We start from the raw sequence: 72,089 nt of genomic DNA, 5'->3' as shown, positions 1-72,089 counted from the left end.
CACTCTAAAAGTGCAACACACCCTGAACTAATCATTACCACTCACTAATCCTAAATCAACGGGGTTAGGTCATGTTTAGAGCGATTGCATCTCATATTATGCATTATTGCATCCATGGCAATCTTTTAAACATCGTCCTTACCGGACGATGATGCTATTTCAGAATTTGGAGTTATTGCATATCGAAGACCTTGTCTGCATAATCTTGCAGTCAAGAAAGGCAAGTTCATCACTTTCTCATGTCATTTGAGTATTTTTACCAAATTACTTGCAAAGTACTATGTTTATCACTCTTGCATAAAAAGCAAAACTACTATTTTCATAACTATGAATATGACTATGTGGTGGGCAATGGAACCATGGATTGTGTTGATATGGTGGAGGTTCCATTGCAAGGGTTTATATCCATCTAGGATTAACAACAAATGTCGTCCAGTGATTCTTGTGCCGTAATACCCGTGTTAACCATAAGATCTGGAGTGGGACGGAATAGTCAATTGTATTTCCACCTCTTGTACATCAACGGGTGCGCTTTACCGTAGTACAAATGTATTCCGACGGAACAAGCGGTGAGGCTGGGGAGTCCTAAGTCCCCACGGCATTTTCCGTAGTACACTTCTATCCCGAGGAGTAAGCGATGAGGCTGGGGAGTCCTAAGTCCCCACGGTTATTGCGGTCTATGATGGGTTGCATCTCCCGGCGAAGAAGTTCATGGTAGAGACCTGAACTGTTGTCGTGGTCGGGGGCCGTCCTTAATTGGTATAAGAGCACCGGCGAGGACCCAGGGTCGGAGTTTGCAGCAAAGGGTGGGTGTACGAGGCAGCGGAGGAATATGATTGGCTATGACCTTATACCGGGCCTCACACCAAAGGAAGTGTGGACGAGCCTGCAACTCGGTTGGCACCAAGGTTAAGATCTCTTATGGGTAAAGCAACACACCTCTGCAGAGTGTAATGAATCATGACCTGTCAATCCCTGTTCCGGGTTTGGAACTGCGAACGCTGCCGAAAGGAACTCCATGAAGTTCTAGTAAACCGGTGAAGGCTGACGGACATAGTTCTTATGAATAAAAGCAACCTTTTGAAGAAATGGTTATGAAAACCTGCATTGGTATTAGACTTTCTGGTCTAATGCCGTAGCTAGTGCATTAAACACCTCTTTCCTATAATGAACTTGTTGAGTACGCTCGTACTCATCCCACTCTTAAATCCCCTGCTTAGATTTGGAGGCATCGAAGGAGGATCTACAGTACAACTTGAAGGCCGAGGAGTCAACAACTACTTCAAGAGACAGGACCCTGTCAGAGGAGTCAGATATCACATTCAACAAGGATAAAACCTAGATTAGCCATAGAAGGGAACTAGCTTCCTAAAACTAGCTCCTATTTAGCTAGAATCTATTAATAGCCTCTATAGCTAGTTAAATACTCCACAAATAGAGTTCGTGAAAAGACTAGACTACGAGTCGTTCTTCTGGAATTTATTTGCAGTTTTACCTCATTGTAAAGTAGGAGGCTGTGATGATCTTATGTAACAGATTCAATGTTGTAATTCTATAGACATGCCTTGGACCCGCATATGTTTCTATTGTACCACTCTGAGCGATATAATACTAGTGGAACGGTGTTTCATTGGTGTTATATCAGACTTGCATACTACACCATGCAGTGGTATGCCGGGTCACCACAGTTGGTATCAGAGCAAATGCTTTGACCCTAGGATTAAAACCCTTTAAAGGAGACCTATAGGTTTGGTAGTGTCTATAGGAAGTTGTATTAGCTAAGTCAACTATGCTAAACAAAATATTCTTATGACTTGAGATGGGTATTCACTTGAGAATAATCCTGACACACTTGAGTCAACCCTTCCTACTTATCCTTTTTAAGTAAAGCTACTTAGCTAATCCCAGGTATGTAGTATATCATTAAGTCCTTAAAACAATAGATGAGTAGATCCTAGTTGGTATACAATACACGGTAGTCCAAAGAGAGGATAGAACCATAAGGAAGATATCCTATTGGAAGATGTGTACCAACATCTGTTAGAGTTAAGTAAGAGTTATTTAGACTTGTAATAAGAGTAATACCAAGTGATGAAGATAGGTATATAAGAAGATATCCTACTAGCAGGTATAATCAGACAAGTAATGGGTAAGTAAAATCTATCCAAACTTGTGAAACATTTGATAGTAAGTGATAAATATAAGTTAGATGAAGTAGTATAGACCATGATGAGTCAATCATGGGAGGTAAAGAAGAGTGATAGGAATAGAAGTAAAACTATGTCTACCTACATGGTAGAGTTGTTAACCATATATGATTCACCTGAGAATCCTTATGTGATGGACAAGAACATAATAAATATTTAGGAGGAGTACAATAAGAAGTTAAGTGTTCAACTATAGTGCAAGAGTTGTGTTCCAAAACCATGGGAACAGTGTCAAGTACATCAGAACCCTAGTTACATGGTAAGAACACATGGAAGTGTAGGAGCTATGTTCCAATAGTTATGTGTTTAGAGCAACGATGTTGGAACCTAAAGATATCATGTGAGGTATTCCTCAACAAAAAGGGAAGCTAAATTAGTACTTCCAAAGAAAATTAGGTTAACCTTAACTATCCTAGACCACTTTGTTTCAAGTTTATCTCCTTGCAAATGTGCAATTAAGGTAAATGTTGAGACAAATAGTAGAGTCCCATATATTCGTGCTAAGTATCACGATATAAACCTATATTATGTGGTGTTATATACTACACATCTCAGCCTGATGTTTAGAGATGTCTGACTCAACTATTATATTCAGGCCTATGATGATGTGTATTATAAGCACAAAGCAGAATCTTCTTGGATCTTATTGGATTTTCATTGTTTGACTAGATCCATACATGAAGTTTGACTTTGATATGCAAATGCATGTTGCAATATCAAGTTTTTACTTGATGTTAAGGATCTAGAGGGTAATGGTATTCGTGTGAGGAAGTGACAAATTCTGAAGATCTTGAAGACATGAGGAAGGTCCATCAGAAGAAAGGAGTAAAGTTGTGGGAAGCAACCACAATAGTCTGAAGGAAGTACTAATTAAAACTCATGCTTAACCTCAACAGAGGAGTACTTTAGTACATAAGAAGCATGAAGGTGAGAAATATGGTGATTATGGAGAAGTAGAAGTAGAACCATAGTCATTATAGAAGAGGGAATGCATGGGAATCACTTAGGATACTATATTCATAGTGTCAGCTGGTGGTTTTCTTAACCCTGAAAAGAAGGAAGATTATAGATGAAACCATAGCAGATATAAGAAGACCACAGTTGGTATCAGAAGACCACAGTTGGTATAGGATCAATACTGCGAGATAAAGTAGAAGATGTCCCGACCAATTGGTCAAAACCTATAATAGAGTACACTTTTAGATAACAAATAGCCACAAATGGTATCAAGTAGTCCATAATTGGATCATTCGTACCAAGAAGTGGTGAACAAATAAAATCTTGTCAGCCAAATAGCTATGATCTATAAACATTCAGTCAAAGGATTCATGTTGGATGTCCCCAATTGAGTGGATACATCACAAAGATTCTTCGCAAAACCTTAGAAGAAGTACAAACCATAAGTTAGATCTAGACCAATATTCTAACCATAAGTCCTAAGGTTGGAAGAAAAGGAGTTGAAAGCCATAAGAAAAACTCTAAGCGGTAGAGTAAAGATTGAGTTGGATGTACAATGACTCAACACTCTGAGTAAAATAGAAGAAGAAGGTCTGAACTGAAAGGAAGTTCGATCTTATTTTCATAAGATTGTTGGACACTACTTTCAGAAGGATGTCAGACCAGAAGCCGAGGTTTATACCTCGAGGAAGTAAGAAGTGGACTATAACTTGAGAAAGTGAGTAATATTTACTCAGAAGTATGATAGCTCAAGTAAACTGAGGTTAATGAAGTTGGATGAAGGAAATATCAGAGACGGAATGAAGCTTAAGGAAGTCAAAGACCAAAGATGATTGACAATATCAAAACCAAAGACTAATTAATAGATTCCTTTCATGGAACCTAAAGGAGCCAAAATAGTTAGAATTATCAATCATAATCCATGATTGGATGGACTAAATGAGTCTAATCCATCCTTAGGGAAATAAACCATCAATACCATTTCCATGGTAAGTACCTTACTATGTACCATTATTGCAGTTTTGGTGGTAAGGGAAAACAAAGACCTAGCTTTACCCACTAGAATGTCATCCAATTAGTCATCAATTAAGACTAGCAGCACCAGAAGAAGTCCCAATCATTGAATCTTCAATGAGAAAGGAAACAAGATTATGATAGTGGAGGAAATCATGGAAGTGAAGGACGTAATAGTTGTTTAATGATAGCCACTAATGGATTCCAAGAAGAAACTGGACAAGGGATATATTCAATGGTATCCGGTAAGATCAATACGGAGTTTGAGAAAAGTCGTAGTCTGCACAAGTCAGATCCACACTCCGAAAAGTGAGAAAGTTCAAACTTCGAGGACGAAGTTTAGTTTAAGGGGTAGAGACTGTAATATCCCAATATTTGGGGTTAGAAAAATAGAGGAAAAAGGTGTGTGCATTGCATTCATGCATAGAAAATCCGGGGAATTTTCGCGCTTTTGTTTAAAACCTCCAAAGTGATCGAGTTTTCTCTTACATCGGTGGAATTGAGTTAGTCATCGATGTGGGTGCGACAAATTTCGACATAACCTTTCTGAATTCATGTGTTCTGGGGGAAACAATTTGACCTCAAATTCAAATATGAAGGATAGAAATTCAAATAAGAATTTGAATTGGAATTTAAACAAGTAATATGTAAAAGTAAACACATTTAATAATTCCAAATGAATAAATAATTTAAACTTTATTATAAATAACATTGTCCAATTATTTACAATTCAAATAAATAGAAATAGAGAAAGATTACAAAAAGAAAATAAAAAGAAGCCCTAAATCTCAATCTTCCAATCTTCTTGTTCTTCTTTCCCTGCAAAAGACACAACAAAGGCAAGAAAATAGTTGGTTAATGTTAAAATGTTGCCATCATCAATGATGAGGCATTTTAATGTGTTGGAGCTTAACTATTGGGCATTAGAAACTTGTTCTAATACCCAATTGGTGGCTAGAGGGATCAATCTGAATCTAAAGGCAACACTGGATCAAGAGAACCATCTTTGGATCATAAAAGGGACAACTGGATCATCTCGGATCATAATCAGCAAGTAGGCAATATGGGTAAATGGCAGCATTGGATCAATAACAGAGAAAGGACAAGACAAATCATATTTGATCCATTTATCTATGTTAACAAGGCAATAGATCATTCCCTCTAAACCTAGACAAGCTCCTAATCGAAAAAGTCACTATGGAATTTAAACTAGTTTACTATTGGTATTGATTACCAACAGAAACTTAAAGCACTAATCCATCTTATTATTCTAGTAATCAAGCATCATCTTAATTACTTATCAAAACAACCAGTAATCATGTCCATTGGCAAACAACTAAAGTCCACTGGTATTACACACTTGACAGTATAAAAAATAAAGGCCCAACTAGGATAAGAGCAAACTGACGTTGCTTGCACTAGGAAGAGGAGAAAACCAAATTGTCAATCTGCACAAGAGATGGGGCCACACCCCAGCAGCTCACACATATGCATTGTTGTGTGTTGTCAATGCCACAATTAGTAGTTTAGAAGTACAAATCAAAGCAAAAGCAGCTTAGTATGCACACACGAGCAAACCATTCCTGCAGCTTCTCTGTACGCCAACACATATCATTTAGCCATCTCTAGTTCACCAAGAATAATCACTGAACTCAGCAGCTGGAAATTGGAGGAGCTCGGAGAGGAAAGCATGTCACCAAGTTGGATATATCAAAAATCAGAAGGACAAGATACCAAGGGCATCAGCACTTAGATCCAACCACCCTGCAACTGGATCCAGTCCAGGAGGATTAGAAGGAATTATTTCTCTCAGACGTTCATAGAAGTGCTATGCATGATCATCATCGAGAAATTAGGGAGGCACATGTAAGTATCTGTTCTTATTACCATTTTGTGCCTCAGCCTTTGCATCATTGGCAAGGCTAGAAGATCAAGCCATATCCGTTCTTATCAGCTTAAGATTATCCAACAAGGGACAACAAGATCCACCAATAAAATTCAACCCTGAAAAAAATCATTTCTAGTTGCTACTTTGCAACTAGATCATAGACAAGAAACTCAAAGCTCATTTTGTTTTTCCCACAACATACTGTACAAGCTTATGCATATTCATAATAGATCATCACTTAATCATTTACTCCAATAGCAAGATCATTTTCAGCATGCTTATAAGCTCACAGCAACCATCAAGTAAATCATCAATCAACAATACCTTTATCTTGTTGCACAAATTAATCATGAGTTAAATGGAGCATCAAATTATCACAGTCAGACAATATGCCTGGATGAATGAATCATCCAAACAGGGGCATAAAATCTGCAAAGCCACCATAGAGCAACTAGACCCATACATGTAAGCTTCAGAGAATTACTTAGGGACCAGGAATTATTCCCAGGCCAACCAAGTAAGAACCCTAGCAGCAAACAAACGGATTATAGGCATATCATCTTAGCATACAATCTCACAAGTTAACGAACTACAAAGATTTAGTTTCATCAGTATAACCACACTGCAAGTCATAAATGGAGCAAGTTATCCAAAGAGAGGCACCACACATAGCACAAGGCAAGAACATGGTCAGCTCAAACCACACCTCATAGAAAGCCATAACACTTGCATCAACTACCAGGACATAGTTCATTCAGCACTAGAGTATTAAGCAATACCGTCACAGGCTTACAGCACATGCTCACATCAATATAGGCCATAGACAGAGAGGAGAGGGGGGTTAACTCACATTGCAGTAGTAGCAGTACTAGGAGGTGTTGACGCCGGGGTTGCGTCCATGGCACCGTTCCGCCAGCGTCGAGGTCGAGGATGCAGTGGGAACAGCGACATCACCACCACGACCACCACAGCGCCAGAACGCCATCGCAGTGACAAGCAGCATCAGCATCATACCTCACCAAAACCACCATAGTAGCAGTACCGAAGAGCAGTAGATCAGGGACACCGGGGTTGCAGATTACTGCCGTCCTACCGGTGGTCGAGATCGAGGTAAACGGCGTGGTAGAGGAGTAGGAGTTAATCGATCAGGACAATAGCCAGACACAGCAGGAGCTCATGCCGGCAACGGAGAAGGCCGGTAGTGCAGAGTGGTAGTATTGACCAACATCATGAGCAAGGGCGGCGAACAGTAGGAGGGTCACCGAGATCGATCAGGGGCTCGAGGAGGAGGAGAGGTCCACGCGGGAGAGTGCGGCGGCGCCGGAAACCATCGGCGACCAAGACCAGAAAGAGGATAGGGTTTCGGGGTCGGGGCGACTGCGAGAGGCAACGAAAATCAAATCAACCTGGGGGAGGTTGTTGAGCACGTCGAGGCGAGCAGGAACCCCCGGCTCGCCGGTGCCAGAGTTGGCCGGGAGCCGCCGTGGAGAGCGGCGATGCTGCAGGGTCAGGGAGGCCACGAGAGAGAGATTGAGGGGGGGTCGTGTGCGTGCGAGTATGAGAGGTGAGTGAGAGGGGTTGGGTCGGGTCGTGGTCTTGGACCAAGCCCGACCAGGCCGACTCGGTTGGACCAGGCCATTGGGCCAGCCCAACAGACCACTTGGTCTATTTTTTTTAAGCAAAAACCTTCTAGACATTTAAATAAATAAAAAAACAATAAATCGAAGTGAGTATCAGAAAATGACATCTATAAATAAAAAAATAATAGACAACCAATACTTAAAATTTAAAAGAACGATAATATGAATTTTCCTTTAAAATTTTAGAAGACCAATTTTAAATCTTTAACTATTAAGACCTAAATACTAAGAATATAGTTTTCTTGTTTCTATTTTTCACATCAAGAAAGTAGTAAATATTATTTTATATTAAAATTTCATATAATACAACAATTGTTTCTTTTTGTTTTGTTTAATCATATGAAAACCTAATTGAACATTACTTCAACTAATAATTAAAAAATCTAAACCCTAATAGTATTTATCATATTTTATTAAGTCTTTTTAAAATAATATAATATTAAATTCATTCTTGTTTCTATTTAAAAATTATTAATGACTTCAAACCTAATTGTTATTTTAAGAATTGTATCACAAATTAGAAACCCAGTTCTAATATGAGTAAAAAAACCTTGATCTCATTATTTTATGTGAAAACCCTAAAATTAATTTCAACTCTAAAACCCTAGGGGTTTATGAAATGTGATCATGATACTTTGTTTTCATTCATAGATCCCTAATTAGACACTAAGTGCATATCTATATCCACATAAAATATAGAAGCCTATCACTAATAAATTAGTATTTCATCCTAATAGAACCTAGTTTATCAAGTAGGATCAACCAAGTCTATACCCTAGCTCCTACTGCCAAAACCATCATCCTTACTTAGAATCACATCATGGTGATGAACCCTAATAGCAATAATGCCAATATTGTGCATCATATTTCATACACACTAAACCTTACTAGTGTTAGATACTTATGAACCATCTTAGTTAGGAACTAACTATTCCTTACTTAGTGAATCTAATAGCAAAACCTAGATAATCTCAACCTTAATTTAGATACTTCTTATAACTTAAGAAGTGTGTTCTTCAAAAGTTATTCTTTTGAAGAAAATAGAGAGTATTCAACCACCGTACTTAATAGGATCTATAAACCCTAGCCAGCTATCATCAGCAAGGTATACCAACCTTGATAGCAACCTTGTATAAGTAATTGCTTAGGATGCCTAGGCTTAACTCAACCTTACAAGCCCTAGGTGTCGATGAATCCAACATTGTTGTGATCCATCTAATACTTACTCCAGAAACTACTTGGAACCATAATAAATTATAGAAACCCACAAACCCAATTGTCATACTTGTTGTTTATTAACAAACATGTTCTTCAAAAGTTATTCTTTTGAAGAATATAACAAGCAATCATTAACCATGCCATATAGTATTAAAACTGACAATTGTTTTTTAGATATTAACATTATACCAATTATCATTCCTTGTGTGTGCTCAATTGATTACTATGCTTTATTATATAACTTGTACATGATACCAAGTAATCAAACCTTAATAAGAACCTTGTTTGTGAATCACTCTAAAAGTGCAACACACCCTGAACTAATCATTACCACTCACTAATCCTAAATCAACGGGGTTAGGTCACGTTTAGAGCGATTGCATCTCATATTATGCATTATTGCATCCTTGGCAATCTTTTAAACATCGTCCTTACCGGACGATGATGCTATTTCAGAATATTGAGTTTTTGCGTATCGAAGACCTTGTCTGCATAATCTTGCAGTCAAGAAAGGCAAGTTCATCACTTGCTCATGTCATTTGAGTATTTTTACCAAATTACTTGCAAAGTACTATGTTTATCACTCTTGCATAAAAAACAAAACCACTATTTTCATAAATATGAATATGACTATGTGGTGGGCAATGGAACCATGGATTGTGTTGATATGGTGGAGGTTCCATTGCAAGGGTTTATATCCATCTAGGATTAACAACAAATGTCGTCCAGTGATTCTTGTGCCGTAATACCCTTGTTAACCATAAGATCTGGAGTGGGACGGAATAGTCAATTGTATTTCCACCTCTTGTACATCAACGAATGTGCTTTACCGTAGTACACTTGTATTCCGAAGGAACAAGCGGTGAGGCTGGGGAGTCCTAAGTCCCCATGGCATTTTCCGTAGTACACTTGTATCCCGAGGAGTAAGCGGTGAGGCTGGGGAGTCCTAAGTCCCCACGGTTATTGCGGTCTATGATGGGTTGCATCTCCCGGCGAAGGAGTTCATGGTAGAGACCTAAACTGTTGTCGTGGTCGGGGGCCGTCCTTAATTGGTATAAGAGCACCGGAGAGGACCCAGGGTCGGAGTTTGCAGCAAAGGGTGGGTGTACGAGGTAGCGGAGGAATATGATTGGCTATGACCTTATACCGGGCCTCACACCAAAGGAAGTGTGGACGAGCCTGCAACTCGGTTGGCACCAAGGTTAAGATCTCTTATGGGTAAAGCAACACACCTCTGCAGAGTGTAATGAATCGTGACCTGTCACTCCCTGTTCCGGGTTTGGAACTGTGAACGCTGCCGAAAAGGAACTCCATGAAGTTCTAGTAAACCGGTGAAGGCTGACGGACATAGTTCTTATGAATAAAAGCAACCTTTTGAAGAAATGGTTATGAAAACCTGCATTAGTATTAGACTTTCTGATCTAATGCCGTAGCTAGTGCATTAAACACCTCTTTCCTATAATGAACTTGTTGAGTACGCTCGTACTCATCCCACTCTTAAATCCCCTGCTTAGATTTGGAGGCATCGAAGGAGGATCTACAGTACAACTTGAAGGCCGACGAGTCAACAACTACTTCAAGAGACAGGACCCTGTCAGAGGAGTCAGATATCACATTCAACAAGTATAAAACTTAGATTAGCCATAGAAGGGAACTAGCTTCCTAAAACTAGCTCCTATTTAGCTAGAATCTATTAATAGCCTCTATAGCTAGTTAAATACTCTACAAATAGAGTTCGTGATAAGACTAGACTACGAGTTGTTCTTCTGGAATTTATTTGCAGTTTTACCTCATTGTAAAGTAGGAGGCTGTGATGATCTTATGTAACAGAGTCAATGTTGTAATTCTATAGACATGCCTTGGACCCGCATATGTTTCTGTTGTACCACTCTGAGCGATATAATACTAGTGGAACGGTGTTTCATTGGTGTTATATCAGACTTGCATACTACACCATGCAGTGGTATGCCGGGTCACCACAGTTCGGTTCGCTCATTCGACCCCTACAAATACAGGCCGACGGAGCGAACCAAACGCAGCCCGAAAAAATATTTTCGGTTTTGGCCCGTTTACGGTCACTAATCGGCGCCGTTTTTCGGCCCGAACCCGTAAACTGGCGGTTATTACTTTTACGGGCTCTGCTAGAGTTGCTCTAAAAGTAACACCCAAACAAAATGACTGTTATGACTTATGCCCTCAGCTGTTTACAAACCACGTCTGCCTCATTTGAGCAACATTTAAATGAGATTTCACAGAATTATTTTGACAAGATTTAAGGAAACCATCAACCTTAACATAAATAGTTAAGTAATACTGCCGTAAACTAACAAACAAGAATACTGGAAATCGTCAACTTGCGTTGGGTACATCAGACATGGTTGGAATTGGGAAGACATATCATATCATTATACCCTATATAAAGGGTGGCTGATTTAGAGCACTTTCTTTACCCTGGCTACTATTCATGAGCTATTTATCTCCAATTGGCCAGAGACACGTACATCCCCCTATTCTCTTTCTTACCTGGTTCAGCGCCGGGTAATTTTTGTTTCCCTTTTTTTGTGTCTGGTGGGCAACCGGTTACCGGCCCTTATCCTTCTTTCATGCATAGATTGATGAGGTTTCTCCTGGTGATTGAGGTTTCCAACTGTTTTGGTCAAAGCGGTGCTGATGGCCCCACCACCACCGATTGATGAGACAATTAAATAGACCGAAACTTCACGATGCGTTGCAACCAGAAGAATCCACAACCCAAACAGACTTTTTCCTCTATTCCTCCCATCGCAGTGGCCTGCTCCTATTCTTTTTCCTCACAAACATATTGGAATGGTGAGCAGAATCATGGCGCTGGTGGCAGATGGTGAAAGGATCCTTCTCTCTGCCTGTTTCTGGAGGTCGGCCGGTCGAGCATGGCGTGAGGGGAGCGGCCAGGCCGAGGGCCGTGAGCCGGCTCCAGCGGGCGCCGGAGCTAGAGGGCACAACAAGGCGGAACAGTAGGGCGCATCGACGACTGGCGCGGGAGTAGGAGGCGCGAGCAGAGCGGCGGGGTGCGCCGAAGCTGGAGTTTGGTGTGGAGCATGCGGAGCAGCCGGAGGGCACGGGAGCAGGACAGCGGCAGGGCCATGGAACGCGAGGCGGCGCCGGGCGAGGAGTGGGCGGAGCGGTGGCCTTGGGCGCGTGCGTGGCCGGACCAGCAGAGATGCATAACTCGCGGTGTGCGGCCAAACACCGCGAGCGGGGCGCCGGCGGTGGGCGCGCGGCCTTGGTGCACAGGGGAGGAGCAGTGGAGCACAGGTGCGGTACTTTGCACGGCTACGCGCTGCAGGTGCGAAGGGCGTCGCGGGATGCATATGGCGCTGGTCCGAAGGGGGCGGCGCGGGCGGCGTCTTCACGGACACGGGCGCGTGGGGCAACGCATGTCGAGGAAAATACAGGACGAGGCTCGCTCGAGGGAACGGCAGCGGCCTGAAGCCAGAGGAGGCACTTGCAGGGGCGCACGCGGGAGCTGCGACCTCGCGAGGGGCAGAGGATGTAGCCCCGAGGCCGGACGGGCGCATGACGAGAACAGACGGGTGCTCGCATGGGAGGCAACATGGCGAGAACGAGGAAGCCCAACGAGCTGGAGCTGGGACGCGAGCGCGGGAGTCGCCCGGCCATGTGCGGGAGATGAGCGGCCGCAGGAAGCTGCTGCGGGCGTGCTGGAGCAAACGCAGGCAGGGCGGCGTGCGGGCAACCTGGCGGAAGCGCTACCCATCGTGAGGAGCGGCAGTAGGGCGCAGTAGGGGGCGAGGAGGTCGCGGAGAGCGACGCAGGGCGGCGGCCGCTTGCGCGGAAGAGGAGTTTTCGCGGGTGCGGCCATGCGCGCGGGACGCGGTGCGGGGGCGCGGGCCGCGCGGCCGGCTTGCTCTCAGGATAGGCACATGCGCTGCTTGAGGGAGATGCGCGGGGAGGAGGTAAAGCCATCGATTGAGCCATCTGTGTTGTTTGTTGTACATTAATCTCTTCCATTTTCAGTTGCCAATCACATTAGTAACAAGGAATTTCACCAGATGAACAAAATAATGGCGTATTTCAAGGACAGAGATTTGGTGCACATGGGCACCAGTGATCTCGTTTTTTAAAAAAAAATCAAAAATCATATTTTTTAGTTTTAAAAAATTCTAGAAAAAATCCACACATAGTCAATGATGTATCCCACAAACGTGCAAAAAAACAATTTCAAATACTTAATATTTTGAGCTACACAAAAATGAAAAAATTGTAGATCCGAGTAGTCATTTTCAAATCTCAAAAACATATCAGATTTTGTCATTTTTCTCTAGCTCAAAATAAAAAGAATTTCGGATTGGGATTTTGCATGATTGTGGGATGTATCAATGGCATTCTTCAGAATTATTTTCATTATTTTAATAACTTGTAAAAATATTTTTAATTTTTTTTACATAGCGAAGCACTGGAGCTCGGGAGCTAAAAACACTTTTCGCGTATTTCAAGGCATTCTAACTCTTCTGTCTCTCCCGCCTTTGCTCCTTCGTTTTCTTGAGCACCACAATTTTGGTTCGCGCTATCTACTACTAGCAATGAACGGAAATAAAACTCTTGAAATGCTACCGGAAAAGATGCCATACCAGCCACGGACGAACTGAATCCATACTTGCCCACGCTTATAATCATTGGCTTGCAGTCCCCGCATCTATTTCTACACAAGTAGGCATGGATAGCCGCATCAGCGCCCGTCTCTCCCCGGGCCAGCAAGGTGCATACGCCGGCGGTGGCCAGCCTCAGTACCTGCAAAGCGGAGAACGGGCCAGCACCGGGGCCGAGGTTGAAGGTGCGAGTGGTGGGCATGTTGTCTATAGAGCTTATGGCTGACCGTCGCCGCCTTCTACCAAAAAACATGCAGAACCACGTGGGCATCGCATCGCCCAGGTGGCGCCCCTAGCCACTAAGCGACAGACTACTTTCTCTGACATTAGAGCTGACATCTCAATAAAAAAACACCCCCTAACAGTGCATACACGATTAGCACTAATTCAATCTTAATAGCATCTTACACACGAAAGGCCACGGGAGCGGCGTGCGCCGCGCCAACGCCTCCTAGTATTATATCATGTACTAATTCATCTCCGTGAGGTGATTGTTATGGGTCAAACTATCGAGGTGCGGCAGAGGGTGGCTAACATGCTCAATTGCAAGCTAGGAGCCTTCCCTTTCGTGTACTTAGGCCTCCCTATATCCGATAGTAAACTTATTATAGATCAATGGATGTTTCTGGTTAGAAAGCTAGGGCTGAAAATTAAAACTTGGTTGGGGAGATTCCTTTCCTCGGGAGGAAGGCTAATCCTCTCCAACTCTTGTCTGGCTAGTCTTCCCATGTTTGCTATGGGCCTCTTCCCTCTCCAAGATGAGGTACACTCCAAATTCGGCTCGCATCGCTCTAGGTTCTTTTGCGAAGGACCAGGACCAAAACACAAATACCACTTAGTGAATTGGTCGGCGGTTTGTCGTCCTAAGGAGGCCGGTGGGCTTGGTCTGCTCAATTCCAGGAAAATGAACATAGCCCTCTTGCTCAAATGGATTTGGAAACTGTCACATCCCAAAATTTTCCAAATTTTGGAATGTGAAATGAAAATAAAATAAATGCTTGTTTGTTTGTCTTGATTGAATTTCACAAGGTATTAAAACTTTTGAGTAGTGTTTAAAAGTATTTCCCAAAATAAAGATTTCATGAACTTTTGTTTTCAAATATATTAAACCAAATCTATATGTATTGTTCATGTGATGAAACCATAAAGCAATATATTTGATAAAACGAAACCCTCAAAGAAATCCATTGATAATTAAAGGGCTAAATCAAAAACTGGAAAAGCAAAAGGAAAAAAAAAGAAGCCACTATAACTGGGCCGATCCAGCCAGGCCCATCCAGCCAATCGAGCCAGGGGCAGCTCTCATCTTCTTCCTCCAACTCCCGTACGTTACCACCATGGCTGTACCTTTTTCTTTTCCTCCTCCCATCAATTCGAGTGATCTTTTCTCTTCGACTCCAAAACGAAAAACGTTCAGAATTCTATGGAGTTTCCGTTCAGGCTATTAATATCCCATTTAACGGATTTAATTTCCGAAACCGGCGTCGTGAACTAAATGTCGTCCGTTGACATTCACCCCCTGATCTCCATCCTCGAGTCATTCTAATGCAAACCGAGATGCCCACAGTGTGCACCATTCTTTCCTCCCTCGTTTTCATTCTCAAACTTTCTCCAGATAAGCTTTGTACAGGCCATACAGATCATGCCATTCTTAGCCACAAAATTGAGTTCATCGCTAGATTTCGAGCCCTCGATGATCATCTAGTTCATCCGCTGAAAACGGGAACTCTCCTCGTTGTCACCTACCTCTAGGACATGGTGCTGCATCATGTCTTCGTTGTTGGCCACGACGCCGCTGCTCCGATTTCTGGCCGTCGCTCGGCCGGCCGCCGCAAGTTCGAATGACCGTGGCAAGGTAGTATCGGGAAACCATGCCTCAGTTCTTTTTCTAATGTTTTATCTATTACATACACATCACTCTGCCATTGTCAATGGACAATTCTGAAATTTCACAGCCGGAGATCACCCACGGCGACGACACTTCGACGAATCCGAAGACCGCCGGAACGCCACCATCATCTTCCGAGCACCGGTGTCACCTGCTGCTCGCTGGTATGGCACTGTCATCCCACGTTGATGGATCTGTAGCATGTTATGTCGCCCGTATGTGGTTTCAATCAACAAGGACACCTTCCGTTCGATCACTAGCTTCCGCGCACGCTTCTTTCTTTGATAGTGACTCTAGACTTTCATCGCTCGATCAACCACAACCAGTAATTAATCGGGTCGAGTGAAGCTGCCAATTTGAAGTGCACGTACAGATTAAATTAGTACACATACACATTGGCCATTAGTTTGGAACCAGCTAGTAGATCAGTCGGATACCAGCCTATAAATCCTGCCTTCCGCTCTGTTTCCGGCGCGTGCGATTGTTAACATCTGATCGATCCATCTATTGTACTAGTTCTTCTTAGAACTTTGAAAATTCATAACTATATTTCGACAACTTCGTTTAGGGTGATTTTTTCTTGCTTTGAATTTATAATTAAATTTCTTATCCAGTGGTACTAGTTTCACCAATTATCAAATTTTCGAATTCTGAAGTTAAATTTTGATTTTAAACCGTATACTAGCTCCTATCACCAACTTGTGAAATCCATACTTCATGATCCGTAGCTTCAAATCAATTGATTCCTCTTGCGTTGGAGTCACACTTTAATTATCTGTCTAGTAGCATACAATATCCGACTTGCAACATTTCGAACCTAGATGAATTGAAATCTGAGATCAAACCTTCTTATCATCATATCTTGGTATCCGTAAATTCTTGTAGGGTGAATCTTTTGCAAATAAAAAAATAAAAATCTCTATCAAGTTGAACTTACGTATATATCTTGTGAACTCATATCCATAGATGAATTTAAAATTAAACCAGACCCTTCTATGTCATATCTCACAATATATAGACCTTTTTGATCAATTCATTATTCCTATGAGCTTTTAGTGATCATAGGTATCCAATAAAATCCTAAATGTTCTAATTATCACAATCCAACTTGATACATCTTGAAATTGTATTCCAAATCCTCAGGCCATATCTTGCAAGCCCCACCTCATGCCATACATTCTTTCTCATTGATCCATAAGAGAGATAAAGTTTAAAATAAATGAATAACCAAACTTGCAAATTGTATTGTTTGCTTTGTTTGATTTTGTTGCTACGAATGGTGTGTTTATATTGTGTTATTTTCATTTATAGCTTGAACGAAGAGCTACGTATTTTATTGCAAGAAGTGTACTCTCTTCAACCACCAAAAAGGCAAGTGACACACCAATCACAAATGTCCCAGTTTTACATATGCACTGTAGTATTTTTTGTAGTATGCATGTATATGATTATATGCTTTGCTATTCACACCTAGTAGAATAGGTACTTGATCCTGACTTGTATCTTTTGTCGCCATTAAACTTAGTAGGATGCTTAGCTATGCTATGAAAATGTTTTGCTAGTGGTTAAGTAAAAACAACTAAGTTAAGTTTAATGAACTACCTGGGTGAATGGTGGAGCTTTGGAGCGGGTGGCTGCATCAGGGGGCCCTATCAACGGCGATACCCTGGTGTGAGTGCACATTTGCGGAAAGTCACCCAGGATTAAAGAGATTGTAGACAACCTTGCTCATTAGCTTACCGTACAACCACATGCTATATGGGCTATGGCTTGACGGAGTATGTTGTGAGAACTCGGGCCCTACGTGACAGATGATGTAGGGGAATGTAGGTCGGTACGGGTCCGTAGAGGATGGTCTGGGGGATCACTTCAGAAAAATCTCGTCCTAGTCGACATCTGTCCATTTGAGCAAAATGTGCATCATGGAAGAAGAACAGGCTAGGTCATGTGGGTAAACTGTACAACCTCTGCAGAGTGTTAAATCTAAGTACTTAGCCGTGTCCCCGGTTACGGACAATTTGAGCGAACTGACAAGGATCTTGTTCGAAAATCTCCTCATCCCAACTTCTTAAATTAAAATTTGATGAGTGAACAAGGGTAGGAGGAATTCACTGGTTTCCATCAGTGGTATTCCAGGTTCATTGATTTCTATCAATGGAACCGCCTAATTAGAAGGGAAGAAAATAATTTGACAATTGATAGGAGAAAACTGGCTTTATGCAAATCATACCTGAGCTCTACTAGCCAAATGTACACTTAAGTGTTAGGTTGCCATTTGAGTCCACCATAGTGTCATCTTGCCAATACATTCAAAGTATTGACCATTCGTGGCTGTAACTTTTCATGTTGCAGATGTTTTGAAAGACGAGTGAGTTACGATGATTAGGGTTACGAGTCTATCCTCGACATGCTCGCCTGTGGCACATGAAGGCGAAGGACTCCATGATGTCTATGTTTGTTCATTGTAAAACTCTGATGATATGCTAGCCTTGTGCTATGCAATTTGTAATCCTTTATGTAAAGTCTAGATCATAAGATGTAATAAAGACCTTTGTTTCTTGATATTACATCATGTACTGTGTGTGCTAGCGATTGATCCAGGGACTAGCACAGATACACACAGAGATCGGCACCTTATAAGGTGAGGTCGCTACAGAAACTGTACAAGGGGGACAATGCCCTATGGTCTCATATTATCCGTGCCAAGTATGCGGGTGCGTCCGCCGGATTAGTGGTGGGAGGGTCACCATTTTGGAAAATCTTGCACAAAATCAAACATTTTTTTCAAACTTGGAGTGAAACACATGGTTTGTGATGGGAAACGTACCATGTTTTGGCTGGATCTGTGGGTGGGGCGGCGACCTCTTCGGGATTCCTTCCCCACCTTGTTCAGCATTTGTGATAATCAATAATTACTTGTTGCCTCAGCGTGTGAAGAACCCTCGAGGCTCCGCTTTCGTAGATCTTTTAACTTAGCAGCCCGGCAGGAATGGGAGGAGTTGCAGCATATTCTCGATGATTTCCACCTCTGTTCTGGGAAGGACAAAGTAGTCTGGAACCTGGATCGCTCGGGATGTTATTCGGTGTCGTCGATGTATAACAAGTTATCGGATGGAGCCTCAGTAGCCTATGCTAGGGACATTTGGACTGCTAAACTCCCGCTTAAGATTCGTATCTTCACCTGTTCTGGACCGCCTCCGGTCCAGCCAACTTATCGCTTCGAGATTTGGCCCGGCCACGAGGCGCTGCGCCCTATGTGACCTACCGGAAGACGCCAATCAAATTTTCTTTCCTTGCTCCCTCGCCAGATTTATGTGGAGTGTGGTTAGACAATTTCTAGAATGCCGCTGGTCCCCCACCTCCTTTTCTCAATTTTCGCTATTGTCTCTAGTTTCTCGGGTCGCCCTCGGCGGCTAATTTGGACTTTATTTGCAGCACAAAGTTGGGCGCTCTGAAACATCAGCAATAAGCATGTGTTTGAATCTAGGGTGATTTCAAAACCTACTAACTTGCTTTACAAAACCATTGTTATTTTGCAGAACCATTGTTATTTTGTAGCTGTGGGCTCCACTCGCAAAGCATCAAGACAACGTGGGAGTTGACAAGGCAACTAAAACTTATGCACGCGGACATGGTGGCAAGTGAGAGCTAGGTGGTGGTGACAAGCGAGAGCTAGTTGGCGGCCATGCCGCGGCGTTCATCCAGGGAGCGCGACGTCGATGCTATGCTTGCTTCTAGTCTCTTTGTATCATTATTTCTGTTATCTTTCTGTGGTAACTATGATGGCTAAGTTGTATGCCGCAACACTGTAATCGTACTTTGTTCTAAACCTGGAGGTTTTATAACTGTACTATATTAAAGGTGAACAGATATCTTTTTTCTCAGAATTTTGAGGCTACTTCTGAATTTCAACCGTGTGTAGATTCGGTGCTCTCTTAGAATTTTTGGCCCATTATCTTCTCCTGTTCTTTGGTGCAGCCACAGTGCGATGTACCTGTGTTGGTTCGTTTTTTTTTTGACAGGGAAAAAGGAACTTTATTAATCTGTTGCGGCGAGATCGCTGGCAACAGCAGTAGAAACAAATTCTGGTACATGCTCATGCCATAGCATAACTCCACCCGCACCTAGGCTAGCACCTTTAGTGGCTAAAACATGGGCCACTGAATTACAACCCCTTTTGCAGTACAGAACTTTGTAATCTAAAAAATGGTAAGAAGTAGGAACTTTGCCTCCCGGAAGAGCACTCCATGGCGAGCCAAGTCCAGATCGGTAGTTTGGAGAGCAGCCTTAAGCAAGGTTGCATCCGTCTCAATGATAATCCGTCCAATGCCTAACTCAGCCGCAAACTCAATGGCCTTCAGGCAGGCCATTGTTTCAGCCTGAAGAGCGTCATGAACATGAGGAAGATGGCCCATACCTGCACCACAGACATCTCCGTGGAAGTCCCTAATACAAAAGCCCTAGCCTCCCATGCTAGTTTCCTTGCAGAAAGATCCGTCAATGTTAATTTTCAAGAAATCTACAGGGGGACAGATCCATCGGTTAGTGGATGAACAGGTATAGCATGAGTATTGCACATATATGAACTGAATTCTGAAATATATTGAGATGCTAATGAGGCCACAGTAGCTGGGACGGGAAGGCGGTTCCCTGCATTTACTGAATTTCGGACATTCCAAATCTTCCAAAGAACTGTGGTGGAAAGAAGACGGAGCTTGTCTTCTAAATTGAGTATAGTATCAATTACTTGGGTTGCATTCGCACATTCCAGCAGCATTCCACGAACAGACTCCAGATTTGCTTCTCGCCAAACTGCTTTGGAAAACTTGCATTTGAGGAAAGAGTGGCCACAATCCTCATCCAGTCGGTGACACATAGGGCAGAGGGTCTCAAGGTCGAGACCTCTATGTTTCAGATTCATCTTGACGGGCAGAATATTATGCCCCAAGCGGGGAACATACTGATTTTCCTGGGTGTATTTAGACTCCAGATCTTTTGCCAATTAGTTGACGCACTTGTTGTCGGATTTGCTACAGATGATGAGGTAGATAGACCTGCAGCAACATCAAACAACTTTAGCCTGAGCTTGTATGCTGACTTGACAGAGAAAACACCCTTTGGGTCAGGATGCCAAGCTGGAAAATCATCAAATCCTTCTTGGATTGGAATGGCAAGGATCTCATCTGCATCAATTTCGTTGAAGGTTTGTCTGACAAGGTCATGATCCCATTGCCCAGTGATAGGACAAATAAGATCACAAACTCGTTGTAAAAGCTTATGACGGTCATGATATGTAGTTGGTCTTCTAGTAATCCCTCTCGGAATCCAAGGGTCCTCCCAAATGTTAATGCTACGACCATCGCCAACACGCCAGATTATGCCTTGTTTGACCAGGTCACGACCTTTTAGGATACTGCGCCATGTGTAAGATATACCTTCAGTTGGAGAGACATTTAGAAAGTCACCCGTGGGGAAACACCTGGCTTGTAATAATTTTGCACAAAGTGAATCAGGATGGATAATTATTCTCCATGCTTGTTTTGCCAGCATTGCAATATTGAAGGAGTATAGATCTCTGAAGCCTAAGCCACCTTCTTTTTTCGGTTTTGATAGTTTCTCCCAGGAGAGCCAGTGCAACTTATTCTCCTTATCCATTTGACTCCACCAAAATTTGCAAATCATAGCAGAGATTTCATCACATAACTCTTTAGTCAAGTCAAAGCATGACATCGCAAATGTGGGATCGCTTGCGCCACTGCCTTGATCAGAATTTCTTTCCCAGCTTTTGATAAGATTTTTTCTTTTCATCCATGGATCTTTTGCCCAAATTCTACCCTTTAAGTATTGGAAAATTCTTTTCTTTGCCCTCCCAATATAGACAGGGAGCCAAAGGTATTTTTCATTAGCTCCTTCTCTTGTCATGTCAAGAATTTCGGATTTCCGAAGGGCATTGCAATTTGGACTGAAAAGGGCGGTGCTGGTCCGGTTAGTTTCATGTTCTGTCTGGCAATAGATTTGGTCCTCCTCCACCGCTTTGACCACCTCTTTCTCTTTTAGATTCTCTAAACAAGTTCCTGTTCACTCTGGAAGAATCCCGTCGAGTCCCACATCCTCCCTCATCTTCCTCTTCTTAGAGCTACTATTCATCAACCTCGCCTCGCCTCTCAGAGCTGCCCTGGATTTTTCCCCGTAGGATCCCTTTGGCATCTCTCGGCCCAGCCACCTGGTTCGCTGTGTGGGCGCGTGACGACCACCAACGCTGGCGGCTGCTCCAGATCGGCCTCGGTCAGCCACCGACAGCTACAACGCTTCGGCAAGGCAGGGTGCGGACGGAGTGGTGCAGAGCCGCATGGACAGAGGGAGTCCCGGTGGCGGTGGTCCTCGCGTGGTGCTCTGTGAGCGGCTATTCCTCGGGCCATGCCACGAGGATACACTGGGAGCGGTGGTGCGTAAACAGGACGAGGTGTCGACCCCTGTCACGGTCTCCTTCACGGCCGTCGGATGTGGCCAGGGCCGGGTCTTCCTCGGCGTGGTGGCCCATCACCGGGGCGATTCAGATGTCCCCCGCTCCGCCTTCCCCAATGTACCTTCTCATTTGGATGACGGCCCTGACCCTGCCGGACTGATTCGTCGTGTGGGTGCTCGAGGACTAACACATCGTCGGCCTGTTCCGGTTCTAGGAAACCGGCGACTGATTCACACACTGACACACTGCCAATCCTAAGGCGCCGATTAGACCACTGGAAAGCATCAGCGTTGTCCTCATCGGCGTCGTACCCCGCGAATCCAACCTTCATGGCCCGACATCCTCCTCACCATCAGCCGTGCCAAGATGTAGTGGCATGGTCCACGTCGACTTGCTGGGCGCGGCCTAGGTTTCCATCGGCACGGCCGCGGTGCTGGTCTCTCCAGGTTAAGATGGGTCACCTCTACCTTTCCGATCCGACTGGGTGGCCTCTGTTTTCTAACTTCTTTCTCCTTTTGTAATTCTGATGCGTGGCAGTATAGGGTTGCAGACAGAGCACGCGGTCGTCGATGCAGGCATTGTGGGAGCTGATGTGGGCTAAGATGGCGGAGGCCAGACATAGGAGACCATGAGCACTTTGTGCACGAGCATGCCGGCTTTTCGGGCGACCACCACGGCGGGTACTCCGGCTGTCAGGTGACCCATCCCTCTCCCCATCACATCTCTAATCTCTCATATTTCTTCAGTTTCAGTTTCAGTCGAGTCAGGACCAGGCCTAGCATGTGGAGATTGTGGACTGGAGTTATTTTTCTTAAGTAGCGTGATTGATATTGACCCGTACATTACTGGAGAATAATCAAGGCACTATCTATGGAATGCCTACTGCTCTCTTTCTCAGATTTCTCCATACTATAAATCAATTGGCATCAGTGAAGTGCTATGTCTACTTATCCTTGTGTGTTTGTCTTTCAGACTTCTAACTCGCTTCTTTTGACATGTCACGCTGTTAGATGGCCTCTCAATTGGTATGATTATTTAACATCTAGCTGTTGAGATGGTAGTTAAATTAGTATGCTTCAATTGATCCTTTTATGTGCTGGAAAAATAAACATGCTTGGGATGATGTTTCAGGCACAAAATAATATGTGAGAGCTTGCAGACCAAACTGCAGAGAGACTAAGGTTCTGAATATGACAGTGGTCATTGCTACTGTGCTTCCGCCGATCTTTTCATGTGCTGATTAAGTAAAAATTCGTACTGCTGTATTGGCTGGCGAGCCATGAAAAACTAAGCTAACGAGTGACATAGTTGATTATTATGTACTACTTTCAGTTATAGTTTCTGTCCAAGTTGAAGTCAGATGCACTTCTACCCATGTTAGATCAGTTCAATACTGAAAGTGAAGGAGAAAAGGGATTCAAGGAATGTGTCAACATACGCTTTCAGGTGATGCCTAAGTTGTTCAGAAAATTAATTTTGTGATGTAAGATTCCTCATGCTCATTGCTTAACATTCGCACTATTATTTGCTGTGTTGGTAATATTTTTGAGAACCCGCTACTTCCAATGATTATTGTTGAACAGGCATGCCATGTATTGTAGGCTATTATTACTTATGTAATGCAAAATGGAAGTAGACTAGGCAAACATAAAGTTTGATTTTGTTCAGCAGCTTCTTTTATGTTCCATGGAAGGGCGGGCCTGGTGCAGCGGTAGAGCCTCACCGCCTGTGACCGAGAGGGTAAGGCTTGCCACTAACACCTTCCCCAGACCCCGCACAGTGCGGGAGCTCTTAGCACTGGGTACGTCCTTCTCTTATGTTCCATATATACGACGGAGTTTTTCCTAGATCCTGCAGATAGATTGTTCTCTATTAAGAAGCTACAGCCCAGAGGAGATGGTGCATTCTCACTGCGTAATTTATCCGGGATGAAAGTTCGAGGCTTATTATGTAAAGATCAAAGTGTATACTGAAATGCATATATATCTTTGATTTCAAGGCCATTCTTATTTTACCATTGATTGTACCACTTCAAATGTGAGAGGCATTGATCCATTTTAAGTTTAAAATTAGGCACTACCTTATATTCTATGTTTTGGGTAGTACTATACACGGACAACTGACAACTGATAGTTGACTTTACAGTCCCTCCTTGATTCTAATTGTAGAAGTCCACATTTCACAATTTTTATTGTTTTCTAGCATGAACTTATATTAAGTAAACTTCCGATGCAAGGACAGTGAGCATCCTGCTATATCCAGACAAGACCACCAAAGATGCATAGTAGCAGATTGTAAAGTATTCTCTTCCAGATCCGATAATAAAGCATTTTTTAATTCTACAGAAACACAATAGAAGTACGTGTAGCAGCTAACCGCATGAATTAGTTCAGGGACCAACTGAAGGAAGGTTCAGTTTATAACTTTAAAAAATTCATCATCGGCAAGACACGAAAGAAGTACAGAGCAAATGATCATCAATACAGAACAAAGATTACTGAGATCACAAAGATGGAGCAAGGTAGTGGTAAAATATTATTGAAATTTAGATTTCTGAGAATGCTGATAGTTTGGCCATATACCTTGCCCTAAGTCACGTCTAGGTCTCCTACAGGTCGATATGGTGAGTTTTGTTAAGTTTCCCCTCTAGACTTGTTGTTTTATCAATGTATGCAAAGTTATTTTTTTCGTTATTTGAGTCAAGCTAGCAGTGAATTTCTATCCTCTTTGATGTTGAATTCTCCAAGGTGTCCCTCCAGTTTTGGATTACTAGATAAGTGTTAGGAAGAGTTTTGTTTGCTTGCCCTACAAGGGGAGGTGGGTATTACATGATTGATTGAGATCATGTCTTTAATCTGTTAGTCTACTGCAAATTTGAATGAGCAAGATCGATCGAGTACTAATTGTCGAATATGTTAGTTCTTCATGATGTACTGGATGATGGATTACTTTCGGTTCAGTGCGATCAAGTGGCTATTTTTCAGATATTGAATGACTGAGCCACATTATTGGGCCAGTCAGTATTAATTGTCGAATATGTTGGTTTTTCCTGTTATTTACTTACGATGACTATTTATTAAGCGATGCACGTGCAAGGGGGAAACCTCATCGAACACTCAAGAGATGGCGCTTGCTATGTCCAGATACCACTACACAAGTGATGGATCAAATTGCTGCTGAACCTAGAAGACATGATGATAGAGTGACCAATGCTGGAGTCGACAACAAAGGAGCTCGATGATGGAAGTAAGCACATACTGGTTTAATGTTGGCTTTGGATATGTGTCAAGCGAACACACAAGGTGAATATATGTCCAGCAGTTCTGATTTTCCTTGTGCCAATGCACTCTTTTTATAGAGAGAATAATATGCTCATTGATGTGGCTAAGTTTGTATTAGAATTATCACCACTTACGTTCTGAAAGTGTAGCTATCGATCATGTTGTTGGTGATTTGTTGCAATTTTTTATGCATTTCCTTTTTTGCTCTTGGCTACCACAAGGGCACGACGTAACCAAGCTGCCCAAACGCCCATACTTCTCATATAAAAAACAAGGAATATGTAATTGTCTTTTCACCCGATGAGGAAAATAGTAACACCAAGCAGTAGATAGGCGCGGCGTGCCGCCGCGCCGGCCATTGCTAGTTAATTTAAAGTCGGGCACTAGTTGCCTTTTATCTATAAAAAAATGATTGCAATCAGATGAAGTGCTATTTCCTTCGCTCCTTGCTCCTCATGACTTAAACGGATTAGATTTAAATGTGCGCCTTGGTCCACGATCCCGTGAAGCTCATGCTAATGTTTATTTTCTATAATGATAATATAATTAGCTGCTAGTATGGAAATATATTTTATATCAATTTTACAAAAAAATACTTCTATGATATCTTTAAAATAAAAACTTGTGCCAATCCGATAGTGCACTCAAGAGATTAGTCTTCAACATCCATGAAAGGAATAATCTCTCCAACCTATAAGCAAAAGGGAAAAACCATTTTTCAAGGTAACTTTGTTCCAACTAAAAGAATCATTTGTCATTGCAATATATCAAATAAAGAATCATACAGCTCATAATTATACTGTTACGGGTGGAAGAATATATTAGGAAATTGTTCTCTTCTAATCAATTTTAACACAATCAATGAACGATAACTTGACCAATGAGAAAAAGTTGTTGTCAGACCTGCAAAGGTTGCCTCGAAACAATCATGCCTAAATCACATTTAGTGAACATTAGTGAAAAGGAAGGCCTGGATGTAAAACTCGCATATGAACATTGCATATACATGTAGATAGTTACATGAATATTCTCAGTTCGAAAATAAATGAATGACTCACACACGTCTTCTAGCTTGTATAGGTGTTACACTCATTAGTTAAACCAGACAGAACATAGCAGTGGTAGAACGAAATGAAAAAGGATTAAATAAACCCCGCCTCCCATTCTAAATGTAACTCCCAAAGCCTCTAGCTCTAGTCCCTTGGATAGCTGTTTGTCGAGTGTGGTAATATGCGTCAGGTACCGAGGCATGACATAAGCTCTGAACAATTAAATATACTGCATGGCATCTTTTGGGAATATATTAATATCAAAACGATACCAATTACACCCAGCCTCTGCAACAACGCACCACCCTAATGGCACTACGGATGCACACAGCCAAAAAAAAAAAAAAACTAAGAAACAAAAGTCCCGCTACAGTAACAACAACAATACATCCACCGCCAAGGCAACACCTGAAGTACAGACTCTCCAAAAACGACGCCTCCAAGAAGGGAAAAGTGCGCTAACACCATCGTCGCCCGATCAAAGATCTTAGGTTTTCACCCTGAAGATAGTCCCCGCTCTCAAAACAATGCCTCCAACAAGGTTATTGCCAGGCACAACCAGTTAAGGCCAGACCTTGGGTTTTCACCCTGAAAGGTAGAACTCTGAACTTCACATGTGTTGTCGCCCCCACTTTCATACCGCTGTTGTGAAACTCGGAACACCAAGCAAATCCCTCAACAACGCGGAGATTTGAACCTCCCTTAGCTAGTCCTCCCCTCCGGCCTTCATGAACTTCCCTTCTTCTGACTTTCATCATGGATCCATAGTCACTTGATGTCAACACAGAAAAAGAGCTTCGCGCCACTCCCTCCAGAACCAATCGGTTGGAATAAAAGCATGGGTGCGCATGACCGAATACCACCGATCCAGCAAACTCCAGGCAAAAAGCACTGTTACATTCGCCGGCGGAGCCTTCCGGAACTCAACACTCCGGCTAGATCACGAGTCCAGGCCTCCAGTAGGTCTTCCTCTTCACGCAAGAGAGACCCTAGGACCACCACCTTTATTCAGGTCGGACCCCCACGTCGGCGACCGTCCCGGGCTGGCCATGCCAACCCTCCACCGGCGACTCCATCGCCGGCTTCCAAGCATCTCCATCTCGCCGCCGGAACGCGGTGATAGATCAATAGATCCACTACTACCAACCGCAGGCCAACCCTCTCCGGCGAAGAAGGGGGCCACCTCCACCGTCGTACCCAAGGTTGCTGCCCCGGGCGACCTCGTGTCGCGGGTGGAACCCGAGATCGCCTCCACTCACCGGCAAGAGGCAGGGGAAATTGGCGCAGGCCATGAGCCTGGCCGCCGCCCACCACCAACACCTGCCGGAGTGCTGCGGAGCCGACGGGAGGAGGGAGGCCGCAACGCTGGCCGCCGCCGCCCATCCCACGCGCCGGCCGCCAGGGGAGCCGACGGGAGAAGGGGCGCAGCGCAGGCCGCCACCGCCGGACTCATCCGCGCGCCCGCCATGCATCGAGGAGGGAGATCCGGCCGCCGTCACCAGGCGTCGACGAGGAGGAGCCCCCGCCGCCGCCACGCCACGTGGGACTTTGCCCCGGCGGCGGCGGCGCCGGCGGTTAGGCTGGGGTGCGGGAGGAGGGTTAGGGTTTGGGTGCGTGTAATATCCCAGGTTTAGAGGCTACAAAATGAGAGAACACCAAAGTGTGCATTGCATTCATGCATAGAAAATCCGGGGAATTTTCGCGCTTCAAATAAAACTTACCACAGTAACTGAAGTTTCACTTGACTTGCTGGAACTGAAGTAGATCATCAAGTCAAGTGCTATAAACTTCACTGTGATCTTTGTTAAAACCTTGTTTTGGGTAGAGATGATTTGATCTATGGATTAGATCAAATGGAATTAAATTTACAACAACACATTCTTTAAGAATCAAACCCTAACTTATTAACGCTTAAAAGTTAGGAACTACCTTTGTGTGTAAATTATTTCACTTCTAAACTTATTACCAAATAAGGTAAACCACAGGGTCTAAAGGGCAGAAAAGCCACACATTATTATTTAAATCATAACTTAATAAGTACATGGAATATCATAAAACTAAACCTGTTTACATTACGAATTATAGTTCAAACTATATGAATAAAACTAACTATGAGTATTTTGAAACTCATATGATCATGCCTTGGTGAAATCAAACACCAACTATCCAAATTTGAGGAATAACCTTCAACCTTGATCTTTTGATCAATATTATAATATAAATCCAATCCAATATGATATAGTGACTCATCCACAATAATAAAACCATCCACAAGATATTTCGTAACAAATGCCACTTGGCTATCCAAAAATAAATCATATGAGAGGATAATGATTTTGCCACATAGGATGAAAATATCTACATGACTTGCTTTCCAAGCTATGCCACCTCATGCTCAAAGGATTGCTATGGATGAGGGCATGACAACCAAGCACCTTACTCATCAAACCAACACAAGAGTCACCACCTATGTGTCATGATACTAGAGCTTGCCCAAGCCTATAAATAGAGCCACACCCTTCATCCATTTGATCATCAAGTACCATGATACATGGGAACAAACACATAGAGCCACTCCATGTGTATTAGCTAGGATCAAGATGAAGAAGCTAGGAGGTGGAGGCATACCACAAGATGCAGGTTTATCAGATTTCATGAAGAACAAGCTACAGAAGATATCAAGGTAGTATTCCTAGGCAAACCATATATTTAGAGGATCATATCATCATATCTTGAGTAGGACCTTAGGCTATTACAAGACATTTAGAAGTGAAAGAGAGATTATAGATGCTAACCATAGCCATGTCTATCCTAGAGAATTTTAGAGTAGTATTACATCTTACTTGTTTAAACCAACCTTTAATCTTGTAGATGAGAGCCATGTTCCATTAGTGAAACATAACCAAAGCTTATGCTCATATTCTAATCCTAGTTGTGTATCACATTGGTGATCACTACTTAAACCCTAAACTACATGTGAATTCCAACCCATGGATTAACTTGGATTATAATTAGAACCCTGCCATACCTCATGCCTGTTAATACTTCAATTAGTGAAGCATCACCAAAACCCTAAACCTTTCACCTAGGAATCAGTTCACATAAAATATTAAACCCTACCTTTCCATACTAGTAGACCAAATGAAGTAGTGTTCTATAAATTAAACCATCATTAGCAAATGCATTGCTAATTATAAACATAGGATCCATCTTAATTAGTTCAAGCTATAGTTTACTACAACCAGATTAGTGATTATAGAATTTTCTTAGCCATGTTCTTAAAATCATAGAAATAATTCTTCACATACAATCATAACACAATTCCAACCTCAATACCATTTAATTTAAACTCTAGCCATAATGAAAATTATATGTGAACAATCCATATTGTTAAGTACTAGCTCAACCTAATCATGTGTTCATTATGCACAGATTATAAATTCTCAAACCACTTAAATAGATCTGGTTTCTAAATTAACAAGGGAATTAAAATGAATAACTAACCATTCCTATTTTACTCAAGCCTCACAAAATATTAATTAAATCCTAAACTAAATATTTGTTTAAACAAAGACATTATGCAGGGAGCATGATTATCAAAGTGTTTGATATCCAAATAATTCAGAATCGGCAAACAACACATAATTCAAATCAAGTTAAAACCAGAAAATAAAAACAGAAAAGAAAATAACAAATAGAAAAGGTGAGAGAGGGGCTTACCTTGCCAGGCCAAGCCAGCAGCCGTAGCAGCCCAAGTCAGCACCGCAGCAGCCCATCACCACCACGCCAACCGAGCCCAACACCAGCCCAGCCCACCGAAGGAAACGACCCAAACCACGTAACGTTTCAACGAAGAAGAAAAGAAGCACCGTCGTCTTCCTCCTGGCGGACGACAACACGACGGGGAAGCTTCGCCACGTCCTCGTCGATGATAGACATGACCCCGGACGTCGCAGACGAGCTCAGTATCTCTCCCTATCCTTCTCACGTCTGTCCTATCCACTTGCGCTAAGATTCGCGCTCAAATCATGCTGGTAACCAATTTTCCATCTGCGCCGGTCGTCGTCGCCGTGTCGCCATTGCCGACCACCTCCGAGCCTATAAAAGCACACGGAGGACCGCCGAAGAACCCTGATCCTCCGAGGCCCATTCAATTTTCTTTTCGCTTCCTAAAAATTTCCCAATCATCTGAGAGCTATCGCCGGTGACCACCGTGGTGCCGTCGATTGAGGTCATCCCCGGACCAACCAAGCAACCCTGGCGACGCGTATCATCACCAGGAGCATCGTGGAGGAGTACAGCATCAAGGGGAGCAGGGTGGCGGGAGAATTTTGATATTCCCTTTCACCCGGGTTCGCCGGAAAGCACTCGATTGCCGTCGTCTCCGACCATCTCCGGCATCGGCGAGTGGATCCTCAACCTCACGGTGAGCTTGCGCATCTCAGGGACCATCTCGCTCGCTTATTCATCAACCCTAGCCTCCGATTGGATTACCGCCGCCGTGCGCCGCCGCAGTTGATGCTCACCGGAGCAACTCCGGTGACCATTCAGAGGGGGCGCCGCCACCTTTTAGCTCAGTAGGGATCCGCGCATCCAACAAGCACCTTCACACACGCGCGGGAACCGCGAATCATCGGCGCCTTAGTTGATTTCTACTTGATCACCGTATTCCCTGGCCAGTCAAACATTTTGACTTGGTCAGTACATGTGGCAACCGACGTGGCAGCTGACTGGACAGGGTCCCACCTGTCTGTCTATGCGGGTAGATACGAACCGGTATCTGTAGTATTTCTGTTTTATTTCAAATTCCAGTAAAATACTAAAACTTTGAAAAATTATATCAAATTCATTTCAACTCAGAAAATTATGAATAATATATCAAAATGCTCACAAAAATAAACTCTATCCAAATAAAATATAAAATAAAAATGTGTGTCAAAATAAAAAAGTCACTTATTTTTAACCTTATTAATTATGTCATTTCAATTATTTAAAATACAATTTGAAATCAATAATTAGTGAAATTTCAAAATTAAATTTTAACTATTCAGTAACTAAGTAAAATGTTAAGATTAATTTTATTTATCATATTTGCATTAACTTAATTATTAGTGGTAATTCATAAACCCTAATTTGCAAATTTCCATTTACCATTTTTCTTAAGTAGTAATAACTCAAGAAAATACTAAAAGCTAATATTATTTTGGTAGTCCAACAATTGTTACTTAAACATCTTAAGTCAACAAGTTAAATCCTTTAAACCCTAATAACAATTATTAAACCCTGATTCTTAATTAAACCTAAATAAGAGTTACTCTAATTATTAATTCTTGTGGAAAATTAATAAAATATTAAACCATTACTAATTTTGGTTCAAAGTAATTAGTAACCACAACTCTATTACCAATTCTCATTTTTGGAGTTGTACCATAATTTATAAACCCTAGTTTAAATTTGAGTAAGACCGGGATCCCATTATTTCATGTGATCATTCCACCTTAGAAGCAATTCCAAAACCCTAGTTATGTGTCACCTATGATCATGTGAGATTCATCTATACCTATAGAACCCTAATAAGAAACCAATGAATGCATGCTTATGATCCACTAGCATAAACCAAGTCACATAGGACTATCATTTCATGTCCATATACTTAGTTTAAACCTATATGATTCACTAGAGCCACCTTGATGCAAACCCTAGCCTGTTAATTGAATTGATACCATTGATCACTATTCATAAATACCACACCATTAGAATCAACCTCAATCAGCAAACCCTAGTAGAACCATAAGATAAACCCTAGTACCAACCTTGTGTAACAATTCATATCACATGCTCCTATTCAACCAAACCCTACTTAGGAAATGATAAGCCACTTAGCTTAGAAACTATTAGAGATTATTTGGTAAAGCAAATATGAAGTCATAGTAAACCCTAACTTATAGCAACACCTTGATAACCATCCTTTGATATGATGTATATGGGAAACCATGGTAATAACCCTACCAATACTTGCTACATATACACCCATTCTACTTAAAGAACCCAACTAGTTTCTATTAGTAAAACTAAAGGAATCCAATAGTAAACCCTAGAAAGCCATAGCACCTATATATAGTAGTTCATATTCTTATTTTAACCTGTTCTTCAAAAGTTATTCTTTTGAAGTACAAATACCAATCAAACCTTAGAAGCCCTAATCCTTCTTTGAAATACTCAATAGTTCTTAAACAACATGTTCTTCAAAAGTTATTCTTTTGAAGTATAGTATAAGTAATCATCAACCATGTTTTGTAGAACTTAAAATTGACAATTGTTCCTTACATATTATTCCATCACTATTATTTATGTGTATGATTGTTATGATGTCTTATGACACTTGGATATGATGCTAATATAACCAAACCCTAATAAGAACCTTGTTTGAGAACCATTCTAAAAGTGCAACCAACCCTAAAGAAATCTTTACAACTTATACATCTTAAACCATCGAGGTTAGGTTACGCTCGAGACGATTGCATCTCATACTATGCATTATAGCATCTCTGTCAGTTCTTTAAACATTGTCCTTACCGGACGATGATGGTATTTCAGCATTTGGAGTTCTCACGTATCGAAGTTGTTTCCTGCATAATCTTGCAGTCAAGAAAGGCAAGTTCATCGCTTGCTCATGTCATTTGATTATTTGTATCAAACTATATGCAAAGTACTATACTTATCACTCATGCATTGAAAAGCAAAGTATTATTTTACAATTATGAATATGACTATGTGGTGGGCAATGGAACCATGGTATGTGTTGATATGGTGGAGGTTCCATTGCAATGGGTTATATCACCCTAGGATTAATTACCAATGCCGTCCAGTGATTCTAGCGCCGTACATATCGCGTTATCCATAAGATCTATAATGGCTCTGGGGAAGTCAGCTCTATCTTTTCCCTTCTGCACGCCAACGGATCGGAGAGCCGGTGGGGTGCTGGAGGCACTGCCGCAATAGGTTGGGAAATCCTTTTAAATCCCCATCCATTAGTGATGATAAGCTCTACGATCTATGATGGATTGTCCGGAGTACACCATGAGTAAAGCCGTATTATCGGGGGAAGTCTACTGGAGGTGTACGGTTGGACAAAAGGGTGGGTTTGCAGGGTCGCGGAGAAGGCAGTGATTGGCTTGGATCTTATACTGGGCCTCACACCAAAGGAAGTGTGGACGGGGACATACTCTCGGCTGGCAACATGGTTAAGATCTCTTGTGGGGTAAAGTAACGCACCTCTGCAGAGGATATCAAGAATTGTGACTGTCACTCCCTGTTCCGGGAAGGGAACTGCGAACGCGGCAGGAAAGGAACTCCACGAAGTTCTAGTCAACCTGTGAAGACTGACGGGCATAGTTTTCAGAATAAAATAAACCTTTTGAAGAAATGTTTATGAAAACTTGCATTGGCCTATGACTTTCTGGTCTATGGCTGTAGCTAGTGCATGATACACATATTTCCTAATATGAACTTGCTGAGTACGCTCGTACTCATTCTATCCCATTTGAACCCCCTTCTTAGATCAATGCACCGAAGGAGAAACTACCGTGGAACTCGATGACAAAGGAGTCAACTGCAACAAGATGAAGAATCCAATCAAAGAAGTCAATGGAGTCAACTTCCGCATCAACTATAATGGAAACCTAGACTAGTAATAGAAGGGAACCTTTCCCTAATCCTAGCACCTAAGTAACTAGAATTCTATAGCAAGCCAAGTAGCTCTTAAACTTGAGTTAGCAATAAGATAGACTACGAGTCGTTCTTTTGGAGCTTTATTTGAAGTTTTACCTCACTGTAAAGTAGGAGGCTGTGTGGATCTTATGTGAACAGTTCGTGTGTACTTCTATAGACATACCTTGGACTCGCATATGTTTCTGTTGTACCACTCTGAGAGATGTAATATGGGTGGAACGGTGTTTCACTTGTGTTATGTCAACGACTTGTGTACTACACCATGCAGTGGTACGCTGGGTCACCGCAGCTGGTATCAGAGCAAATGCTTTGACCCTAGGATTAAAACCCTTTAAAGGAGACCTATAGGTTTGGTAGTGTCTATAGGAAGTTGTCTTAGCCAAACCAACTATTCTTTTGACTTGAGATGGGTATTCACTTGAGAATAATCCTGACACACTTGAGTCAATCTTTCTAATCTATATTTCTTAAGTAAAGTAGTTAGTTATATGGCTTCATTCCAAATAATTAGAACACCATTGAAGCTTAGGATAATGGGTGGTAGTAGACCACAGTTGGTATACAATACATGGTAGTCCAAAGAGAGGATACAACCATAAGGAAGATATCCTATTGGAAGAAGTATACCAATACAAGTATTGTTAAGTAAGAGTCATTAAAAACACTAAGATGAATGATGTTAAGTGAGGAATATAAGATATATAAGGTAGTATATGTCTATGATGAGTCAATCATAGGAGGTAAGGAAGAGTGATAGGAGTTACATGAGTCTACTTTCAATAATAAACTAGGAACTCATATATGATTCACTTGGGAATCATGGTATGATGGAGTAGAACATCATAAGTACGATTACAAAAGGATGGTAAGGAGTAGGATTTAGGGAATAGTTCGAAATCTTAGGCCTTAAAATCCTAGACACTGTGTCAAGAATGTTAGAACCATAGTTCTTAATTTAAAGAAGGCTTATTTAGAGCATATCACATAGAGAAATCCTAGAGTTATAGGTGGTATATTCGAAACAATCATGTGTTTAGAGTAGACATTTTAGAACTAATTGTATTATAGGAAGTAGTCCTCAATAGCACATATATATGGAATACTATTTTGTTAGTACTTCCAAAGAAAACTAGGTTAACTTCAACTATCCCAAGCCATTTTGTTTCAAGTTTGTCTCATTGCAAATGTGCAATTAAGATAAATGTTGAGACAAATAGTAGAAATTCACGTATTCGTGCTAAGTATCACAACCTAAACCTATCTTATGTGGTGTTATATATTGCACATCTGATCCTGATGTTTAGGGACGTCTTACCCAACTACTATATTCAGGCATATAAGGATGTGTATTATGAACACAAAGCTGGATTTTCTTGGATTTTATTGGATTTTCATTGTTTGACTAGATCCATACATGAAGTTTGACTTTGATATGCAAATGCATGTTGCAATATCAAGCTCTTACTTGATGTTATAGGTCTAGAGGGTAAAGGTATTCGTGTAAGGAAGTAACGAATTCTGAAGATTTTGAAGACATGATGAAGGTTCACTTAAAGAAGGAAGTAAAATTGTGGGAAGCAACCACAATACTTTAAAGGAAGGGCCAATCAAAACTCATTTTTATCCTTAATCAAGGAGTACTCCAACATGGAAGTATCATGAAAGTGAGAAAAATAGTGAATATGGAGCAGTAGAAGTGGAATCATATTCAATATGGAAGAAGGAAGTGCAAGTGAAATCACTTACAATACTATTTTCATAGTATCCACAAGTGGTTATCTTGCAAAACAAACCCTAGAAGAAGGAAAATAGACAAGTGAAGTCGCAGCTAGCATCATATGACCGCAGCTGATATAGGATAATCATGAAGAGAAAGCATGTGAAGTAAGGTATATCTTAGCTAAAACTATGTAAGTAGCCACAGCTGGTAGGTAGATCTTGCCTAAAACCATAACATAGCCACAACTGGTATCCAATAAGCCACATCTGGTACTAGGTAGTCTGCAGCTGGTACCAGATAGCCCACAGCCTGAACATTTCTTTCACTCTAAAGGAAAGAGGGATTCCGCAGCTAGTATTTCACAGCTGGTATCTCGTGGTTGGTAAATATTTAGTCGGAGGATTCATAATGGATACCCACAACTGTGTGGATACACCATAAAGAATTCTTCATGAGACTTTACAAAGGTACAAAATATAAACCAGACTTAAAGCAACTACCTAACCTTGGAGTTTAATGATTAGAAGAAAGGAAGTTTGAAGACCATTAGTAAACTCCAAGGGGGAGAGGAAGGCTGAAGGAGAAGTATTAAGATATAATTTGTAGTATGATAGGCGGAGAAAAAGGTCTGAACTGAGAGGAAGTCCGATCCTATTTTCAGAAGATTGGTGGAAGTATCCATATAATAGTACTCTCAGGAGGTTATCAGACCAGAAGCCGAGGTTCATATCTCGAGGAAGTAAGGGTTAGACCTTAGCTTGAGTGGGTAATTGTAATTACTCCAAAACCAAGAGAACTTAAGTAAGCTAAAGATAATGAAATTGGAGGAAGAAGATATCAGAGGACAATCAAGGCCAAAGAAAACAAAAGACCGAAGGGTTTGACCCTACTAAAACATAAGACTATTAGAAAGATTCCTTTCATGGAACCTAAAGAAACCAAAGGGAAGATAATTAGTATAAACTAGAGCCATGATTGGATGGACTAAATGAGTCTAATCCATTCGTAGGACTAAACAACCAGGACCATGTCTATTGTAAATACCTTACGAAGTACCATCACTTTCGTTATGGTAGTAAGGGACAGCAATACCTTACTTTAAAAAATCTTTTAGAATTAAGGTTTGGACATCGCAGCTGGTACATCGTAGTGCCATATTACACCGCAGCTGGATTACCGCAGCTGGTAGAACCAAGCTTTGAGTACCCAAATAGGAAGATGTCACCACAACCATTAGTAAAGTCCATTAACACAATAAGATGTCCTAATCCAAGAATCTTTGAAGAGTAAGCCTATAAGCTTAGAGTGCTGGAAGAAATCATAGAATGGAAGAAAGTATGAGTACCCGACATCAGAATACTCCAGGAAGGATCTAGACAAGGGATATATTCAACTATATCTAGTGTGATCACCATGGAGTTGAAGGATGGTGATCTGTTCAAGACATTTCAACAATTCCGAAACATGAGAGCGTTCGAACTTCGGGACGAAGTTCAGTTTAAGGGGGAGAGGCTGTAATATCCCAGGTTTAGAGGCTACAAAATGAGAGAACACCAAAGTGTGCATTGCATTCATGCATAGAAAATCCGGGGAATTTTCGCGCTTCAAATAAAACTTACCACAGTAACTGAAGTTTCACTTGACTTGCTGGAACTGAAGTAGATCATCAAGTCAAGCGCTATAAACTTCACTGTGATCTTTGTTAAAACCTTGTTTTGGGTAGAGATGATTTGATCTATGGATTAGATCAAATGGAATTAGATTTACAACAACACATTCTTTAAGAATCAAACCCTAACTTATTAACACTTAAAAGTTAGCAACTACCTTTGTGTGTAAATTATTTCACTTCTAAACTTATTACCAAATAAGGTAAACCACAGGGTCTAAAGTGTAGAAAAGCCACACATTATTATTTAAATCATAACTTAATAAGTACATGGAATATAATAAAACTAAACCCGTTTACATTACGAATTATAGTTCAAACTATATGAATAAAACTAACTATGAGTATTTTGAAACTCATATGATCATGCCTTGGTGAAATCAAACACCAACTATCCAAATTTGAGGAATAACCTTCAACCTTGATCTTTTGATCAATATTATAATATAAATCCAATCCAATATGATATAGTGACTCATCCACAATAATAAAACCATCCACAAGATATTTCGTAACAAATGCCACTTGGCTATCCAAAAATAAATCATATGAGAGGATAATGATCTTGCCACATAGGATGAAAATATCTACATGACTTGCTTTCCAAGCTATGCCACCTCATGCTCAAAGGATTGCTATGGATGAGGGCATGACAACCAAGCACCTTACTCATCAAACCAACACAAGAGTCACCACCTATGTGTCATGATACTAGAGCTTGCCCAAGCCTATAAATAGAGCCACACCCTTCATCCATTTGATCATCAAGTACCATGATACATGGGAACAAACACATAGAGCCACTCCATGTGTATTAGCTAGGATCAAGATGAAGAAGCTAGGAGGTGGAGGCATACCACAAGATGCAGGTTTATCAGATTTCATGAAGAACAAGCTACAGAAGATATCAAGGTAGTATTCCTAGGCAAACCATATATTTAGAGGATCATATCATCATATCTTGAGTAGGACCTTAGGCTATTACAAGACATTTAGAAGTGAAAGAGAGATTATAGATGCTAACCATAGCCATGTCTATCCTAGAGAATTTTAGAGTAGTATTACATCTTACTTGTTTAAACCAACCTTTAATCTTGTAGATGAGAGCCATGTTCCATTAGTGAAACATAACCAAAGCTTATGCTCATATTCTAATCCTAGTTGTGTATCACATTGGTGATCACTACTTAAACCCTAAACTAGATGTGAATTCCAACCCATGGATTAACTTGGATTATAATTAGAACCCTGCCATACCTCATGCCTGTTAATACTTCAATTAGTGAAGCATCACCAAAACCCTAAACCTTTCACCTAGGAATCAGTTCACATAAAATATTAAACCCTACCTTTCCATACTAGTAGACCAAATGAAGTAGTGTTCTATAAATTAAACCATCATTAGCAAATGCATTGCTAATTATAAACATAGGATCCATCTTAATTAGTTCAAGCTATAGTTTACTACAACCAGATTAGTGATTATAGAATTTTCTTAGCCATGTTCTTAAAATCATAGAAATAATTCTTCACATACAATCATAACACAATTCCAACCTCAATACCATTTAATTTAAACTCTAGCCATAATGAAAATTATATGTGAACAATCCATATTGTTAAGTACTAGCTCAACCTAATCATGTGTTCATTATGCACAGATTATAAATTCTCAAACCACTTAAATAGATCTGGTTTCTAAATTAACAAGGGAATTAAAATGAATAATTAACCATTCCTTTTTTACTCAAGCCTCACAAAATATTAATTAAATCCTAAACTAAATATTTGTTTAAACAAAGACCTTATGCAGGGAGCATGATTATCAAAGTGTTTGATATCCAAATAATTCAGAATCGGCAAACAACACATAATTCAAATCAAGTTAAAACCAGAAAATAAAAACAGAAAAGAAAATAACAAATAGAAAAGGTGAGAGAGGGGCTTACCTTGCCAGGCCAAGCCAGCAGCCGCAGCAGCCCAAGTCAGCACCGCAGCAGCCCATCACCACCACGCCAACCGAGCCCAACACCAGCCCAGCCCACCGAAGGAAACGACCCAAACCACGTAACGTTTCAACGAAGAAGAAAAGAAGCACCGTCGTCTTCCTCCTGGCGGACGACAACGCGACGGGGAAGCTTCGCCACGTCCTCGTCGATGATAGACATGACCCCGGACGTCGCAGACGAGCTCAGTATCTCTCCCTATCCTTCTCACGTCCGTCCTATCCACTTGCGCTAAGATTCGTGCTCGAATCATGCTGGTAACCAATTTTCCATCTGCGCCGGTCGTCGTCGCCGTGTCGCCATTGCCGACCACCTCCGAGCCTATAAAAGCACACGGAGGACCGCCGAAGAACCCTGATCCTCCGAGGCACATTCAATTTCCTTTTCGCTTCCTAAAAATTTCCCAATCATCTGAGAGCTATCGCCGGTGACCACCGTGGTGCCGTCGATTGAGGTCATCCCCGGACCAACCAAGCAACCCTGGCGACGCGTATCATCACCAGGAGCATCGTGGAGGAGTACAGCATCAAGGGGAGCAGGGTGGCGGGAGAATTTTGATATTCCCTTTCACCCGGGTTCGCCGGAAAGCACTCGATTGCCGTCGTCTCCGACCATCTCCGGCATCGGCGAGTGGATCCTCAACCTCACGGTGAGCTTGCGCATCTCAGGGACCATCTCGCTCGCTTATTCATCAACCCTAGCCTCCGATTGGATTACCGCCGCCGTGCGCTGCCGCAGTTGATGCTCACCGGAGCAACTCCGGTGACCATTCAGAGGGGGCGCCGCCACCTTTTAGCTCAGTAGGGATCCGCGCATCCAACAAGCACCTTCACACACGCGCGGGAACCGCGAATCATCGGCGCCGCCGTTGATTTCTCGCCGGTCACCGTATTCCCTGGCCAGTCAAACATTTTGACTTGGTCAGTACATGTGGCAACCGACGTGGCAGCTGACTGGACAGGGTCCCACCTGTCTGTCTATGCGGGTAGATACGAACCGGTATCTGTAGTATTTCTGTTTTATTTCAAATTCCAATAAAATACTAAAACTTTGAAAAATTATATCAAATTCATTTCAACTCAGAAAATTATGAATAATATATCAAAATGCTCACAAAAATAAACTCTATCCAAATAAAATATAAAATAAAAATGTGTGTCAAAATAAAAAGTCACTTATTTTTAACCTTATTAATTATGTCATTTCAATTATTTAAAATACAATTTGAAATCAATAATTAGTGAAATTTCAAAATTAAATTTTAACTATTCAGTAACTAAGTAAAATGTTAAGATTAATTTTATTTATCATATTTGCATTAACTTAATTATTAGTGGTAATTCATAAACCCTAATTTGCAAATTTCCATTTACCATTTTTCTTAAGTAGTAATAACTCAAGAAAATACTAAAAGCTAATATTATTTTGGTAGTCCAACAATTGTTACTTAAACATCTTAAGTCAACAAGTTAAATCCTTTAAACCCTAATAACAATTATTAAACCCTGATTCTTAATTAAACCTAAATAAGAGTTACTCTAATTATTAATTCTTGTGGAAAATTAATAAAATATTAAACCATTACTAATTTTGGTTCAAAGTAATTAGTAACCACAACTCTATTACCAATTCTCATTTTTGGAGTTGTACCATAATTTATAAACCCTAGTTTAAATTTGAGTAAGACCGGGATCCCATTATTTCATGTGATCATTCCACCTTAGAAGCAATTCCAAAACCCTAGTTATGTGTCACCTATGATCATGTGAGATTCATCTATACCTATAGAACCCTAATAAGAAACCAATGAATGCATGCTTATGATCCACTAGCATAAACCAAGTCACATAGGACTATCATTTCATGTCCATATACTTAGTTTAAACCTATATGATTCACTAGAGCCACCTTGATGCAAACCCTAGCCTGTTAATTGAATTGATACCATTGATCACTATTCATAAATACCACACCATTAGAATCAACCTCAATCAGCAAAACCTAGTAGAACCATAAGATAAACCCTAGTACCAACCTTGTGTAACAATTCATATCACATGCTCCTATTCAACCAAACCCTACTTAGGAAATGATAAGCCACTTAGCTTAGAAACTATTAGAGATTATTTGGTAAAGCAAATATGAAGTCATAGTAAACCCTAACTTATAGCAACACCTTGATAACCATCCTTTGATATGATGTATATGGGAAACCATGGTAATAACCCTACCAATACTAGCTACATATACACCCATTCTACTTAAAGAACCCAACTAGTTTCTATTAGTAAAACTAAAGGAATCCAATAGTAAACCCTAGAAAGCCATAGCACCTATATATAGTAGTTCATATTCTTATTTTAACCTGTTCTTCAAAAGTTATTCTTTTGAAATACAAATACCAATCAAACCTTAGAAGCCCTAATCCTTCTTTGAAATACTCAATAGTTCTTAAACAACATGTTCTTCAAAAGTTATTCTTTTGAAGTATAGTATAAGTAATCATCAACCATGTTTTGTAGAACTTAAAATTGACAATTGTTCCTTACATATTATTCCATCACTATTATTTATGTGTATGATTGTTATGATGTCTTATAACACTTGGATATGATGCTAATATAACCAAACCCTAATAAGAACCTTGTTTGAGAACCATTCTAAAAGTGCAACCAACCCTAAAGAAATCTTTACAACTTATACATCTTAAACCATCGAGGTTAGGTTACGCTCAAGACGATTGCATCTCATACTATGCATTATAGCATCTCTGTCAGTTCTTTAAACATTGTCCTTACCGGACGATGATGGTATTTCAGCATTTGGAGTTCTCACGTATCGAAGTTGTTGCCTGCATAATCTTGCAGTCAAGAAAGGCAAGTTCATCGCTTGCTCATGTCATTTGATTATTTGTATCAAACTATATGCAAAGTACTATACTTATCACTCATGCATTGAAAAGCAAAGTATTATTTTACAATTATGAATATGACTATGTGGTGGGCAATGGAACCATGGTATGTGTTGATATGGTGGAGGTTCCATTGCAATGGGTTATATCACCCTAGGATTAATTACCAATGCCGTCCAGTGATTCTAGCACCGTACATATCGCGTTATCCATAAGATCTATAATGGCTCTGGGGAAGTCAGCTGTATCTTTTCCCTTCTGCACGCCAACAGATCGGAGAGCCGGTGTGGTGCTGGAGGCACTGCCGCAATAGGTTGGGAAATCCTTTTAAATCCCCATCCATTAGTGATGATAAGCTCTACGATCTATGATGGATTGTCCGGAGTACACCATGAGTAAAGCCGTATTATCGGGGGAAGTCTACTGGAGGTGTACGGTTGGACAAAAGGGTGGGTTTGCGGTGGTCGCGGAGAAGGCGGTGATTGGCTTGGATCTTATACTGGGCCTCACACCAAAGGAAGTGTGGACGGGGACATACTCTCGGCCGGCAACATGGTTAAGATCTCTTGTGGGGTAAAGTAACGCACCTCTGCAGAGGGTATCAAGAATTGTGACTGTCACTCCCTGTTCCGGGAAGGGAACTGCGAACGCGGCAGGAAAGGAACTCCACGAAGTTCTAGTCAACCTGTGAAGACTGACGGGCATAGTTTTCAGAATAAAATAAACCTTTTGAAGAAATGTTTATGAAAACTTGCATTGGCCTATGACTTTCTGGTCTATGGCTGTAGCTAGTGCATGATACACATATTTCCTAATATGAACTTGCTGAGTACGCTCGTACTCATTCTATCCCATTTGAACCCCCTTCTTAGATCAATGCACCGAAGGAGAAACTACCGTGGAACTCGAAGACAAAGGAGTCAACTGCAACAAGATGAAGAATCCAATCAAAGAAGTCAATGGAGTCAACTTCCGCATCAACTATAATGGAAACCTAGACTAGTAATAGAAGGGAACCTTTCCCTAATCCTAGCACCTAAGTAACTAGAATTCTATAGCAAGCCAAGTAGCTCTTAAACTTGAGTTAGCAATAAGATAGACTACGAGTCGTTCTTTTGGAGCTTTATTTGAAGTTTTACCTCACTGTAAAGTAGGAGGCTGTGTGGATCTTATGTAAACAGTTCGTGTGTACTTCTATAGACATACCTTGGACTCGCATATGTTTCTGTTGTACCACTCTGAGAGATGTAATATGGGTGGAACGGTGTTTCACTTGTGTTATGTCAACGACTTGTGTACTACACCATGCAGTGGTACGCTGGGTCACCGCAGTGCGGTGTGTTCTTTAATACGATCCTCCACAATGTGGAATGTTTTCACAACAGTACAATAAGCTCAACCCACTGCATGGCATCTTGATGAGGATATTCTTAAATGATAGATAAAGCTGGCAGAAAATGGTTAGCAACCTCTAACAGGCAAAGAATTCACATGCACATTTGTTATCAGCTGCCAAGCTTGCCCTTTTAACCATGCAAGAAGCAAGTAAATATATGAAATTATGGCTTACTTAGAAACAAAATAATTGGTTTGTAACTCATTAGTGGATCGTGGTTTCATAAAGTTGCACTCGTATTACATAGCAACCATCCTTGGAAGCCGGAGGAAACAAACGGCTTCAGTTTCAGAAGAACACAAACACGATTCAGTTCTAGAGCTATCAGAAATATGAGATGCCAAAATAAATACCCACGAAAAAAGGAAATGTCACTCTAAAATAGTGGAACATACAGAGGCAAAACATAACTGGACTGTTTGTAAAGATTATAATTTTGGGTGAAAAGAAACAAATTAACTTGCAACCAGTTAGCAACATTATTGTAGAGTCATTCTCAACTAATAGAATTGCCGACCAACCACATGCAAAATTTGTAAATGTAGTAGCACATAATCTATTTCTACGTCTTCAAGACAGTTTTGACATATAAGAGTAATATCTATGTACAGAAACCATTAGAGCAATCAGAGACATCAAAAGCTCGTACTAAACAAATAGGAAGGCAAAATGATCTGGAAATACAATAGCTGAAGATAATTTCATATGTGTCTAGTTAACTCGCATGTGTGTGTGTGGCAAACATGCATTATCCATACCTTGGCAAAGTTCCTACGAGGAGTTTGGTTGTTGTTGCCTCCTTGAACCTGCATTGAACCAAAGAATTACTCACTTATATGCACCTAAAATAAGTAATCAAGGAAAATTCTGAACAACTTTGATTAAAATAGACGCATGCTTGATAAAAAAACATATTGCAGAGAGGTCTAAAATATTCAGATGTAAAGATGGAGATCAGAAAATAGAGTGATAGCCTCACAGAGAAGCATCAATTTTAATGTGCTTGCAACCTTGTAGATATAGAGAGCACTCCAGTGGTGATCCAGATGCTAAGAAATTATAATCATTGGGCCTTATTGAGATGCAAATTCAAAAACTAATTCGGTATGGCTTACCAAATATGGTACCCGGGGTTTACTGAAGGCTCACGAGTCGAAGAATATGAAGTTTGGAAGTCCAAGTTAGTACCAAGGAAAGTTAGAGTTGTATTAGAAAATATAGACTTGTAATTTTACGGGACGGGTTAGAAACCCTCCCGGACTCTGTAACTTGTGTATTACGAATCCCTCGGCTTCGTCTCCCATATAAGGGGGAGTCGAGGGACAAAGAAAGGATCGAATCTACTGTCAACACAACCCTAGTTTTCATCGTCGAGTACTTTTCGGCTGAAACCTTCGAGATCTACTTGCCCTCTACTTCCAACTAAACCCTAGTCCACAATACGTAGACATTGATAAGTTAATCCCTTGTCAATTGGCGTCGTCTGTGGGAATTAGAGGCGTCAAGGAGATGATCTCGATGGCACGTTCAGGATCGTCGACTTCGTCGGTAGCAAGCAAAGCGATGGATAGAGGTAAATGGATCGAAACTGATCTAGTCGATTTTGTTCCTCACCCACTGATGTCTACGGGTGCTTCTATTCTTGTAGACAGTGTTGGGCCTCCAAGAGCAGAGGTTTGTAGAACAGCAGCAAGTTTCCCTTAAGTGGATCACCCAAGGTTTATCGATCTCAGGGAGGAAGAGGTCAAAGATATCCCTCTCATGCAACCCTGCAACCACAAAGCAAGAAGTCTCTTGTGTCCCCAACACACCTAATAGGTGCACTAGTTAGGCGAAGAGATAGTGAAATACAGGTGGTATGAATAAGTATAAGAAGTAGCAACGGCACCAGAAAAGTGCTTTGCTCTCCAGGACTGGCGTGTGATTGATGGTAGTAATATTGTAGGCAGTAGAAACGCAGTAAAACAGTAAACAAGCAGCGATAGCAGTATTTGCGAACAAGGCCTAGGGATCATACTTTCACTAGTGGACACTCTCAACATTGATCACATAACAGAATAAATAGATAGATGCTAGACTCTACACTCTCTTGTTGGATGATGAACACCACTAACTGTGTAGGATTACACGAACCCTCAATGCCGGAGTTAACAAGCTCCACAATATTCGATGTTCATATTTAAATAACCTTAGAGTGCATGATAGATCAACACAACCAAACCAAGTACTAACATAGCATGCACACTGTCACCTTCACGCTACGAAAGGAGGCATAGATCACATCAATACCATCATAGCAATAGTTAACTTCATAATCTACAAGAGATCACAATCATAGCCTACGCCAAGTACTAACACGATGCACACACTGTCACCATTACACCGTGCAGGAGGAATAAACTACTTTAATAACATCACTAGAGTAGCACACAGATAAATTGTGATACAAAACACATTGCAATCATAAAGAGATATAAATAAGCACTTCACTATGCCCTTCATAACAGTGAATAAGTATTCTGTGAAATATAGCCTAAGAGACCCACACGGTGCACACACTGTCACCTTTACACACGTGGGACAAGGAGTCTCCGGAGATCACATAAGTAAAATCCACTTGACTAGCATAACGACATCTAGATTACAAGCATCATCATATGAATCTCAATCATGTAAGGCAGCTCATATTGTATTGAAGTACATAGGAGAGAGATGAACCACATAGCTACCGGTACAGCCCCGAGCCTCGATGGAGAACTACTCCCTCCTCATGGAAGACAGCAGCGGTGATGAAGATGGCGGTGGTGTCGATGGAGAAGCCTTCCGGGGGCACTTCCCCGTCCTGGCGGCGTGCCGGAACAGAGACTCCTGTCCCCCAGATCTTGGCTTCGCGATGGCGGCGGCTCTGGATGGTTTCTCGTACCGTGGCTTTTCCGTCACGAGGTTTTAGGTCGAGGACCTTTATATAGGCGAAGAGGCGGAGTCGGAGGGTCGAAGAGGCGGTGAGGGGGTAAGGCGGCGCGACCAGGGCCTGGGCCGCGCCGGCCACCCTCCTGGGCCCACCAGGCCTCCCCTCTGGCGACTCTCGGGTGTTCTGGAAGCTTCGTGGAAAAATAGGATGCTGGGCGTTGATTTCGTCCGATTCCGAGAATATTTCCTTACTAGGATTTCTGAAACCAAAAACAGCAGAAAACAGGAACTGGCCCTTCGGCATCTCGTCAATAGGTTAGTTCCGGAAAATGCATAAATATGATGTAAAGTATGCATAAAACATGTAGATATCATCAATAATGTGGCATGGAACATAAGAAATTATCGATACGTCGGAGACGTATCAGCATCCCCAAGCTTAGTTTCTGCTCGTCCCGAGCAGGTAAACGATAACAAAGATAATTTCTGGAGTGACATGCCATCATAACCTTGATCATACTATTGTAAGCATATGTAATGAATGCAGCGATCAAAACAATGTGAATGACATGAGTAAACAAATGAATCATATAGCAAAGACTTTTCATGAATAGTACTTAAAGACAAGCATCAATAAGTCTTGCATAAAAGTTAACTCATAAAGCAATAATTCAAAGTAAAGGTATTGAAGCAACACAAAGGAAGATGAAGTTTCAGCGATTGCTTTCAACTTATAACATGTATATCTCATGGATATTGTCAATGTAAAGTAATATAACAAGTGCAATATGCAAGTATGTAGGAATCAATGCACAGTTCACACAAGTGTTTGCTTCTTGAGGTGGAGAGAGATAGGTGAACTGACTCAACAATAAAGGTAAAAGAATGGTCCTTCGCAGAGGGAAGCATTGATTGCTATATTTGTGCTAGAGCTTTGGTTTCGAAAACAAGAAACAATTTTGTCAACGGTAGTAATAAAGCATATGTGTTATGTAAATTATATCCTACAAGTTGCAAGCCTCATGCATAGTATACTAATAGTGCCCGCACCTTGTCCTAATTAGCTCGGATTACCTGGATTATCATTGCAATACATATGTTTTAACCAAGTGTCACAAAGGGGTACCTCTATGCCGCCTGTACAAAGGTCTAAGGAGAAAGCTCGCATCGGATTTCTCGCTATTGATTATTCTCAACTTAGACATCCATACCGGGACAACATAGACAACAGATAATGGACTCCTCTTTAATGCATAAGCATTTAGCAACAATTAATTTTCTCATATGAGATTGAGGATATTTGTCCAAAACTGAAACTTCCACCATGGATCATGGCTTTAGTTAGCGGCCCAATGTTCTTCTCTAACATTATGCATGCTCTAACCATTCTAGCGGCAAATCTCCCTTACTTCAGACAAGACGGACATGCATAGCAACTCACATGATATTCAACAAAGAGTAGTTGATGGCGTCCCCAGGAACATGGTTATCGCACAACAAGCAACTTAATAAGAGATAAAGTGCATAAGTACATATTCAATACCACAATAGTTTTTAGGCTATTTGTCCCATGAGCTATATATTGCAAAGGTAGAGGATAGAAATTTAAAGGTAGCACTCAAGCAATTTACTTTGGAATGGCGGAGAAATACCATGTAGTAGGTAGGTATGGTGGACACAAATGGCATAGTGGTTGGCTCAAGGATTTGGATGCATGAGAAGTATTCCCTCTCGATACAAGGTTTAGGCTAGCAAAATTTATTTGAAACAAACACAAGGATGAAGCGGTGCAACAAAACTCACATAAAAGACATATTGTAAACATTATAAGACTCTACACCGTCTTCCTTGTTGTTCAAACTCTTTACTAGAAATTATCTAGACTTTAGAGAGACCAATTATGCAAACCAGATTTTAGCATGCTCTATGTATTTGTTCATTAATGGGTGCAAAGCATATGATGCAAGAGCTTAAACATGAGCACAAAAATTGCCAAGTATCACATTATCCAAGACATTTTAGCAATTACTACATGTATCATTTTCCAATTCCAACCATATAACAATTTAACGAAGAAGAAACTTCGCCATGAATACTATGAGTAAAGCCTAAGGACATATTTGTCCATATGCAACAGCGGAGCGTGTCTCTCTCCCACACAATGAATGCTAGGATCCATTTTATTCAAACAAAACGAAAACAAAACAAACCGACGCTCCAAGCAAAGTACATAAGATGTGACGGAATAAAAATATAGTTTCAGGGGAGGAACCTGATAATGTTGTCGATGAAGAAGGGGATGCCTTGGGCATCCCCAAGCTTAGATGCTTGAGTCTTCTTGAAATATGCAGGGGTGAACCACCGGGGCATCCCCAAGCTTAGACTTTTCACTCTCCTTGATCATGTTGTATCATCTCCCTCTCTTGATCCTTGAAAACTTCCTCCACACCAAACTCAAAACAACTCATTAGAGGGTTAGTGCACAATCAAAATATACATGTTCAGAGGTGACATAATCATTCTTAACACTTCTGGACATTGCACAAAGCTACTGAAAGTCAATGGAATCGAAATATCCATCGAACATATCAAAACAGGCAATGCGAAATAAAAGGCAGAATCTGTCAAAAACAGAACAGTTCGTAAAGACGAATTTCTAAGAGGCACCAGACTTGCTCAAATGAAAATGCTCAAATTGAATGAAAGTTGCGTACATATCTTAGGATCACTCACGTAAATTGGCATAATTTTCTAAGTTACCTACAGAGAATTTTGCCCAGATTCGTGACAGCAAAGAAATCTGTTTCTGCGCAGTAATCCAAATCTAGTATGAACCTTACTATCAAAGACTTTACTTGGCACAACAATGCAATAAAACTAAGATAAGGAGAGGTTGCTACAGTAGTAACAACTTCCAAGGCTCAAATATAAAACAAAGTTACTGTAGCAAAATAAACACATGGGTTATCTCCCAAGAAGTTCTTTCTTTATAGCCATTAAGATGGGCTCAGCAGTTTTAATGATGCACTCGCAAGAAATAGTATTTGAAGCAAAAGAGAGCATCAAGAGGAAAATTGAAAACACATTTAAGCCTAACATGCTTCCTATGCATAGGAATCTTGTAAATAAACAAGTTCATGAAGAGCAAAGTAACAAGCATAGGAAGATAGAACAAGTGTAGCTTCAAAAATTTTAGCATATAGAGATGTGTTTTAGTAACATGAAAATTTCTACAACCATATTTTTCTCTCTCATAATAATATCCAGTGGCATCATGAGAAAACTCAACAATATAACTATCACATAAAGCATTCTTATCATGAGTCTCATGCATAAAATTATTACTCTCCACATAAGCATAATCAATTTTATTAGTTGTAGTGGGAGCAAATTCAACAAAGTAGCTATCATTATTATTCTCATCATCAAATATAGGAGGCGTATTGTAATCATAATCAAATTTATCCTCCATAACAGGTGGTACCAAAAGACCATTATCATTATAATCATCATAAATAGGAGGCAAAGTATCATCAAAGTAAATTTTCTCCTCAATGCTTGGGGGACTAAAAAGATCATACTCATCAAAAACAGCTTCCCCAAGCTTAGAATTTTCCATAGCATTAGCAACAATAGTGTTCAAAGCATTCATATTAATAACATTCCCATTAGCATGCATATAAAGTTCCATGGGTTTTTTAATTCTCTCTTCAAACACATCATGTCCTAATTCAAGATAAAGTTCATAAAGATCTCTCATATTTTTGTTGTTTTCCATTATGCCTAACTAGTGTAAACAAGAAACAAAAAGATGCAATTGCAGGATCTAAAGGAAATAGCTTCGAGCACAAACACAATGGCGCCGAGAAAATGTTTACACTGAACCGGAGTATGAGTGCCTTTTACCTTTCCTCCCCGGCAACGGCGCCAAAAAAGTGCTTGATGTCTACGGGTGCTTCTATTCTTGTAGACAGTGTTGGGCCTCCAAGAGCAGAGGTTTGTAGAATAGCAGCAAGTTTCCCTTAAGTGGATCACCCAAGGTTTATCGATCTCAGGGAGGAAGAGGTCAAAGATATCCCTCTCATGCAACCCTGCAACCACAAAGCAAGAAGTCTCTTGTGTCCCCAACACACCTAATAGGTGCACTAGTTCGGCGAAGAGATAGTGAAATACAGGTGGTATGAATAAGTATAAGCAGTAGCAACGGCACCAGAAAAGTGCTTTGCTCTCCAGGACTGGCGTGTGATTGATGGTAGTAATATTGCAGGCATTAGAAACGCAGTAAAACAGTAAACAAGCAGCGATAGCAGTATTTGCGAACAAGGCCTAGGGATCATACTTTCACTAGTGGACACTCTCAACATTGATCACATAACAGAATAAATAGATAGATGCTAGACTCTACACTCTCTTGTTGGATGATGAACACCACTAATCGTGGCCAGGATTACACGAACCCTCAATGCCGGAGTTAAGAAGCTCCACAATATTCGATGTTCATATTTAAATAACCTTAGAGTGCATGACAGATCAACACAACCAAACCAAGTACTAACATAGCATGCACACTGTCACCTTCACGCTACGAAAGGAGGCATAGATCACATCAATACCATCATAGCAATAGTTAACTTCATAATCTACAAGAGATCACAATCATAGCCTACGCCAAGTACTAACACGATGCACACACTGTCACCATTACACCGTGGAGGAGGAATAAACTACTTTAATAACATCACTAGAGTAGCACACAGATAAATTGTGATACAAAACACATTGCAATCATAAAGAGATATAAATAAGAACTTCACTATGCCATTCATAACAGTGAATAAGTATTCTGTGAAATATAGCCTAAGAGACCCACACGGTGCACACACTGTCACCTTTACACACGTGGGACAAGGAGTCTCCGGAGATCACATAAGTAAAATCCACTTGACTAGCATAATGACATCTAGATTACAAGCATCATCATATGAATCTCAATCATGTAAGGCAGCTCATATTGTATTGAAGTACATAGGAGAGAGATGAACCACATAGCTACCGGTACAGCCCCGAGCCTCGATGGAGAACTACTCCCTCCTCATGGGAGACAGCAGCGGTGATGAAGATGGTGGTGGTGTCGATGGAGAAGCCTTCTGGGGGCACTTCCCCATCCCGGCGGCGTGCCGGAACAGAGACTCCTGTCCCCCAGATCTTGGCTTCGCGATGGCGGCGGCTCTGGATGGTTTCTCGTACCGTTGCTTTTCCGTCACGAGGTTTTAGGTCGAGGACCTTTATATAGGCGAAGAGGCGGAGTCGGAGGGTCGAAGAGGCGGTGAGGGGGTAAGGCGGCGCGGCCAGGGCCTGGGCCGCGCCGGCCACCCTCCTGGGCCCACCAGGCCTCCCCTCTGGCGACTCTCGGGTGTTCTGGAAGCTTCGTGGAAAAATAGGATGCTGGGCGTTGATTTCGTCCGATTCTGAGAATATTTCCTTACTAGGATTTCTGAAACCAAAAACAGCAGAAAACAGGAACTGGCCCTTCGGCATCTCGTCAATAGGTTAGTTTCGGAAAATGCATAAATATGATGTAAAGTATGCATAAAACATGTAGATATCATCAATAATGTGGCGTGGAACATAAGAAATTATCGATACGTCGGAGACGTATCACCCACCCTCCCGTTTGGCTGCATATGCGCATCTGGAGGAGTCCATGGAGATGACGTTTGGAAAGTTCCACTTCCGCGTCGAGAAGGAAGGATCGTATCGTCTCGAAATTACAATCTCGTCGGGATTATCAGTGGTCGATCCCGATTTTTCGGGTTCAACATCGTCAATCGAGTCAGGCGACGAGGAGATTTCGCCGCCACGCTTCATCAACACTATGGCAAGCGAAAAACTCACCAAGATCTTCAGCGACATGTCCTTCGAGTCATCTACGGACTCCGATATAAGCGATGACTCGAGCAATATCGACAGCTTCAACTTCATCGACAAACCTACTGTTGTTGGGGAGGTCCTCACCAATCTCTATGATGGTGTCACCAAGCCCGACAAAGTTCAGAATCCAAAATATCATCAGATCTATGCAATTGGAGAACCAAGTCGCCCACAGGAGGAGACATCAGAGAACTTCGACGATGCGGGAAATCCGTATGTCGATCCCGCAGATCTCACGCGAGGTTTAGGAACAAAATATATCGGACCGGGAATGAGAGAGATGGTGCAACTTCCACAGGCAGTATGGGATCGAGTCGCAAGAGCTATTAATGGTACAGAGCCGATGACCATAACAGCGACACCTGAAGAGTTACAAGCGTATCAATATAGGCTTGCAGTTACCAGGCGGGAGCTCGAGAAACAAAAAAATCGAGCTGGACAGGAGACAAGAAGCGGCTTCCGCGTCAAGCAGGCGAAGGGCGGATTTGAGTCGACAATCTGGCACTTCGGGAGATAGTCACAGAGCAGCTCGAAATAGAGCGAGATCTCGGCTGCAAAATATACCTGAGGCTGATAGGGAGAATTTGGTTCAAAACCTCGACATGTCTTTTATGTCAATAGACACGAGGGGGAACATTATTCCTAAAACACCGGAAGCTGGGTACATGGCGACGCAAGCTTTTATCCTCGCATCCAGGCCACCTCCCGGAGATCCAAGAGAAGCATTGTATAATATGGCCATGGCAGGAGTTGGAGCCATGGGAACAACATTCGTAACTACACCTCCCGAAGGATCTGCAAGGCAAAATAGTCCGCGACCTACTGCAGCAGTTCAAGATCCCCTAAGAGCGAGTGGGGCAAGAGATGCAGCGACTCAGGCAAGGGTGGATAGAGCGCGACAAGACAGAAGGGAACGTCAACATTCACCAGAAGTCGATGAAGAAGATATGTGTGGACTTCCGTGCTTTACGAGACGATTCCGAAAAACTCGGGTCCCGTCAGGATTTAAGCTACGCGATAATTTCAAAAAATTCGATGGTTTACAAGATCCTGAGGATTGGCTAGTTGATTATCTCGAGACAGTAAAACTAATAGGTGGAACCAGAGCAACAGACATGCAGAGCATCCAAGTACACTTGAGTGGAGCCACACGATCATGGATAAAGAAGTTGCCGCCAAGGTCCATCGACAGTTGGGATAGTTTTGAAGACATCTTTGTGAAGAATTTCCGATCCACATGCAAAAAACCTGCGTCACTAGAAGAGTTGAGGGCTTGCAGGCAGAAGCACGATGAATCAATGAGAAAGTACATCCAGAGGTGGAACATCATGAAAAACTCGACAGAGAACATATCTGACGAGATAGCAATAGATGCGTTTGTGGCTGGAATTCGTCGAGGAGATTTTGTCGAAGACTTGGGGAGAACCAACCCAAAGATGGTATCAGCATTAATGGAGATAACAAATAGATGGGCAGACGGAGAAGATGCTGTTCATAACAAACGGCACAGGTCGCCTGAAGAGGACCACGGTCGAAATTTTCAAAATAGACGACGATTTCCTCGGCAGTTCTCGAGTTATGATGCTCCTAGCCATATATCGGCTGGTTTTCGAGGAAACATAGGAGGAAACAATAGAGATGAATATCAAAGGAGTAGCGAGCAGCGAGGCGACAATAGAGATGACTCCTGTAACAACAGACAAAATAGTGGACCAAGGTTCCAAAGACCATATATATCTCCCGAGGATATGATGAACGAACCATGTCAGATGCATTTCTATCTCGACAATAATGGGAAGAGGCAGTCAGGACATTTGCAGAAGGACTGTCGAAATTTTCAGGCAATGTTGAGGTTTGCAGGGCAAGCCAATGCTCAAGCAACAAATAGAAATCCTAAGGGGCCCAGGAGCGAGATCCACCTTCCTCCCCCTCCCGCAATTACAGACGAAAATCGGCACCAGCTCAGAATAGCGGCAGCACCACACCCACCTCCATATATCGACACCAACGCCAACGGCGCGGTCTCGATGATTCAGAAAGCTAGGCCATCTAACAGGGCCCAGAAAGTAATCTCGTGTCAAGTATTCATGGCAGAAAAGATGCCTCCACCAATGATTGAGTACCTAAATTGGTCGGGACAGGACATTGGCTTCACAATAGCGGATCACCCGCAGCAAGTTCCTCGACCAGGGCAGTCAGCACTTATCTTACCAGCGGTGATCGCAGGATTCGACGTGTCTCGAGTATTCATAGATGGAGGCAGCAGTCTAAACCTTATGTATGCAGATACATTAAGGAAGATGAACATATCCCTGGCAAACCAAAAACCAACCGACACACGTTTCCATGGTATCACGCCATACAAGCCAAGTTATCCGCTGGGGAAGATCAATCTCGACGTTCAGTTTGGAACCCGAGAAAACTACAGGATAGAAAGGCTGGAGTTCGAAGTTGTCGACTTTCCATCGCAATATCACGCCTTGTTGGGACGACCAGCGTATGCCAGATTTATGGCGGTACCACACTACACATACTTGTTGTGGAGGCTACCTAGACCCAAGGGACCGATTACAGTAAACGGCAGTTTCGCGTTAGCTGATAAATGCGACAAGGATTTTCATCGACTGTCAGAAACCTTCGAGATGCAAGCAGAATATATGGCGTTAAAGCTAACAACCGACTATGACGTGTTACCAGATGCAGGAAGGCCACTCAGGAAGCCAACCTTTAACACTACCAAGGATTCTAAGGAAGTACAGATACACCCGACAGATCCCAAGAAAACGACGTCCATTGCAACAAACATGGACCTTGCATAGGAAAGCGCGCTCGTCGAGTTCCTCCGTGAGCACTGGAAAATCTTCGCATGGTGTCCCGCTGACATGCTAGGAGTACCCAGGGAACTTGCCGAGCACCACCTCAACTTGGATCCAGTAGCGAGACCAATTAAACAACCTTTGCGGTGTTTTTCGGAACCAAACCGCAAAGCCATGCTGTCAGAGATTAATCGACTCAGAGAAGCGGGTTTTATCAAAGAGTTACATACAGAGGCCACGTGGGTAGCTAACCCAGTGCTGGTCCCGAAGAAAAACACGAAAGTCCTTTGCATGTGTGTCGACTTTACGTGTCTCAATAAACACTGTCCAAAGGATCACTTTCCCCTCCCAAGGTTCGATCAAATTATCGACTCCACGGCTGGATGTGAACGTCTTTCCTTCCTGGATGCATATTCTGGTTATAACCAGATCAGAATAAAAGAAGATGATGAGGTCAAAACAGCGTTCATAACACCTTATGGCGTGTTCTGCTACAAAACAATGCCTTTTGGGCTGAAAAACGCGGGAGCAACATACGAGCGGATGATGCAGAAGTGTCTTGCAACACAGACTGGCAAAAATGTACAAGTGTATGTTGACGATGTTGTCATAACAACAAAGGAGGGGTCAACATTGATCGAGGACTTAAATGAAACTTTCGACAACCTTGACAAGTTCCGCCTCAAGCTGAACCCGACAAAATGCTCTTTCGGCGTCCCTGCGGGAGAACTTCTCGGGTTCTTAGTTTCAGCAAGAGGAATCGAAGCTAATCCAGAGAAAATTCAAGCTATCGTAACAATGAGGAAGCCAACAAAGTTGAAAGAAATACAACAGTTGACTGGGCGAGTCGCAGCTTTAAGAAGATTCGTCGCCAGGCTAGGAGAAAAGGCGTTGCCGTTCTATGCTCTAATCAAACAAGGAGAGAAGTTTCAATGGAACGAAGAGGCAGACGGAGCTTTCGAGGATCTCAAGCGCACAATTTCGACACCACCAATCTTGGTGGCGCCTAAAGAGAAGGAACCTCTCCTGCTATACATCGCAGCCACACCACAGGTGGTCAGTACAACAGTCGTAGTCGAACAAGAGGAAGAAGGAAAACTCCATGGAGTGCAGAGGCCAGTATATTTCATCAGTGAAGTTTTATCGCCCTCAAAACAGCGGTATCCGCAGTACCAGAAGCTAGCATATGGAGTGTTTACAACCGCAAGAAAACCGCGGCACTATTTTTCGGCGCATCCGATAATAGTGGTCAATGAGGCGCCTTTATCCATTATATTAAACAATCCAGAGGCTGCGGGTTGTGTCTCCCTGTGGGGAATAGAGCTTTCCCCTTGGGACATCACATACGAAAAAAGAAAAGCAATAAAGTCGCAGATCTTACCAGATTTCATCGCAGAGTGGATGGAGCTACAAAATACAGGACCTCCGGATTTATCGAGAACCTGGACTATGAACTTCGACGGGTCCAAGAGATTAGAGGGAGCTGGAGCAGGCATGATACTAATATCACCTCAAGGCGACAAACTGAAGTATGTCTTACGGATGACGTTTCCAAACGCGTCTAACAATGAGGCAGAGTACGAAGCTCTTATACACGGGATGAAGATGGCGAAGGCTTGTGGCGCAACTCGATTAAAAATCTTCGGCGACTCACAATTGGTGGCTCAGCAAGTCATGAATCAATGTGATGCAGTCAATGATAGTATGATAACATACAAAGAAGTGTATAACGAGCTAGAGAAGCTGTTTGACGGGTGCGAGGTAAATCACATCAGCAGGCTAAGCAATGATGAAGCCGATGTTCTCGCAAACATTGGGTCGCAATGTCTCGCAATACCACCTGGAGTGTTCTGGGAACAGATAGCCGAAAGATCAACCAAGGCGAAGAAACAGCAGAAGAAGGAAAAGGAGGAGAAATCCTCGGGGGCTAAAGAAGTACCATCGAAAGAAGAGGAAGAACCTAAGGTAATAATGATGATACAGATTCCGTGGATGCAGGCATACATAGCATATATCTTGAGACAGGAACTACCCGACGATCCAGTTGAAGCAAGGCGAGTTATTAGACGTTCCAAGGCCTTTACTGTGGTCAAAGGAGAGCTATACAAAAGAAGTATTTTGGGAGTATTACAAAGGTGCGTCACACCTGAAGAAGGAAGGCTAATTTTGAAGGATGTACACGAAGGAGTATGTGGTCATCACGCAAGCAGCCGAGCTATAGCAGCCAAGGTTTTCAGAGCAGGATTTTATTGGTTGACATCAATCGAGGATGCAAAAGACATAGTTCGTACTTGCAACGCATGCCAGAGATTTGCCGCAGACCCTCATTCTCCGGTAGCAGAGTTGATGCCAATACCGTTGTCTTGGCCCTTTGCTCAGTGGGGTCTCGATATGGTGGGAAAACTACATAAAGGCTCGCCAGGAGGATACGAGTACATGCTCGTCGCTGTCGACAAATTCACAAAATGGATAGAAGCCAAGCCGATAAACTCACCAGATGGAGCGTCTGTAATAAAGTTCGTGAAAAGTATCGTCTTTAGGTTTGGAGTACCTCATGGCATCGTCACGGACAATCGTAGTAACTTCACATCCAAGGAATTCAAGGCATATTGTGCAGAGGTAGGAATTAAATTACACTTTGTATCAGTTGCGCACCCGCAGACCAATGGTCAAGTCGAGAAATCCAATGGTATCATCTGCAATGGTATCAAGAAGCGCCTGTTAGCACCATTGGAAAAAGCTCGACATACTTGGCCAGAGGAGCTGCCCAGTGTGTTATGGAGTATTCGAACAACACCAAATACAATGACACATGAAACTCCATTTTTCCTGGTTCATGGAGCTGAGGCGGTGCTGCCGATAGAAATAGAACATGATTCTCGAAGAGTAAAGGAATATGACGAAGAAGCTTCAAAAAAAAGCATTGGAGGATGATGTCGACGCACTCGATGAAGCTCGGGACGAAGTTTTATCACGAGTCACTAAGTACCAGCAAAACCTGACAAACTACCACAGTCGACGATTGCGCCCAAGATCCTTTCAGGTAGGCGACTTAGTTCTTCGTCTCACACAAAAAAGCCCTAAAAACTCGAGTCGCCGTGGTTTGGACCTTACATCGTCACAGAAGTAATCGAAGGAGGAGCATACAGGACAAAGGATAAGAAGACAGGGGTTGCTGAGCCAAATCCTTGGAACATGGCGCAACTCAGGCGTTTTTACGCCTAGAGTCGAAATATAGTTGTCCTTGTAAACATACAATGTACTGAAATGCCCGCGATTTTCAGACGCACTCTTTTCCTTTCAGGGTACCGAGTGGGGCTGAAAGGTTTTTAATGAGGCGGGCTCGTGGTGCTGCAATATAGTAAAAGATATTGGTGATATACATCTTTTTTGTCGACAGGCTCGGGGGCTCATAACCCGCGGCAACATATATATGAACTCCCGCAAAATAGTAATTGACCGTGGCATAAAAATAGCTCAAGCACCGGCCAACGAAAGGCTCGGGGGCTTTGCAATATAAGATTATATTTACAATATATATAACCTCATCATCAAGGAAAAGTTCGACAATGAGAAATAAATTTTTAGTCGCTACCTAGTATATCATCTATATTTACCCGTTCGTTGTTTGGAGCACCAGTTCTATGTTCAGCATAGCTACCTTTCACGAAAAATTCAGCGTCCATCCGAAGCAGTTCGTCCATCATTTCTTCTGCTATTGAGGTCACAGCGTCGTTGATTTTGTCAATGTTCCTCTTCCTCTTCGACTGCTTAGCCAGACACTTGGTGACAATTGGAGTCATGTCTAACTTCGGGTAACAGATTTGTATCATAATCATGGCAAACCTTGCTCCAGCAGATAGTTGGGCTCGCACAAATTCATGGATTCGAGGGGAATCTCGGAACTTATCCATCAAAGCAGGAAGAGTTTCTGGTATCTTGTTGCGCGGAAACATGTTAGTGTAAACTAAGGACAATGTCCTTGTGCAGAAGTCGAGAAAATCGCGGACCCGACCCGCACGATCTTGAAATCTGACAATTTGGCGAGTACGTTCAGGCGTAACCCAAAAATTAGAACCATGCTCCAGTGCAAGCTTGAGAAGCACATTGGACCGAGCTTCAACACGCTGATCTTCGGCAGTAGTATCCAAAAAAGAACCTGTTTCAGCGGAAGCGTTAGCAAGGAAGAAAAAACAGTAAGAATAAAGTAAAGTATGACCAAGTTTACGAAGCGTACCCGTCATATCCAAGCTGGAGTCATTCATCATTTGAAGCATATAATTCTCTCGGGAAGCAGCTTTGGCAGCCTCAGCAACCGCGGTTTCCTTCAACGCTAGGGCCTCTTGAGCTTGTTGAAGAGCAAGTTTTTCCCTTTCAGATGATCTTCGAGATTGTTCCATCATCACGAGAGCTTGCTTTTTCATCGACTGCATTTGTTATCGGAGCTCATCCAATTCTTCATTCTGTGAAGCACTCGAAGGACCTCCAATAAACTCGACAACGGAGGACTTTTTTGGGCAAGACGCAGCGGGCAAAGCATCCGAGGAATGAGGCATCACGGTATAGTTGTCAAAAATCAACTGGAGAGAAATATTTCGATATCAATAACACGGTGATACGTCTCAAACATATCTATAATTTCTTATGTTCCATGCTAGTTTGATGACAATACTCACATGTTTTATATACACTTTATAACGTTTTTATGCATTTTCCGGAACTAACCTATTAACAAGATGCCGAAGTGTCAGTTCCTGTTTTCTGCTGTTTTTGGTTTCAGAAATCTTACACTGGAAATATTCTCAGAATTGGACGAAACAAAAGGCCACGTTCTTATTTTTCTAGGGGCTTCACGGAGTCCGAAGGAGAGACGAAGGGGGGCCACGAGGAGCCCACACCATAGGGGGCGCGGGCCACCCCTTAGCCGCGCCACCAGGTGGGGACCCCACCTCGGGACTCCACCGACATCGCCCCTTCGCCTATATATGCTCCCAGATGTGAAAACCCTAAATCAATCGACGATATTCCACGAAGAGTTCCGTAGCCGCCGCCATCGCGAAGACAAGTTTCGGGGGACAGAATCTCTGTTCCGGCACGCCGCCGGGACTAGGAATTGCCCCCGGAGTCATCTCCATCGGCACCACCGCCATCTTCGTCGCCGTTGCTTTCTCCCATGATGAGGAGGGAGTAGTTCTCCCCCGAGGCTGAGGGCTCTACCGGTAGCTATGTGGTTCATCTCTCTCTCCCATGTACTTCAATACAATGATCTCATGAGCTGTCTTACATGATTGAGATCCATATGATGAGCTTTGTAATCTAGATTTCGTTATGCTATTCAAGTGGATTTTACTTATGTGATCTCCGGAGACTCCTTGTCCAACGTGTGTAAAGGTGACAGTGTGTGCACCGTGTGGGTCTCTTAGGCTATATTTCACAGAATACTTGTTCATTGGGTTATGATTTGAGTTGGATGTCTCTATGAAATTGTGGTGTGTTAGTACCTCCTATGAATGCTCACAGTGACAGCGTGGGGTGTTTATTAGTACCTGGGAATACATCTTTAAGGTTTGCTTTTGCAGCTCTACACGGTGAATTAGTGTTTGTTATCCTGCCAGAGAGTAATTCAGAATAGCATAGTGAAGTGCTTATATTTATATTCCTTTATGATAACATTGTTGAGAGTGTCCACTAGTGAAAGTATGATCCCTAGGCCTTGTTTCTAAGCATTGAAACATCGTTTACAACAAGTTCTGTTACATGTTCGCTTGCTGCCATTTTTATTTCAGATTGCAATTACTACTTACAATCATCGATATTACTTGTATTTCACTATCTCTTCGCTGAACTAGTGCACCTATACATCTGACAAGTGTATTAGGTGTGTTGGGGACACAAGAGACTTCTTGTATCTTAATTGCAGGGTTGCTTGAGAGGGATATCTTTGACCTCTACCTCCCTGAGTTCGATAAACCTTGGGTGATTCACTTAAGGGAAACTTGCTGCTGTTCTACAAACCTCTGCTCTTGGAGGCCCAACACTGTCTACAGGAATAGAAGCGTGCGTAGACATCACTCGGCAACATAGCTTTTCATTGATAAGGTCAGATATTTACATGGCTATTACAAAGGAGGGTTCCTAGTGAACTAATGGGGCAGTTGTCGCCAAAACTACTACGGCGACAGCATCAAAAGAGAAACAAAACAAAAGTAGAGACAATATATTCTACTTGACCTCCGGCTTTGATGAACTGGGAGCGGGAGTTGGTTTGTATCCGAGGAAGGAGAGGATTTTCTTCGAGTTTGGCTTGGCGGCCTTAATCAAAGACTGCCACCTCTTCGTCTCCATCTTCTTTGCATCTCCGATTTTTGTCCAGTCGACGCTTTGTTAGCTGTCAGCAAACAAGGCGATGGTGCCTTCAACCCCAATCTTCAAGCCTTCTTTCCGAAGACCGAGCCCAAGATCTTCTTGGGAATTGAAGCACTTGGCCAGGGCAGTAAAGGTCTCGGGTTCTTCCTTCTTGGCAAAGAAGTAGGGTAAAAGCCGTGACAGACCTGATCTAGCGTCAGCAAGGCCCTGGCGTGCTTTGTCTCCATGAATTTCAAGGAGGGAGAGCGCGTCTAGAAGGCAATCACCTTCAGGATTCTCGGGATAGAAATCTTGATGCATCTTCCCTAATGAAGCAAAATAAAGCTTGTCAAAGAAACGCGCCAGGAAAAACATGGCGACTGATAACCCACAAGTTTAGGGGATCAAGTGTAGCCTTTTCGATAAGTAAGAGTGTCGAACCCAACGAGGAGCTAAAGGTAGGATAAACATTCTCTCAAGTTCTATCAACCACTGATACAACTCTATGCACACTAAGCGTTTGTAATATCTAGGAAATAAAACTAGAGCGATAACGGGTATGAGAGATGACTTTGCAGAAAAATAAAATACACGGAATAAATGTTAGTGCTGCAGCAATAAAATAAACTAAACTAACAGTACCATGAGTGTGGAAAGGCGGTGGTAATAGTGGTGGCTTTGTCCAAGATCAATTAGTGAAGATCTTGGGTTCAATGTCTTCGATGCAGCTTTCTATGTAGGAGAGGCTAAATATACATGCTCTCCCTCTGGGATTACAATTACTATATGATTGGCTTGCTAGCAAACATCCGTAAATACTAGCAAGCATTAAGGTTTCCCCAACCATAGCCTTAAGTAAATGGTCCTCTTACTCCCATACATGCAAGTATCCGGTTCGCGTCCTTAGGTTTCTGTCACTCCGGCAGAACTTCCCCCTTCTAGTATACAAGTACTACCAACCCTATGGTGGTTGATCCATGCGCGCACAAATATAATGGGCACCAAGGACGGTAACATATCAACATACAACTCTAATGAACCAAAGAGAAACAACCAATCAATCAAAGAAAAAATAAACTATGGCAACATGACATAGATCATAGGATTATAACTTATAGCATCAAACACCATGTTTACATAGGGCGGTACAAAGGTTTGTGAGAGGATGGACCACTGAATACAATGAGGAGTTGGTGATGGAGATGGCGGTGAAGACGTTGGAGGGCTCAGCGAGGAGCGCCAGGAGGCGGAGGCGTGGGCGGCGCCGGCGGCGGCACGTGGGACTGCTTCCCCGCCGCCGACATCATGGGGGAGCGCCGCCCCTTAGCCTTCTTCTTCCATGAGTTGGTGCTGGTGTAGATGAGTGTTTCCCCCTCCTTGGCTGCTGCCAAGGAGGAGGATTTTCGTGACAATGCTTGGGGGCCTCCAAAAATAGGGTTTCCCATCAATATATAGTGTTGGAGATGCAATCTAGGCCATGGGATGGATGCCCCTTTGATCCAAGGGCTCTTGGGCACCTCTAGAACCTTCCTAGGACTCCCCTATGTCCTTCATGAGCCTCAAAACTCATGGCTGGGCCAAAATATCAAGGTATGGAAAGAGTTTGTGTCAAATACGTCACCAACTTTCGGAGTCCTGAGACTGCACGAACCTCCACAGTAATTATGCTCTTCTGGATGAATCCGTTGTCCGTTCTGGACGAATAAGATTTCCAAATTGTTTGGTTTGAAATTCTCTACAAATTTGTAGTTGACGACTTTTCCATTGGACATCGTTTTGATAGAGATTCGAAGCGATCTTTGAAAAGTGTTCAGCAGGGAGAGATTCCGGGAAATTCCAGATTTTACCATAATGAGCTATTTCTTTCCATATTTGCCTATTTCCTGCACAACAAAGTTGAAACCAACAACTTGTGCACTTTTGCAACTATTAATAGGTTAGTCCCTTAAAACATATAGTAATTGGTGTAAAACAAGCAGGGAACATCAAAAATTATAGATACGTTTGCGACGTATCAATATCCCCAAGCTTAACTCCCGCTCGTCCTCGAGTAGGTAAGTGATAAAAAGAATAATTTTTGAGGTGACATACACCTTCAAAGTTCAAATGATGACTAGATATAAATAATTTAAGAACAATTAATAACACATTCATGATTCAATCAATAATAATTTTGGGACCATGCACATAGAACTAAGAATGACAACTATGCTCTCATAAGACGGTGCATATAATTTAGAAGATGAAGACTCAACATAAAAGTAAAAGAATGTCCCTTCGCAGAGGGAAGCAGAGATTAAACATGTGCTAGAGCTTTTTATTTTGAAAACATAGAGATATAAAATTTTAAGAGAGGCAATTGTGTTAACTGTAGCAATAAGTAATATAGGTTATGTATAAAACTTCCTATAAGTTGCAAGACTCATGCATCGAATACTAATAGTGCCCGCACCTTATCCTAATTAGCTCGGATTTCCATGGATTAATGGATTATCATCGCATTACATATGTTTCAACCAAGTTTCACAAAGGGGTACCTCCATACCACCTGTACAAAGGTCAAAGGAGAAAGTTCGCATTGGATTTCTCGCTTTTGATTATTTTCAACTTAGACATCCATACCGGGACAACATGGACAACAGACAAATGGACTCCTCTTTAAGCTTAAAGCTTTTGGCAACATAAATTTCTCATAAGAGATTTTTGAGGTTTTAATGTCCATGCTGAAACTTCCACCATGTAAACATGGCTTTGGCTAGCGGCCCAATGTTCTTCTCTAACAATATGCATACTCTAACCTTTTATCATGGTTATCTCCTTCACTTCAGACAAGACGGACATGCATAGTAACTCACATGATATTTATCAAAAATATGATGATGGTGTCCCCATGTCAGCATGGTTGCCACACAACAAGCAGCTTATAAGAACTAAGATACATAAGTGACATATTCCTCACCACAATATTTTTTTAGGCTACTTTCCCATGAGCTATGTATTGCAAAAACAAGGAATTATTTTGAAGATTTTAAAGGTAGCACATGTAAATTTACTTGGAGTGGCGGTGAAATACCACATATAGGTAGGTATGGTGGACACTTTTGGAATATTTTAGTTTTTGGTGGTTGGATGCACGAGTACACAGATCATACTTAGTACAGAATGAAGGCTAGCAAAAAGAAAGATAGCGACCAACTAAGAGAGCAATAATGGTCATAATCATGCATAGCGACAAAACTTATTAATTAAAGCATATGGTGATATTAAAATTCTAAACTAAATGATCAATTCAACGCAATTGAAACATCAGAGGAGATCTTCCATTTGCATCACTATTAATATGAAACCTTTTTACTCGTACCTAACACCAATCAACTTATTTGAAATAACTCTCATTTATAATATTCATTAAAGATCAGAGAGCTAATCATATACAACTGAATCATACTAACAAGCTCTAAACAAAATAGGGGTGAAAAACCACAGCTAAACGCAGTACTAGCAAGAATAAAACGCTCGTTGAACAATAAGAGTGAAAACTAGAGCGTTCATACAATTAAAACGGAGCGTGTCTCTCTCCCAAACAAACATGGTATGATGGTGCCCACTTTATTGAAAATAAAATACACAACAGAAAATAAAGACGCTCCAAGAATAACACATAGTGTATGAAGCAATAAAAATATAATGAATAGAAACATGACCTGATATTTTTATTGATGAAGAAGGGGATGCCTTGGGCATCCCCAAACTTTGACGCTTGTACTTCTTGAATGTATCTTGGGGTGACATGGGCATCCCCAAGCTTGAGTTTTTGTCCATTCTTCATCTCATCTCATCATTCTTCTTTCATACACTTGAAAACTTCCTTCATACAAAACTCATCACAAATCTCATTAGCAGCGTTAGTGCAATGATAATATTAATCAAATCTACAAAGTTCAGTATGACATATGAAAAGCATTTTAATAAGAATTAGCTACTGTAGCACAACTTCAATAAGGTTCTTTGATCAAAAAACTCAGAAAGGTGGGCAAAAAGATGCAAATGCAAAAAGTGCAAGAATCTGTCAAAACAGAACAGTTCGTAAAAATTGATTTTTGAAAAATAGTTACGCTGAGTAACTCGAAAAACTCTGAACTAATGAAAGTTAGATAAATACCTGGGGAAGATGCTCGTAAATTGGCAGTTCAAACTTACATTCTGGTGATTTTTGGTGATTTTTCTCGTGACGAACTAGAAACAGTAAACAAGATTGCAAATCCCCCAAATACCACTTTCTTACCATTAGAGGCAATTATGTGGATGGGTAATATTGAGTTTGAAGGAGACAACCTCATGTTGATTGATGAATAGGGGGATGCCTTGGGCAGCCCCAAGCTTAGATATTTGCATCTTCTTGAATATTCTTGGGATCCATCTACACATCCCCAAGCTTGAGCTCTTGCATCCTCTTGCTCATCTCATATCACCATATTGATTGGAACTTAAAAACTGCATCCACACAAAACTTCACAAAACTCATTAGTAGGTTAGTACTCATTAAATAAAATCCACAAGTGTTCAAGTATCCCTAATTTCTATAAAATCTATCAAATATTTAGCCACTGAGCTTTCTTATTATTTCAATCGTACGTCAAAAACGAAGGAAACTTTTGAATCCTAAGTACAATATTTAAACAAAGAGAATAGAAATCTATCAAAACTGAACACTCTGTAAAGATGTCACTCAATGAGATAGTTACGTAGCTCAAATCGAAAAACTCATGATTAATGAAAGACAGATCATAACCTCAGGTCTATGCACAAAAAAAATTCAGATCAAAATGTCATACTGAGATTTTTCACGAATTTTTGCAGCACAGCATAGGAAATCTGTCTCAACAGAATCAGTCCGTAAAGATTAAATTATTAGATCTGTCTACGTACCTCAAATCAGAAAAGTCAGAACTAACGAAAGTTAGATAGCAAGCACAACTATGCACTCAAGAAATTTCATATCAAGATCACGTTCTGGTGATTTTTAAAATTTTCTACAGTGGAGCACAGGAAATCTGTTTTCTAGGCAGCATAGTGACAAACTTGCATAACAAACTAGGGGTTATCTATACATTCTATTTACAGCGGGATATGTACACTATATACACTATATACACTATTTACAAGTTTTTGATGAAAAGCTTCCATGGAAAGAATTGGTTTGGTTTCGCAGGCATGAACACAAGTGTTCAAGGTTGACCCCCACTTCACCATTACTCATCTTTCCAACCACTTTTCTTTTCTGAAAACATTTTTTTATTTTTTTATATAAGAAGTACAACTAGTTCTTTTTGTAATTCGCATTCCCTATCCATACAAGAGATAGAGAACAACTAGGTACAGGAAGTAAAACTACTTAGAGATAAAGCAAACAAGTGCACACAAAAATATTCACCTACGCTATGGCTCCCCGGCAACGACGCCAGAAAAGGTCTTGATAACCCACAAGTATAGGGGATCGCGTGTAGCCTTTTCGATAAGTAAGAGTGTCGAACCCAACGAGGAGCTAAAGGTAGGATAAACATTCTCTCAAGTTCTATCAACCACTGATACAACTCTACGCACACTAAGCGTTTGCAATATCTAGGAAATAAAACTAGAGTGATAACGGGTATGAGAGATGACTTTGCAGAACAATAAAATACACGGAATAAATGTTAGTACTGCAGCAATAAAACAAACTAAACTAACAGTACCATGAGTGTGGAAAGGCGGTGGTAATAGTGGTGGCTTTGTCCAAGATCAATTAGTGAAGATCTTGGGTTCAATATCTTCGATGCAGCTTTCTATGTAGGAGAGGCTAAATATACATGCTCTCCCTCCGGGATTACAAGTACTATATGATTGGCTTTCTAGCAAATATCCGTAAATACTAGCAAGCATTAAGGTTTCCCCAACCATAGCCTTAAGTAAATGGTCCTCTTACTCCCATACATGCAACTATCTGGTTCACGTCCTTAGGTTTCTGTCACTCCGGCAGAACTTCCCCCTTCTAGTATACAAGTACTACCAACCCTATGGTTCTTGATCCATGCGCGCACAAATATAATGGGCACCAAGGACGGTAACATATCAACATACAACTCTAATGAACCAAAGAGAAACAACCAATCAATCAAAGAACAAATAAACTATGGCAACATGACATAGATCATAGGATTATAACTTATAGCATCAAACACCATGTTTACATAGGGTGGTACAGAGGTTTGTGAGAGGATGGACCACTGAATACAATGAGTAGTTGGTGATGGAGATGGCGGTGAAGATGTTGGAGGGCTCAGCGAGGAGCGCCGGGAGGTGGAGGCTTGGGCGGCGCCGGCGGCGGCACGGGGGACTCCTTCCCCGCCGCCGGCATCATGGGGGAGCGCCGCCCCTTAGCCTTCTTCTTGCATGAGTTCGTGCTGGTGTAGATGAGTGTTTCCCCTCCTTGGCTGCTGGAGGATTTTCGTGATAATGCTTGGGGGCCTCAAAAAATAGGGTTTCCCATCAATATATAGTGTTGGAGATGCAATCTAGGCCATGGGATGGATGCCCCTTTGATCCAAGGGCTCTTGGGCACCTCTACAACCTTCCTAGGACTCCCCTCTGTCCTTCATGAGCCTCAAAAGTCAAAACTCGTGGCTGGGCCAAAATATCCAGGTATGGAAAGAGTTTGTGTCAAATACGTCACCAACTTTCGGAGTCCCGAGACTGCACGAACCTCCGCAGTAATTATGCTCTGCTGGATGCATCCGTTGCCCGTTCTGGACGAATAAGATGTCCAAATTGTTCGGTTTGAAATTCTCTACAACTTTGTAGTTTACGACTTTTCCATTGGATGTCGTTTTGATAGAGTTTCGAAGCGATCTTTGAAAAGTGTTCAGCAGGGACAGATTCCGGGAAATTCCAGATTTCACCATAATGAGCTATTTCCTTCCATATTTGCCTATTTCCTGCACAACAAAGCTGAAACCAACAACTTGTGCACTTTTGCAACTATTAATAGATTAGTCCCTTAAAACATATAGTAATTGGTGTAAAATAAGCATGGAACATCAAAAATTATAGATACGTTTGCGACGTATCAGCGACCCGACAAAATAGAAGCGGTCAGAGCATTTACTAACAAAACATCGACTCTGTGAATCCAAGCGAGCGAGGATTTCTTTTTCGCGAGCGGACTGCTAAGCTATGTTCTCGCTTAAGGAGTTTTCCGCGTCATGAAGTCTTTTTCGAAGATCTTCGACAGCGGCGGCATCTGACTCAGCTTTCTTGCGAGATTTTTCGCTTTGCTCTAACTTAAGAGCAAAAGCATCAGCACGTTTGTTAGCTTCCGCAAGAGTGTCTAGCAAAACAAAGGACAACGAGTATCATGACAAAATAATGAAGGAGAATCTATTCAATGGAAAGCAGAAAGAAAAGAATACCTTCAAGTTTCTTAGCATGGTCACGGTACCCGATGAATTGGGTACCGAGACGGATAAATTCTTTCATCAAAGGCTGAAAGGGAAAATAGAGAAAGGGAAATCAAAATAGGAAGCACAACCAGAAGTAGATAAAGTAGTTCAAGCTAGGATGTAAAATCAGAACATTAGAACTATTTAATCGAGCCACGTGAAGGTCTAAGTACTGGAACAAAGAAGCGGTGGAGCACTTCGAGGAGGCAGCAAACGGAGGACGTCGCAACAATGTAGACGAGCAGAGAAATCTTGCTCCATCGCAGACTCGCAGTATCTTGCCACCGTCGCTAAACATGGGTTGGCTCGGCTCGGTACAACATGACGACGAGCAGGGAAACAAAAAGGGAGCAGTAGGGGTGCAGCTTATATTGGAGGACGGAGGTGCAAAGAAATTGAACCCATGTGGCGTCGGCAGCATCGACCGGATGGCAGGCGGAGGACTGGAGGAGCTCGGTGGCGCTCGGCGGCTGCCTGCTGCCCAAGACACGCTCGACGGCGACCCATTCCACACTCGACTCCTGCCCCTGCTACGCTCGGTCGCTGCTGCTTCCCCTGGCTGGTTGCTGCTTGAGGCGGCTCGGGTGGGCGGCGCAGCGCGGCGGTAGCTGGAATCTGCCGCGCAGCAGCGCGAGCTGGGAGAGGCGGCGTATAGGACCGAGGGAATCTATTGCCGCCGCGTGCGGAGAGGAGATAACGATTATTTTCCGGTTTCCTTGCATCGCCCGGATCCTTTTTTTAGGGACGATCGTGGACGTACGATGTACCGTAGACCGGTCCGATCCCAATTTAATAGTAGAGATGGTGGGCTTAAGATTCAAGGTACACATTGGGCCTAAGAAAAAAAATTCTTTGGTCTGTTTGTGACACCAGCCAGTCACCTATTGCAATTTAATAGTAAAGATATACCTGTATAAAACCTGTATGTGTACATCAGGTAGTACAAAATCATGTATACGTGTAAATTATTCTTGATGAGGACATCTCTATGATAGATACAACCAATACTCCTACAACCACATCTCAGGTACATTCGTTACTAGGAATCCTTCCTGATATATATGAGAATATGATGCTGCCTAAATCAAATATATTTATATTATTTAGGAATGGATCTAGCATGGACGCCAAGCATTGGATTAGGAACGTGCATGGAGATGGCAGCAGACCTGCAAGGATTCAGGATGGTGTTGCAAGCGAGGATTTCAGAACATTGAAGCCACCATAGTGAAGCAACGATGCTTCGATGAATTATACAAGTTACTCTATCATAAAATTCGTCCAAAGAGTTATTTTTGGTGCTGCGTCACTGATGTCTACGCACGCTTCTATTCCTGTAGACAGTGTTGGGCCTCCAAGAGCAGAGGTTTGTAGAACAGCAGCAAGTTTTCCCTTAAGTGGATCACCCAAGGTTTATCGAACTCAGGGAGGAAGAGGTCAAAGATATCCCTCTCAAGCAACCCTGCAATCACGATAGAAGAAGTCTCTTGTGTCCCCAACACACCTAATACACTTGTCAGATGTATAGGTGCACCAGTTCGGCGAAGAGATAGTGAAATACAAGTAATATGGATGTATATGAGTGGTAATAGCAATCTGAATAAAATATGGCAGCGAGTAAATATGTAACAGAACAGTAAACAAACGGAGTTTCGATGTTTGGAAACAAGGCCTAGGGATCATACTTTCACTAGTGGACACTCTCAACATTGATCACATAACTGAAACTACTCTACACTCTCTTGTTGAATAACAAACACCATTCATTGTGTAGGGCTACAAGAGCACCTCAATGCCGGAGTTAACAAGCTCCACAACATTCGATGTTCATATTTAAATAACCTTAGAGTGCATGATAGACCAACGCAATTATACCGAGTGCTAACATAGCATGCACACTGTCACCATCAAGCTATGAAAGGAGGAATATATCACATCAATACTATCATAGTAATAATTAACTCCATAATCTACAAGAGATTACAATCATAACCTATGCCAAGTACTACATGATGCACACACTGTCACCATTACATCATGGAGGAGGAATAGAGTACTTTAATAACATCACTAGAGTAGCACATAGATTAATAGTGATACAAAGCTCATATGAATCTCAATCATGTAAGGCAGCTCATGAGATCATTGTATTGAAGTACATGGAAGAGAGATTAACCACATAGCTACCGGTACAGCCCTTAGCCTCGATGGAGAACTACTCCCTCCTCATGGGAGATAGCAGCGGTGATGAAGATGGCGGTGGTGTCGATGGAGATGCCTTCCGGGGGCACTTCCCCGTCCCGGCGGCGTGCCGGAACAGAGACTTATGTCCCCCGAATCTTGGCTTCGCGATGGCGGCGGCTCTGGAAGGTTTCTCGTACCGTGTCTTATTCCCCCGAAGTTTTTAGGTCAGGACGGCTTAAATAGGCGGAGAATCGTAGTCAGAAGGGGTCTGGGGCCCCCTCACAGTAGGGGGGCGCCCCCCTTGGGCCGCGCCGCCTTGTCGTGTCACCGCCTCGTGGCCCCACTTCGTAATCTCTTCGGTGCTCTGGAAGCTTCCGGGAAAAATAAGGTTCTGGGCGTTGATTTCGTCCAATTCCGAGAATATTTCCTTACTAGGATTTCTGAAACCAAAAACTGCAGAAAACAGGAACTGGCACTTCGGCATCTCATCAATAGGTTAGTTCCGAAAAACGCATAAAATCATCATAAAGTGTGAACAAAACATGTAGGTATTGTCATAAAACAAGCATGGAACATCAAAAATTATAGATACGTTGGAGATGTATCAGCATCCCCAAGCTTAGTTCCTACTCGTCCTCGAGTAGGTAAACGATAAAAAGAATAATTTCTGAAGTGACATGCTTCCAACATAATCTTGATCATACTATTGTAAAGCATATGAGATGAATGAAGCGATTC

Source organism: Lolium perenne, chromosome 1 (assembly GCF_019359855.2).
Source record: "Lolium perenne isolate Kyuss_39 chromosome 1, Kyuss_2.0, whole genome shotgun sequence".
Classification (NCBI taxonomy): Eukaryota; Viridiplantae; Streptophyta; class Magnoliopsida; order Poales; family Poaceae; genus Lolium; species Lolium perenne.
This window is presented reverse-complemented; position numbering follows the sequence as displayed.